Raw genomic sequence first — 72,089 nt, forward strand, 5'->3', positions numbered from 1 at the left:
AATGTAGCTACTCCTGTCAGTGAACCAGGTCTCTGCATTGTCCAAAGGAGTGTCCTTTAAGTCTGGGCGGCTGGAGTAGGTAGCTTCAATGGTTTCTAGGCAACCATGGTGTACTGCTTCTTCTTGATTCCACTGAGAAAAGAAGCTGGGTTGACAATATTAGTCACCATTATCTCTACATCATCTTGCTCTTCCATGACGGCCTGGTATTTCAGAAACCTCAGTGGTGAAAGCCAGTGGCCACCCTTTACTTCTAGTACTGCGGACACTGTGTGGGACACTAGCACAGTCATTTTTGTCCTAAGGTAGACTTGCATGCTTCTTGAATATTCAGCACAACTGCTGCTACACCTCTGAGGCAACCTGGCCATCCTTTGGCTGTTGCATCTGGGTGCTTAGAGAAGTAAGCAACTGCCTTTCAGTATGGACCCAAGTCCTGAGCCAATATTCCCAGGGCAATTCCTTGCGTGGAAAAATAGAAAGAATGGTTTACTTACATCTGGAAGTTTCAAAGCTGGAGCCGACATGAGGGCACTCTCAAGCTGGTGAAAGGCCCGTGTGGTGTCTTTTGTCCACTGGAGGTCTCTGTTTCCATCGGCTGTAAGAGCATAGAGGGGTCTGAGGAGCAGTCCATAGTATAAACCCACAGCTAACACCACCCTGCCATGCCTAAGCGGGTTCGGAGTTCCTTCGTTGTCTGGGATTTCGAGGTTTGGCATATGGCTTCCCTGCCTTAAAGTCTGCTGCTCAGCACTCACTTCTTACCCCAGGTAGATTACCTTCTGTTTCACTACCTGTGCCTTTTACTTTGAGACTCTGCATCCTTGGAGTCCTAGGAATTTCAAAAGGCTTACCGTCCAGGCTTCTCTCGCTTTCCTCGTTTGAGTGGCTACTAGAAGATCATCCACGTACTGCAACAGCCGCCTTTCCTCTTGTGGAGCTTCCCAGGACTCTGGGTCTTTGCAAGCTGTTCTCCAATCGGAGTGGGGAATTTTGAAGCCTTCAGGCACATGGACTATGTGAGCTTGTGTTTGAATGCAAAAATTTTCTGGCTGGCTTCGTGGATAGGGAGGCAAAAGAAGGCATCTCTTAGGCCTAAAAGAGTGAACCAGGTTAGCTCAGGTGTTAAACAAGTTAGTAAAGTATATGGATTTGCTACCACAGTGTATAAATTCTGTGTTATCTTATTGACAGCCCTTAATCCAGTACTATCAATTATTTGGCTTATTCCTTCCTTATCTTCCTTTTGAGGGTACTACTCAACTCTCACTGGCTGTGTTCCTTCCTTAAGCTTGATAACCATGGGGGAGCATTTTTCACTCTCCCTGGTACAGCAGAGTCCCATACCCTCAAAAACACTTATTTACTTATTCTAATATCTCCTTACTAATGTCTTTCTTAATTTCAGTGTCTGTTAAGGTTAAGCCTAACATCTTTATATCATTTGCCTCCAGAGTAACCTTTCTCATTTGAGAATGTTTAGCGAATTGAGCAAATTGTACAAAAGCTTCTAAGTACACATAGTACACGTTACTTTAAAGGTTTGCCAAAGTAGGCCTTCTCAGACTGGTCAGTTGTTCCCCACACTACAACATAAACATTCTCCACAGGTACTGAAGCTTTATTTAAAACTGAATACGTGGCCCTTGTGTTGACTAAAATTCTTCCCTTTTGGGGAGGTCATCTTTATCCTTCGTCCCTTACCTCGGGAGGAGCCTTTAACAAATCATATGTACTCAATTTGCAAACTGTAATCGCTTTGCATTTCAGCACGATAATCTTTGCTTGACTTCATACGTTTCTATCTTATGCTGTATGCTGAACAACACGTTTCATTTGCTTTCTCTTTGCCCTGCTTTCCTTTTCAAGGGCCAAGACAGAGGGTGGTCTGATCTCACAGTCTCTTTGCCATTCTGGGTGATTTCTTAAAACAAAAAGCCATATCAGCATACAAAAACCCTATCCCATTTATCTTCCTATTTTAAAACAGTGCTAACTGCATTGAAGTATCTTTTTATTTTCTGAGCTGCTCTTACTGGCAACCTTCTCCCAGTGAGCGCCTCCTAAAAGGGGCTAATTTGGGAACCTCTTTGCTCTGGTCAGTTCTCATTATCTCTTTCTCCTTGCCCTATTTCGCTTCCACCCAAATGTCTCTTTACAAAGCTTCAGAGTAGTTTCTCAGTCTTCCTCCTACACACACACAGCTCTAGGTAGCAGGTATCAGATGTGATTTCCACACACAAGCCTTAAGATCATAGGTTCTGCATCAGCTTGATCAGAAACCTTTGATTTACACTCGGGGCATGTGCCCTGACACTTATTAGAACAGCAATACCAGCGTTTCTCACAAACACCGCACTGCAATAATACCTGCACATCCAGCTTTTTCCCACAGGTCATTCCAGTGTTCCCTGGGGAGACAGGGCAGCCAGAGCTGTCTCTGTGCTCAGGGGACAGCCACTGTAACCTCACGCAGTGTTCCAGCCTGTTGATGCACCAAAGGCTCCCCAAAATTGCCCTCAAAGGCAGGCTATTCTGTTTGTTACAGAGATCTCTAAATCCCTACAGCACACTGTTCCCAGTCCAGACTTGCTATGGTAAACTAATTTATCTCTTCTATCTAAACTCCGTTTTACAAAAAAACAGTCTTTTCTAGTTCTCTTCTTGCCCAATCTAATTAAGCACTGTGTCTACTTACACTTGTTTTACTGCTTTACAAAAAGGCTGTGCTTGTCACAGCTGAAACTCTGATATGCACACAGACACTGACACACATGCACCCCCCCCCCTTGTCTCAAATTCACTAGAACCAAGGCTTAAATTGCTGTGAGGGGGAGAATTCTTGGAATTCCTTTAATTCGCTTTATCATAGTTAAGCATAAATCACCATACCATAGTTCTTCTGTGTAAATTGCTACTCTTGTTGCAAACAAAATCTTAAAATCTCCACAAACTCCACTATACAATCTGAGAATCAAATTACTACAATGCAGTGGAAGAAAATCACCACACAAAAGCACACAAAATCACTGGGAAATGGCATATATCTCAGAGTGCCTACTCTCCTCAACACAACACAGCATACCATAATTCAGCATTTACTCACATCAGTTTTTCCTGGACACAATCAAAATAACAGCACACAGTCTAGAGATCAAGTCCAAACATCCAGGGCAAAGGAACTCTCTGAGCTCGTACTCATGGTTAAAATGTACCAAATTTACACAAATCACTACATTTAAACACAATAAATACCATCACTGATCTTCCTCCACTCGCTTCTCCGCGGGGCACTTCTCTCCCTGCCCCCACATCCTGCTGCAGCCGGTGCCTCAGGCCTCACTCGGCAGCTTCAAACACGGGTAGTACTCACCACCCCCCCGCACTGTAGAGCACTGTAGATCTACTTTCTTTTATACACCATACACTTATACACTTGCACGATTACAAACACAGTGCACTGACCACACAATGCATTAAACATACAGCGACACAGTGTCTGGACACCCCCCCCACACACACACAAAAACAAAACACACGCGGGTTCAGCAGTTCTGCTCTATCAGAATGATGAACCCCCAATACACACATACATGGGTTCACCCGACCCACCCCAAGCATCACTAGCGGTCCACCCTATGAGAATGATGAACCCCGTCTCTAATATAGCTGCTCCATCAGCTGGACCCAGACGTCTCTGAGTGATTTACTCCCTAGCTCTCTTTCCCCCCCAGGGGCCCCTCAGTACATACCGTATCTTCCTCCGCAGGCCAGCAGGTCCTTGTCTGTCCTCGCAGGAGGCAAGCTGAGACGAGCGGAGCCCCACCAGGAAAAAAATTCCTAGGGCGCGCCTTGGAGGTCCGTCTATCCCCCCTGCCCCTGCAGGAACAGAGAACTCCTGGCTTGGCTCGCCATAATGTTTTGCGGAGAAAAGAAGAAACCTCACAACTTTATAAAAGTTGTAAAGCTTGGTATGTTTATTACGGCGCCGGACACATGCGGAGAAAAGTCTCCTCAAAAGGCATGCGTACCTCTGAGAACTTCAGATCTCCTTTTATCCCCTTCTCAAATACATATGCATACAGTTTCACAATAGGTTCATACATCTTCATTTTTATGGGTTTCGTGTGACTTTTTCCACTAGTTCCTTTTTATCAGAAAGAATTCCGAGGTCAGGCTGACTTGCCCTTACAGCAGTCCCTTTCTCTCTCTATCATCTTCTGTCTCCTCCCCTTTATCTCTGTCCTTCATTGAAGTAACTTCACTGAGCTTAGGCCTTGCAGTCTGGCTAAATAACTACAATTTCTAACCACGGACTCAACTGAAAAATGTACATTTCACTTAAAGAAAAATGGATTTCTATCCTGGAAAATTTTTACTTTCCTTCAAAAACCTGCCATGGCCAGGATCATCAGGAAGGGAAAAGCCAACAGTACTTTTTGAAAGAGTCCAGCATGCTCTTGCCATCTGCACGGTGGTGAGCTTTCCAGCCATTCTCCTGGAGGCTTTTCAGAAGGTTCTCCTTGTGGTCAGCTTTGGCTGTGAACTCTGTCCAAATCAGGATCTTCAGTTCTTCAGCTCCTGGCTGGAATCCACTTCTGTGGTCACTTGTGAAGCAAGCATCAGTGCCACACATTCGGGGTTTACCCAGTGCAGCAATTGCTCCTGTGGGGTCTCATCAAGTGAGGATTTGCTCTTCAGACGAGGGGTCACCAATTGATGGTTTTTCCTCCTCAGTCACTCGGGGTTCACCAATTGTGACAGTGGTCACAAGGGTTGCAGGTGAAGAGAGGAGACGAGAATGTTGACCTCATGTTCAGAAGGCTTGATTTATTATTTTATGCTATATATTACATTATGACTATACTAAAAGAAAAAGAAGGAAAGGTTCTCAGAAGGCTAGCTAAGCTAAGAATAGAAAAGAATTAATAACAAAGGTCTGTGTCTCAGCAGAGAGCGAGACCCAGCTCTGCCGTGAGGGGTCAGTAAATCCAAACATCCACAGGAGACCAATCACTGATCCACCTGTTACATTCCACAGCTGCAGATAGCCATTGTTTACACTTTGTTGCTGAGGCCAGAGCTTCTCAGAAGGGAGAAAAATCCCAAGAAAGGATTTTTCACAAAAGATGTCTGTGACAGGGCAGGGTCTCACAGGAAGTGTCTGTCCCAGCGCTGGCGGAGGCTGATGTCGGACAGAAGGGAGAAGGCCATGTGGGATGGAACCTTCACTTGCATCTCCACCTTCAATGACAGCACAGCACCCTCCTCGTGGGTCCAGATTTTCACCTGGGAAAAAATAAAAAAAAATAGGTAGCATGTATTTAAAACAAAGAATTATTAGTGCAAATGTTTAGATGCATAAATGTTACACATTTAGGACTTCAGGCAGATTTTCTCAGGAGTTCCCGGGAAATGCCACACGCCTTTGTCCAGGCAAATCAGCCACACATTGGCTTAGCCCTCTTGCCCCTAGAGCAACCCAGCACTTCCCTTTCCAAAATATCCTTTTTTTTCCTCCCTTGCTCTCTTCTGTGAACCAGAGCATCCAGAACTAATGATACTCTGAATAACTACTTAAAATCACAGTTTTGCATCTCTTGTCCTCCACCTGTACTATCTAGCCTTGATTATTTTGGGTCTATTTCTATTCATAGGCCTAAACCCCAAAACAGAGAATTCCAAAGGAATAACCTGTACATAACAATGCACACACAAGAAGGATTTGTCACCTCCACGAAACCCCATAAATGGAAGAGGATGGGTACTGCAGTGTTTAGAATTAGCGAATTTTATTCCCCAATTCATGTGCTTTATTGCTTCTCAAATCCTGAGAAGTTTAACAGATGTTCATTTGCAAGTGATGCAAAATTCATAAGGTTCATCATCACAAGTTGAGGTTTTGTTGTTTTGGTTTTCTTTTTCTGCATCAAAAAATGAGCAATCTTTTGGTTTTTTCTGCATTTCTGCAACAACACAGTTTCTCTGGATTGTACTATCTTGGAAGAGGAAATAAACCCCAACTTAATCCAGCAAGCACTTTGCTGAAGTAAAGTTTGGTGTAAAATTAAATGCTAAAGAGCTTTAAAAATCATCTACATGAGGTCTGCATCAATATTCCTCTATGGCACAGAACAGAAATAATGTTGTTCTAGGAGTCTTCTAGACTTGAGAAATCACAAAACAAAGCAGGAGGTGCAGCTGTCAAAACACCTCTCTGCTAAGTGAACATTGGCAAAGCTGGATTATCTCTGCAGCCTTACATGCCTTGTGGTTTTGTGTCAAATACATCAAGAATGCCATTTTTTACCTTCAAAAACTGTCAAGTCAGCTTGGGGTCATTACAGTTGCAGGGAAAAGGGAACAAACCTGCACTTTAGGATCATTCCCCCTTGTGCAGTCCCTCTCCAGACTTCTTGTACTTCCCCCTTTAGGTACTGGGAGGTGCTTCAAGGTCTCCCCAAAGCCTTCTCTTCCCCAGGAGGAACAACCCCAGTTGTTGTCTCTGCCTCTTTCCAGGAGCTGGTTCAAGCTTGCTTTTCCCAGTACCAGAGTTGCCTGCTGTTTATTTGGCACAGCAGTGTTTACTGAAATATTTAACCACTGGAACAACCTACACATGGCACTGGCAGCTTTGCCATCACTGCAATTCCTTATGATTTGTATCTGCCCTTACTTAAGTATCTTATTGTCTACATGCAGGAGTCACTAAGCAATGTTTCACAGCCTGCGATGCACAGGAGGTCAGACTAAAATACTGAAAAAGTCGTTTATTGTCCCAAAACACCTCTGGATTGACATGATCTGGAAGTAAACTGCCAGTCACTAACCACATTTCAGAAACTCAGCCTTGGCAGATGCCAGATGTCTCTCCATTTTCTGGAAAACATGCACTGCAACAGGGTTAACACCCTGTTTTCCCTTGACTTTCTTCTGCTTTTCCTAGCAGCATCTTCTTCTGCTAGAACTGGTTTGCACAGGTGTCCTCACTGATTTTGGGTTTATAACACCACTTCACAACAAGGAGATGCTTTGCTTTCAGATGTCTGTAATTTCTTTTCTACACTTACATTATCCAGAGTCTTGGTTATGTCCCACCCTGGTTTTCCTGCCAGGTGTGTCAGTGCAGCTATGTTGCTGTAACTCAAATATGCCTGAAACACAAGACACGTGTCTGTAAATGGAGGGGTAAGGGTGCATTTCACTGAACATTGCAGAAATGAGGTGTTCTTTTTCCCCATCATTATACTTCAACTGCAAACAAATGTTTATTTTCCTTGTAAGTGAAAACACACTTCAGTAGTTTCTGAATTAAAACACTTCCAGTGGCTTCCTGATGCACTCACATGGCTGTTGGCACAACAATCTTAATTAAAGGACAACAAAACATTATTTTCAGCTTCTCCAGTTATAAAGCTGTGAAGAACAACTTTTACCACCAGGGAGACAATACAGATAACCTCTCAGACCACTGAATTAATGGTTTTGTCCATCTTCCTCTTAAGCAATTAGATTCTACTCGAAAATTAACCTCTTCTTTGCTACAAAGCTGGGTCCATCTCGGCAATTGTTTTTCACAGCAGGCTCAGAAGCAAAGAAAATGCAAATATAGCCATTCTTTATGCTTGGCTACAGTGGATGGAGTTCTCATTTAACCACTCTATAAAGAGAATACAGCCTTAGAGTCTTTATTGACAGGTTTTGATTTCATAGGAAATAAATCTTAACCAAGCAATTTTTATCATTGTGTGCATATTTACATTTGTTGCTCTGCAGAAAAAAAAAAAAAAAAAAAAAAAGGGAAAAAAAAGCTGCTTTAGCCACAAAAACTGGACACTGAAACAACATTTAACTTATCTATAAATCCACCTAAATTCAGATTCAACACCATTCACTGCAGGACATGGACACAGTCAGTGGCCCAGCATGTCCAAACCAGAGACACTTGGTGCAGGGAATCTGGGAATGAACATGATTTCACCTCTCTTTCCACAGATTTGTGCTATTCCAGTGTTCATCTCTCTGGTGCTATCTCTCCCTCCACTTTTAGCACTTACTAAATGGTTTCCTCACTGCAATTTTTCAGACATTCTGTGGCTGGATAAAGACAAAAACCAAAACCCCAAACTACTTCCTCTACAGGAGAATTCAGCTTATTCTGAAGAATAATAAAATGAATTCAGAATTCATTTTATAACAGCTGGGGTCATTGAGGGATAAATCTGCAGGAGACCTTAAGGGACCACTTGTATGCACGTATTTTAAAGACAATTTTCTATCCTTTCTATTGAACTCACTCTTGGATCAGTAGTGAATCATTTACTCCCTCTTTTTAAAAGAGAAATTTCACTGTGCTACACACCCATCCATTCCTCACGACTACCACAAAACTTCAGAGGGTCCACCTGTACTGCCACAGCCTGAACAGCTGCTTCACACACCCAAAAGGTGCACAAATACAGCTTTTTATGCACCTACAGATTACCTGGTTGCTTGTCTCCCAGGAATCAGAAGGCTTGTCTCCCTTAGCAGATAGCATGCATTTTCTAAAACATAATTAAAGAGAGACACAGTAGCATAAACTGGTCCTGTACACGCCTGTGTATGCTAGGAAAAATCACTTTCTATAGGCTTAAGTGTCTTCTAAATACAGGTACTTTATCAATTTTTGGTTTGCAATGACTGCTTTTTCTTTCCAAGAAAGACAGTGAAACACAATAACCTCCAGAGCAAAGTAGTTTTGAGACAAGAAGCCTCTTAACAATTTCAGTGCCACTGAAACAAAATTATTTGTAATTGTAAGCCATATAACAGTCATATATATGTTAAGGGGAGTTCAATTACTTTATTAAGAGGATTATGAAATTAAGTTTTCAAAATCAAGACCTGCCAGTGACCCAGTAATACCTGGTGAGTAGAATCCTCCTCCTGGCAATAGCTCCGTGGTACCTCCTCACACCATCCTGCATGAAAAGTGAACCAGAGAGCAACAAATCTCATTATTTTAGAACAAAGCCTGAAAAATGACAACTAAAAATTATTTATTCCAGATGGGCAAATGCCAGAGCAGAAATACACACAAATAAAGAGTAATTGTGCAATGGCCTTTCTACAGGCTAACCCAAGAAAACTAGTGGTTTACTTTTTGCCTTAGCAATATTCTCTGAAATTTGAAAAAAACCAATGTGATAGAAGAGTTGTATTATTGTAGCATCCTCCAGGTGCTCTTTGGTCCTAAAGCAGTTGCAGCTGGGCAGTGCACCACACACATTCTGCTCTTTCTAAATGTGCCACCCACCAAATAAACTATTAACCTAATTTATCATTATCTGGTGTTCAAAGCACAAAGGGAAATTGTATTTTTCAAAGTCAGTTTCTCCTCTTGGGACAGCCGGCAATGGGCAGTAGTGAAACTTACTGCCCCAGTGAGCACATAAGACATCTTGATTCATTTGTCTACTTCTCATCCTATAAAAAATAAGGTCTCTGATGTTAAAAAATAATTTCATTTTTGCCTAGACTGGCTCTCTAAAATTTTTGTAACTGGAGCAGGAAGATTAGTGACAGGTGTTAACACAGCAAATAATTCAACAATAGCATTCAAACTGCTTCAAGTGCTTCATGAACCACTTTCAGGGAAACATGAAGTGAGATCTCCATGTCAAAGCAACTGAAAAGCCCACCCACATAATGGGATTCGATTCCCACAGACTTCTTTATGTAGAAGGAGTCCTTGTAAAATATTTGTATTGTGTAAGTGGCTGTGCCCCAATCCTAGTAGTTCTAAATGAGCTACAGCTGTGAAGTCCTTAATTGGGCAGCAGCTGTGGCTCATGAAGGCAGCTAGGATAAAAGGGGGTGGGTTGAGAGCTCTGACCAAGTAGCAGGAGCAACATTGCTGGGAAGAGATGCTCATGAGAAAACCAGCCAGAAAGGTATTGGACTCTAGAAATATAATGACAGCAATATGAATACAATATGAGTACAATATCTTTATTCACTCATCTTATTCTCATCTTTTTAAGGGTTTATAAAAATAAGTATTCACTGAATACTTATAAATTTCATATACAGTCAGTGGAACTTGCACGAGATGCAGACAAGTGGAAAAATCTCCAAACACAACAGATTTTTCTTCTCTGCCCATCAACCACAGAATCTCCAGTCATGAGGACCCTCCACAGAGCCTCTCACTTTTGGAAGACTAAAGCTAACAATAACAAACCTCTCACTTGAGGGCAAGCACTTCATTTGGAGCTTTTCTCTCCTGCAAGAAGATGCACTGCAGTGCCCTGTTTGATCCTTGCTTCCCCAGGAAGGCTGTGGTGATCACCCCACTGCTGAGAGCTCACCTGAGTAGTGGGCTTGACCCTGGGGAAGGTGAGCAGCTCCCCTTTGTCATCCAAAGCACTGAAAATGAGGAATGCATTGGTGATGTGCCACGGCTGGTCCTGGATCCGCTCCTCACAATTGTAAGCCTCCACATGGACACCAACCTCTACACTGAAAGGACAGTTTAAATAAATAACTGAACTGCTGCCAGTGGTGCAGAAGCAGCCCTGAGACGTTCTGGAGAGGACTGCAGTACCTGCAGGTGTGCAGGAAGCCTGACTCAAATACCTCCTGTAGCATAGCAAATCAATTGCTCAATCTGGACAGGCACACTTTTGAAATAAAATAAACTATGGCAGTAGCTAAATAGTGTTACCAAAAATAAGCAATAAATAGAATGCAGTCTGTGAATAAATGCCAAGATGGGAAGGTCCTGGCAAGAAGCTGCAATCTTCTGAAGAGTCAATTCTCTGGGAGCAACTCAGCCCTTGAAAATCCCTGCATTTCAGAGGAATATTTATAGTCTGAATTTGCAGGAGTGGGATTTGGTGACAAATGATCCTTAAACTGGAAGTCAGAGAATAATTTTTTAAAAAAAACTTCCAGTGATAAAAGTGAAACAAAAAAGTGGACACATATAGGCAGTTACAGATACATGCCTCAAAGTCCCACCTGAAAAATAATTAATTGACTAATGAAAATCCTACTGATGAAACATGAAACACACAGTGTAGGTGGGCGCTGGAGATGCTCAGGGAGACAAGAGAGGAGGAGCTTTACGTGTTGTGGAAAGTGTTGTTGAAAATGGCATTGAAGACCAGGCGGTCACCCACAAAGGAAGGCCCCCAGAATTTGAACATGTTAATTGCCTTTAGGATGGGCTGTGAACGACACAGGGGGTTGAAACAAAAACACATGAGACAGAGCAAAAATCCATTTTGATTTAGGTAAAATGTCTAGGAGAGGTGAAAAGTCTGTGAGGCCAAAGCTGAAGGGAAAAACTGCAGGTCAGAGATAGTGAGAAGACAGAGAGAAAAAAACAAAAACAACCAAAAGGTCGATCTGCCCTGACCTACAAATTCTTTTAAAAAAGAGGAACTGGCGATAAATGTCATGTGGAATGAATATCTGTGAACCTATTGTGAAACTGTATGCATATGTATTTGAGAAGGGGATAAAAGGAGATCTGAAGTTCTCAGAGGTACGCATGCCTTTTGAGGAGACTTTTCTCCGCATGTGTCCGGCGCCGTAATAAACATACCAAGCTTTACAACTTTTATAAAGTTGTGAGGTTTCTTCTTTTCTCCGCAAAACATTATGGCGAGCCAAGCCAGGAGTTCTCTGTTCCTGCAGGGGCAGGGGGGATAGACGGACCTCCAAGGCGCGCCCTAGGAATTTTTTTCCTGGTGGGGCTCCGCTCGTCTCAGCTTGCCTCCTGCGAGGACAGACAAGGACCTGCTGGCCTGCGGAGGAAGATACGGTATGTACTGAGGGGCCCCTGGGGGGGAAAGAGAGCTAGGGAGTAAATCACTCAGAGACGTCTGGGTCCAGCTGATGGAGCAGCTATATTAGAGACGGGGTTCATCATTCTCATAGGGTGGACCGCTAGTGATGCTTGGGGTGGGTCGGGTGAACCCATGTATGTGTGTATTGGGGGTTCATCATTCTGATAGAGCAGAACTGCTGAACCCGCGTGTGTTTTGTTTTTGTGTGTGTGTGGGGGGGGTGTCCAGACACTGTGTCGCTGTATGTTTAATGCATTGTGTGGTCAGTGCACTGTGTTTGTAATCGTGCAAGTGTATAAGTGTATGGTGTATAAAAGAAAGTAGATCTACAGTGCTCTACAGTGCGGGGGGGTGGTGAGTACTACCCGTGTTTGAAGCTGCCGAGTGAGGCCTGAGGCACCGGCTGCAGCAGGATGTGGGGGCAGGGAGAGAAGTGCCCCGCGGAGAAGCGAGTGGAGGAAGATCAGTGATGGTATTTATTGTGTTTAAATGTAGTGATTTGTGTAAATTTGGTACATTTTAACCATGAGTACGAGCTCAGAGAGTTCCTTTGCCCTGGATGTTTGGACTTGATCTCTAGACTGTGTGCTGTTATTTTGATTGTGTCCAGGAAAAACTGATGTGAGTAAATGCTGAATTATGGTATGCTGTGTTGTGTTGAGGAGAGTAGGCACTCTGAGATATATGCCATTTCCCAGTGATTTTGTGTGCTTTTGTGTGGTGATTTTCTTCCACTGCATTGTAGTAATTTGATTCTCAGATTGTATAGTGGAGTTTGTGGAGATTTTAAGATTTTGTTTGCAACAAGAGTAGCAATTTACACAGAAGAACTATGGTATGGTGATTTATGCTTAACTATGATAAAGCGAATTAAAGGAATTCCAAGAATTCTCCCCCTCACAGCAATTTAAGCCTTGGTTCTAGTGAATTTGAGACAAGGGGGGGGGTGCATGTGTGTCAGTGTCTGTGTGCATATCAGAGTTTCAGCTGTGACAAGCACAGCCTTTTTGTAAAGCAGTAAAACAAGTGTAAGTAGACACAGTGCTTAATTAGATTGGGCAAGAAGAGAACTAGAAAAGACTGTTTTTTTGTAAAACGGAGTTTAGATAGAAGAGATAAATTAGTTTACCATAGCAAGTCTGGACTGGGAACAGTGTGCTGTAGGGATTTAGAGATCTCTGTAACAAACAGAATAGCCTGCCTTTGAGGGCAATTTTGGGGAGCCTTTGGTGCATCAACAGGCTGGAACACTGCGTGAGGTTACAGTGGCTGTCCCCTGAGCACAGAGACAGCTCTGGCTGCCCTGTCTCCCCAGGGAACACTGGAATGACCTGTGGGAAAAAGCTGGATGTGCAGGTATTATTGCAGTGCGGTGTTTGTGAGAAACGCTGGTATTGCTGTTCTAATAAGTGTCAGGGCACATGCCCCGAGTGTAAATCAAAGGTTTCTGATCAAGCTGATGCAGAACCTATGATCTTAAGGCTTGTGTGTGGAAATCACATCTGATACCTGCTACCTAGAGCTGTGTGTGTGTAGGAGGAAGACTGAGAAACTACTCTGAAGCTTTGTAAAGAGACATTTGGGTGGAAGCGAAATAGGGCAAGGAGAAAGAGATAATGAGAACTGACCAGAGCAAAGAGGTTCCCAAATTAGCCCCTTTTAGGAGGCGCTCACTGGGAGAAGGTTGCCAGTAAGAGCAGCTCAGAAAATAAAAAGATACTTCAATGCAGTTAGCACTGTTTTAAAATAGGAAGATAAATGGGATAGGGTTTTTGTATGCTGATATGGCTTTTTGTTTTAAGAAATCACCCAGAATGGCAAAGAGACTGTGAGATCAGACCACCCTCTGTCTTGGCCCTTGAAAAGGAAAGCAGGGCAAAGAGAAAGCAAATGAAACGTGTTGTTCAGCATACAGCATAAGATAGAAACGTATGAAGTCAAGCAAAGATTATCGTGCTGAAATGCAAAGCGATTACAGTTTGCAAATTGAGTACATATGATTTGTTAAAGGCTCCTCCCGAGGTAAGGGACGAAGGATAAAGATGACCTCCCCAAAAGGGAAGAATTTTAGTCAACACAAGGGCCACGTATTCAGTTTTAAATAAAGCTTCAGTACCTGTGGAGAATGTTTATGTTGTAGTGTGGGGAACAACTGACCAGTCTGAGAAGGCCTACTTTGGCAAACCTTTAAAGTAACGTGTACTATGTGTACTTAGAAGCTTTTGTACAATTTGCTCAATTCGCTAAACATTCTCAAATGAGAAAGGTTACTCTGGAGGCAAATGATATAAAGATGTTAGGCTTAACCTTAACAGACACTGAAATTAAGAAAGACATTAGTAAGGAGATATTAGAATAAGTAAATAAGTGTTTTTGAGGGTATGGGACTCTGCTGTACCAGGGAGAGTGAAAAATGCTCCCCCATGGTTATCAAGCTTAAGGAAGGAACACAGCCAGTGAGAGTTGAGTAGTACCCTCAAAAGGAAGATAAGGAAGGAATAAGCCAAATAATTGATAGTACTGGATTAAGGGCTGTCAATAAGATAACACAGAATTTATACACTGTGGTAGCAAATCCATATACTTTACTAACTTGTTTAACACCTGAGCTAACCTGGTTCACTCTTTTAGGCCTAAGAGATGCCTTCTTTTGCCTCCCTATCCACGAAGCCAGCCAGAAAATTTTTGCATTCAAACACAAGCTCACATAGTCCATGTGCCTGAAGGCTTCAAAATTCCCCACTCCGATTGGAGAACAGCTTGCAAAGACCCAGAGTCCTGGGAAGCTCCACAAGAGGAAAGGCGGCTGTTGCAGTACGTGGATGATCTTCTAGTAGCCACTCAAACGAGGAAAGCGAGAGAAGCCTGGACGGTAAGCCTTTTGAAATTCCTAGGACTCCAAGGATGCAGAGTCTCAAAGTAAAAGGCACAGGTAGTGAAACAGAAGGTAATCTACCTGGGGTAAGAAGTGAGTGCTGAGCAGCAGACTTTAAGGCAGGGAAGCCATATGCCAAACCTCGAAATCCCAGACAACGAAGGAACTCCGAACCCGCTTAGGCATGGCAGGGTGGTGTTAGCTGTGGGTTTATACTATGGACTGCTCCTCAGACCCCTCTATGCTCTTACAGCCGATGGAAACAGAGACCTCCAGTGGACAAAAGACACCACACGGGCCTTTCACCAGCTTGAGAGTGCCCTCATGTCGGCTCCAGCTTTGAAACTTCCAGATGTAAGTAAACCATTCTTTCTATTTTTCCACGCAAGGAATTGCCCTGGGAATATTGGCTCAGGACTTGGGTCCATACTGAAAGGCAGTTGCTTACTTCTCTAAGCACCCAGATGCAACAGCCAAAGGATGGCCAGGTTGCCTCAGAGGTGTAGCAGCAGTTGTGCTGAATATTCAAGAAGCATGCAAGTCTACCTTAGGACAAAAATGACTGTGCTAGTGTCCCACACAGTGTCCGCAGTACTAGAAGTAAAGGGTGGCCACTGGCTTTCACCACTGAGGTTTCTGAAATACCAGGCCGTCATGGAAGAGCAAGATGATGTAGAGATAATGGTGACTAATATTGTCAACCCAGCTTCTTTTCTCAGTGGAATCAAGAAGAAGCAGTACACCATGGTTGCCTAGAAACCATTGAAGCTACCTACTCCAGCCGCCCAGACTTAAAGGACACTCCTTTGGACAATGCAGAGACCTGGTTCACTGACAGGAGTAGCTACATTGCCAGTGGAAAGCGACATGAAAATTAAACAGTGACTACCTGCAGAGAGGTAATAGTCTTGACCCTTACCAATAGGTACCTCTGCACAGAAGGCTGAGATAAATGCATTGACCCATGCCTTAGAAACAGGAAAAGGCATTCAGAGTTGTGCATGCACATGGAGCCATCTGGAAGGAGAGGGGACTGCTGGCCTCACAGGGAAAGAAGAGACAATCCAGCTGCTGGAAGCAGTTCAGCTTCCTGAAAAAGCATATTAAGGCACACCAGAGAGTGAGCTTAAGATTGGAAGAAAGAAATGAGCTGGCGGATGGAGAGGCAAAGAAAGCAGCAAAGGGTGAGGTAATTATGGACAGATTTTCCTTGAAGGTAAGCCATAATACAATAATACTAATCAAAAGAGTCGTACAACTGCAAGGGGTGGGGTACCATTGAAAGAGAGCTAGTAATCTCCTCCCATTTTTGTGGTTACTAGTGAAGGAAGAGCACTAGAAAACACACTAGGGCCTAACTACTTAAAAGCTTTTTATAGAGTGTGGCTCCTTTCTCAAAATGACCAAGGCTGCCAGTGATACAGTGTGCATTGAAACGTATGTTGACTTGGAAGTAGTAATTTCCACAGGCTTTCTAGAACATATATCTGATTGAAAGAATCGTTGTCAGGAATTTACATGCCACTATCACTCAGGTAAGCCAACAATGTGATCCTTGCCTCCAGACTAACCCCAAAATACCCCCCGGCCGAAACTTGGTCAGACTGGGAGAGGCCATGGGCCTGTACAGCAGTGGCAAATTAACTTTTCAGAACTCCCAAGGAAAGGGGGGTATCAGCATTTACTGGTATTGATAGATACATTTTCAGGGTGGCCAGAAACATTCCCCACCAGAACTGTCAAAGCTCAAGAGGTGACCAGATTATTTTTACAAGAAATAATACCACGCTTCAGAGTTCCAGCCATGATATCCTCAGATAAAGAATCATATTTCATTTCCAAAGCAGTGCAACAGATTAGTGGCCACCTGGGCATAGATTAAGAACTTCATACTGCCCCAATCAAGTAGCCAGGTAGAGAAAATGAATCATTTGATTAAGCAGCAAATCATAAGACTGGGGCAGGAAGTTAATCTACCCTAGCCCCAAGCTCTTCCACTAGCACTATTGCAAATTTGAACTAAATCTTGAGCTAAAGGAATGCTGAATCCTTTTGAAATGCCTTATAGAAGATCATATAGAATACAAAGGGAATGTCGAGAACATCCACCTACATGGTGGCTTTAAGCAAACAGCTCAGAGAAATTGAGAAACGTGTGGCTGGAACTCGGAGCAGGGAGTTAGATAGCCTGGGGATGATGTATATGTTAAGTCTCTTACAGAGAAGACTTCCGAACCACAGTGGGAGAGACCACTGCAAGTACTTCTCACCACCTTCACTGCAATCAAAATCAAGGAGCAGAATGCCTGGATCCATCACTCTGGAGTGAGGAAAGCCCTAGAAGTCCCTTGGAGAGTGATACCAGAAGAGAATGAACTGAGACTAAAACTTATTCGGGCAAAATGAGTATATTGCGGTTGGGAGTAGTTCATACTTTAGTTTACAGAATTGTTTTGTATGTAATTATAACTGAAGTTTTAGAACTAGAGAGTACCTCTATCCAAAGCAATGCTGAATGGCCTTGGTCCCAGGCGTTTAATCAGTATACTGGATCCATGGGAAAACCTTCTGAGATAAAAGATTTAAACCTATCCACTGTAGTAATTCACGGGGATCAGGTATATGAGGAGCAGGAATGGCAGGAACAGGAACTGTGGACACTTCAAGGGATCAGAGGAGAAGAAATCAAGGTAGAGGTAGGGTGCCAGATGATAAATGGGTCGGCTAATGAGAGACCAAACGAAATTAGTGTTGCAACCTCTCCTGGTGTATACAAACACCAGGAAGTTTGTGATAGCCTAAGTGAATCAGACTGTTGGCGTAATTTCACTTTAATACGGCCTGTAGAAGTGACTTGCCTTTGGGCTCAGGATGCTATTGGACTTTCATTTAAGTTCAAAGTAGACACTGCACTCTTTACCACAGCAGGACCTTATGCAACCTATACTAAGACTCAAATAGTTAGTTCAGACTCTACCCAAACTTGAACCTGAGGTGTATGAAATAGGCCCCTACGTAGCGAGGAATGTAGGTGAACAACAACTATTATTCAATCCAGAATGGTCTCTCAAACGTGTGGAGTTGATAATGCAAATTAACATCTCAAAAATCCAACCAACCTGCTCCTCCTTCCTAAAAACATCCTTTGAGGGCTGGACAACATGGTTACAAAGACAGGCATATCTCAGGAGCAGAATAAGAAAGGATCTAACTGGCATATTAGGGACAGGATTACGAGTTTTAAATGGAATTGATTAAGAAATACTGATGAATAAACTGGCCACTGCAGCAGGAAGCCTAACAAAATTGAAGTAGCCTTTACAGTCATCTCTATTGGCATCAGGAACTAGCCAGTGGCAGATTTCAAAAGTACTGCCAAAGTGGGAAACGGCCAGGGACCAAGACCACAAGTTAATAGTAGAAGCACTTAGTACAGTTCAAGATAATGTGTCTTTAGCTTTCAGTTGTATACAAGCACAGTTATGGATGCAGGCAACAGCAGCTCTGATCATATGGGAAAGGGGCGAAGGTAATTTTCCAGCTGAAATTTGGAGAATTGTTTGGGATAATGCAACTGATTTTGAAAGGAAGTTTCAATCCTGGTGGACGATGGTGAATTTCACCTATGATCCTGCTTCTAATGTGGCCACTGCCTTTGTGCTTACCATACGTAATGCCACTGTTTATGTTATCCATCCCATCATTGCACTAAGATTAAACCATGAAAAAACAATACTCTACCCTTCAGAACATAGAGTGTGGGCACGAAAGATGAATGAAAAGTGGCAAACAGTAAACTTAGAATCCTGCATTACTAGAGAACAGATGGGATTCATTTGTGAAAGCAATACTATTAATGCCCAAGATGTGTGTCTAGACACTGAACAGAGTATTTGTCACTTTGAAATTCATCCAGTCACTGACCAGAAAACTGTGCTCGTATATACTGGAAAAGGGTGTGTATGCCTGAGAACTGCTTGTGGTGCTGTAAAAATTGATAGCAATGATGTTATTCTGTCTAGTAGAAATCATTCTAATTTCTGTATTTGTAATTTTGTTAAGGTTATCGGGTGTGATTTTTCGTATTCGGTACCAGTGACATCCCACCAGCTGATCAAAACCAATTACACAATGTATCAAAGACTATCATCTACCCCTATTGGGATGAACCGTACATTAGTAAAACAATTAATTGAGCACCAAGACCTACTGGAGATCTTGAAGGAAATCCAAGCAAGTGGAAAGAAAACCTTAATTACTGTCCAACATGATACAAAAGAGATAACCAGAGTTCTACAAAGAATAAAACAAAATGTGGATCATCACTGTTGGGATGTGATCTTTGGGTGGTCACTGACTGCAAATGGAATCTTTAATAAGTTGTGTCATCCCACTGTAGTTTTGTTAATATTAGTTGGGATAAGCTTAGGATCAGCTATTATATTGTTAATTTGGAACTGGAGAATACTACAATGAATAGCTGTATTGACCTCTTTGTAAAACATACATGGTAAAGCATCAAGAGGCACTTATTGTCATAAGGGTTTGCATTAAGTAAAAGAATTATTTCCTAGGAAAGGGGGGAGTGAGACAGAGCAAAAATCCATTTTGAATTAGGTAAAATGTCTAGGAGAGGTGAAAAGTCTGTGAGGCCAAAGCAGAAGGGAAAAACTGCAGGTCAGAGATAGTGAGAAGACAGAGAGAAAAAACCAGAAATGACCACAAGGTCGATCTGCCCTGACCTACAAATTCTTTTGATAAAGAGGAACTGGCGATAAATGTCACACGGAATGAATATGTATGAACCTATTGTGAAACTGTATGCATATGTATTTGGAAGGGGAGATAAAAGGAGACCTGGAATCCTCAGAGGTACGCATGCCTTTTGAGGAGAGTATTCTCCGCATGTATCCGGCGCCGTAATAAACATACCGAGCTTTACAACTTTTATAAAGTTGTGAGGTTTCTTCTTTTCTCCGCAAAACACTCAGAGAGACAGACCAAAACACACAGTTGTGCTACAAGCACAGCCGCCGTGACTGACCACAGAAACAGGGTTTGCAGGACCTGGAAGGTCACTAAATTACACCGATCTACTCCATGCTAGCATGGTCAGCTCCAAGAGCATGTAACTCGAGCTTCAACCATCATAACACCACTTATGTCATGCTGTTTCATTTCCAGCATGCTTTACAAACACCAATTAATTCTCACTGCTTGAGACTGCCCTCTCTCAAAGCCAGACCATGAATCCCTTACCTACAGAGTAACCACTTACCTCACAGTTTCATTTATTTCTGTAGGACTGCACGGGGAGCAGGCTCCTGAGCAGCGAAAAAATACCAGACCTTAAGGCCTTTAAACAATTAAAGGAAACCTGAGCAGAAAGGCTGAGCACCAGGGACAGTGTCCAAGCAATGCCATGTCAAGGTCTCTAGTCTTAATATTTGTACTTTTTGCTTGGTTTTAGATGGTTTCTGCTAGTATGATATGAAATGAGAATTAAAAAACCCTCACATGGCTACCAGATGCAGTCTGAGTGAAAAGAATATTGTTTCCAAGCTCTCTGGAGCAGGCAAAAATCAGGTTTCTTCATCAGTTCTGCATGTATTCAAAGCCCCTCACTTTCTACTGGGATGTCTGTGCATCACAGGAAGAGGGGACAATACACAATATATGACATTTATTTTTAGCAACACACTGCTCTCAGTAAGGAGCCCATGTGCATATCTAGGATAGATTGTTCCATGGTGAAGTTTTCTAAATTTGAAAATACAGCTTTGTAGCACTTCTAGCTTTTAACTCAACTGCACTTTGAAAACTAATGTACCGGTATTTTTAAATGCACACAATTATCTGCAGCTAATTAACTGACTGGTACATCTCTTCAATAGTCTAATACATTTGAATTACTTTGTAATTAAATTAAAATAATTTGCTCCTCTGATTTAAAATGCTAAGCGTTGATTTTATTTACAATGTTCACTCTAAAAGATGCCAACACAATAATGATGAGGAGAGGAACAAACCAGAAATCAGGCTTAAATATTCATTTCTTTCCTGGAAAAGTACACCATGAATGCTTTTATTGCAAATGTAAGGAATAAGAAAGTATCCATCAAGTTCAAGCTAATATTACTAATATTCAAATGGTTTTATTGCTATCTGCAGGATTTTTATGTATTGACCAAAAAAAAGGTGGTGGGGAAGTGAGAAGGAGAGTGAGTAACATTTAAAACGCCCTTAGAAATTTATTTTTTCAGGCTTATCCCTCCTCTCCTGCTCCTCTATCACAGTCTGTGGCCATAGAAACTCTTAGAGGTGGGGTCTAACTCTGGCCTCACAAAAGGTTCATAGTGAGAGTAGTTACTTCTCAAGCAAAAACGACATCATCTCTGCTTTCAACCAGCCTCTGAGACCAGCTTTTATTCCTGAAATTCTCAACATGAGTAATCATGTTTGACATTAATTAGTTTGAAGAAAATTTGTCCAGTACTCTGTTTGCTGATGTCTCCCTTCCTTTTTTAAATCAAAATGTGACTCCCACAAGGTAAAATTTATCAGCTGAAGACAGGTAAATATTCTGACTCATATTATGGCAAAAATCTGCAACAGTCCCTTCAAGCCACTGGAATTGCACATGGGGGTAAGGTCAGTGCACTCTGTTGTTACTAAAACAAGTTGTTTATCCAACCACTACAGAAAATCTGTTGTTATCAGTACAACCACTGGCTACAAATCAAAACCATATGAATAATGAATGGAAAAGTCATTTAATTATTAAAGATAAAAAGAGAAAACATATCTAACATCCCTGCAGTGAATTAGGTCACTCGGTATGCAAGGAGAATTTAGACTGAAACTTGAGTGCTGCTTACAAAGAAGCTTTGTGCGGTGTCCAGGAACAGGAAGGGAGACAAACAACGGTTTGACTCCAGGGAAGAGGAAATAAGTGATTATGTGCCTGGGTCACACTGGCAGGCAGCGTCACAAAACATATTTTGTTCTCTTTACCTGAAGATGCCCAAGCTCTTTAAACTGCTAAAATTGTTGCAAGCCATAGGATGTGCAACTCAGAGGGACTGAAAGGTCAAGTGACTTGCTGAGGGTTATGCATCCATTCTGTGCACACACCAAAAAACAGAGCCTGTTTATGTGGATCCTTTTTCTCTGACTTATTTTTCTTCTGGCATCACGAGGATCTGCAGACTTAAGTTCTAGCAGGTGGCTGTTCATTTTTGGATGTCACTTGATACAGGGTGAGTATTGGTCTGATCCTGGTTAAACAACTAACTTTGTTTCTAAAACACTGCACCAAGCACAAGGAGAGCAGGTTTCTGTTCCTGTATCCAATGTTAGTTTTCTGCAAAGATTCCCAGGAAGGTAACACAGCCTCTTTTGCCTTAGGCTCTGTATGTGTAACTGAATAATGTCTGAGTCTCAGCGGCATGGCATGCTGTGGGAGATGTACCACTTAAATAGTTCAAAGGCCTCCTGTAATGTGAGGAGGAAGACAAGTCACAAAGGCCTGGGTCTGTATTCTTCATAAAACAAATCCCTGTGAAACCTTTAACATTAAAAGCACATCCACTTAGAACCACATGCCGAGACAATACTGTAGGAAAGTACCTTGCTGAAATGCTTGCCACTGTCTGCATCCAAGGCATGATCTGGCCACCAAAAGTGTTTCCATGATGGTTTGCATGAGGAGGCAGGACAAGCTCAGTGCTCTGTACGTGGGTATGCTCAGTTGAAACTGCATCTTTGTCTTCACAAGTATCTGAAACAGAGCAGCAATGCATCAATGAATGCTTTCAGAAGAAAGCACACCCGGTAAAGAGAGCAGCTTGTTCAGACTCAGCAAAAAGAAGACAAACAGAAAGGCACAGAAGAGCCTTGTGGTTTGCAAGGGAAGCAATAAGAAGCTGAACATTTTCTCTGCTCTCCCAGGAGCTGCTGCTGTCAGCCCTCAGTGCATCCCCACATCCCTGTGGCAAGGGCAGTTCCTGTGTCCCTCTGTCAGGGGCAGTTCCTGTGTCAGGGGCAGTTCTGTGTCCCTGTGTCAGGGCAGTTCTGTGTCATTTTATCAGAGGCAATTCCTCTGTCAGGGGCAGTTATGTGTTCCTGTGTCAGGGGCAGTTCTGTGTCAGGGGAAGTTCTGTGTCATTTTGTCAGGGGCAGTTCCTGTCCCTCTGTCAGGATGGTTCTGTGTCACTCTGTTAGGGGCAGTTCTGTGTCATTTTGTCAGGGGCAGTTCTGTGTCCCTGTGGCAGGAGCAGTTTCTGTGGCAGGAGCAGTTTTGTGTCCCTTTGTCAGGGGCAGGTCCTGCAGGGGAGCAGCAGCTGAAGCCCCAGCGTGTGCTGGCTTTCAGGGGCTGTCAGAGCAGTTCAGCACCAACTCAAATGTCTGTCAAAGACTCTGCACTGTGTGTGATGGGCACCTGTACAGGTGTGTTGGATTAAGATTAGAGCAGGACTTGATTATTTCACCTTCTTACAAATTTTGTAATTGCCTGAGACAACACCTGCATGAAATGACTGAAATGAGGATCTGAACTACCTTGTATTACCTGAGCATTTCTGATGTCATTTTCAAGTGTTAAGCCTTGCATCCTCACTCTAATCTCAATTCTTTTCAGTGGTGTTTTTCAGGAAGATTTAGGCATGAGATCACATCAAGCAATTTTAAAAGTGCCTATCTGTGCTAGGAGCTGCTTGACCTGAATTGTACTTTTGACTTGTGGCATAATTAGCTAACTTTGTGATTATGTAAGTGTGTGGAAACATATGACTAACTTGTACCTTGGACCTACTCAAGGTGTTCCCTAAGATCCACTCGTCAAATAAACCTCACTTTCAGGGTATGATTTGTACATATGCTGCTACCTCGCAGCCTTTACACACAATGTTCTCTCCTCTCTTTTCCCACTCTGCTTGTTCTGTCTCCTTAAGGAGGTGAATTAGTGCTGCAATAATATCCTTCAAAGAAGTTTCCAGGAAAGGCAGCGGAGACAAAACCCATCGACCTCTGATTTGTCACTCAGGTTATTAAACTGTACCCTGTGAGACAGTTACCATGAAGACAAATAGCTTGTTTTCTTGTACCAAACATGACTCTGCAGTTCTACGAAGTCTTACTAAGGTTAGATCTTTGTTTATAACAGGTTTAATCTCTCCTCAGTAAAACCACATAATGCCTGTTATTTATACATGGAGCTACAGCTCAGATTTTCTAAATACCAGCATATTTTCCTAACTGCTCTGAGTAATTTCTTTTTTGAGGGAACACAACAACTTACAAGCACAACTTCCTTTAAGAACAGAAATTACTACCATAAATAAAGAAGAACCTGTTTCTTCGTTCAGTTCTTCTAACTTTTTTACCTGTTTTGACCTCCACATAATGAAACTTCTGCTTGTTGGGAATCATCTCAGGGCATAAACATAGTTCTTACTTTCCTTTCTGGCAAAGAGATGGCCATAAGCCTGAGTGAATGTCATGCTTCTGTCTACATCACAACTAGTGTCACAGAAGTTTATTGCTATGTTTATTGCTGCGTTCTGTGGGACCTGTGAAACCCCACACACAGAACCACATGAAGATCTGCATTTCACATCTATTTAATGCACACCTGGCCTTGAACCCTGTGTTTTTACATCTGGAATTTCTGAGAGACAAAGAAACTGAATAACTGCCTAACACACCTCTAGCACCTCTATCCACTAATGTGACACAGACTCTTCTACCTGACACCCCAACCCCAAGGAGATGTTTTGCCTGCTTTTTTCCTTCCTTCCTTCCTTCCTTCCTTCCTTCCTTCCTTCCTTCCTTCCTTCCTTCCTTCCTTCCTTCCTTCCTTCCTTCCTTCCTTCCTTCCTTCCTTCCTTCCTTCCTTCCTTCCTTCCTTCCTTCCTTCCTTCCTTCCTTCCTTCCTTCCTTCCTTCCTTCCTTCCTGCTGCCCATAAGTGTTTGTTTTACCTTCTGTGCTGAGTAGAAAAATCACCTTCCTTATTGCTCTCCTGCATCAGCTTCTGAAAGACCTGGACATAGCCCAGATGGATTATTCTCCTCTCAATAGCCAGGATGTGCTCCAGGTGGTCTTCTGCAGACAGAAGCTGTACAGGTTTTAACTCAACCTGTGCAAATGGAGAGGGAAGAAAATACAGCAATTCCGAATTTCACAATCGTAACAAAGCGCACTTTGAACTTAAAATGGCATCAGCATTTTCTACAACTTCTTCCTATCAGCTGTCCAAGATGACAAGTTTAATAATACAACTAACATGGGGTATAAAGTTCAAGAGATTCTGCATTATCCTTTCAGAATCATTCATTAAAACTCAATGACAAAGTGCTTTTAGCTTTTAAATACAAGCATCCATGAGAGCACACAGTGTTTAAGACAGTTCTCATTTAAGAAAAAAAATAAATGAAAAGGACAGGAAAATATGAACTTAATATGAAGGTTTGAGGATAGAAATTTTGAACCAGAAAATAAATTCAGTTACACCGGTCAGTGGTGTCAGTGCAAATTCCTGTGTATTTCAGTTCAATTACAAGCTGCATCCAAAACAAATGTAGTAATTTTAAGAAAATTACTACATTTGGATAATTACACCACAGGTGAATAATCTGAACAATCACTTGTGAGATTTGTCTAGAAGGCCTAGCCTCAGAAGCATTAAAATAACGCACAAAGCAGCGCACCACAGACAAATTCAACATTTTGTGTCTTGCAGTGCAGCCACTAATGTTTCTCAGCCTTTGACTCTTGCCTCTAACCCTCTTCCAGATTCATTGCCTCCTTTCCAGCCCTTTTCAAGAGCTTCCTAGATTTTCCCACGTGGCCAAGTTAAAAAATTAAGATGGTGGTTATATTGACATTCTCTCTGTACAACCTTAGAAACAGTTGTTCAGAAAAGTGGATTTGAAAAAAATATTCTTCAATCTCTCTGAGATTTTAGTTTGTCATGGAATTTGAACTGAACTCTCAAACTCCCTCTGGGACATTCCTGTCTTAAGCCTAATCTTAATTAATCATCTCCAATTTAATCCTGAATTAATCTCCCCAGAAATTTGGGCAAAAGGTAAAAAGGTTTATGGTTTGAGTACGATATCAAACTAGTAACAAACAATTCTTGATAATATTTTTGTGCTATCAGGGTAGAAATTTAGCCATTAGCCCTTCAGAGACAAGAGCTGGGCTTTAGTTTTAGTAAAACTGCTCTAGTCTGTTTCTTCTCCAAACTGTGGCACATCCTCACAGAAGAGAGAGCTGTAGTGATTGGACCTATTAATTGCTCATGGGATGACTCTGCCAATCTCCAGTGGATGTTTAACAGCCAGATGTGCTGTCATAACACATGCAGTGAGACAGGAAAGTCAGATCCATGATGTGACATTCAAGAAAGCAGAATTTTACATGCAAAGGGAGTTTGTTAAGAGAGTCTGAGGAGTGTCTGGCCTTCCCTACAAGAAAATTCTAAAAAGACTGTGCCTGTCTGGCACAGTGATGTGAAGGCCAATGGTACCATGACTGATTTCCAAACACTGGGGAGAAAAACAGCCCTGGCGTGAAAACCAATCAACATAAATGGCAAAGAACCAATTTAGATTGGAAGTGAGCTTAAAAATAATGATGTCTTCTGTCTGAGCAGTGATGTCTGAACAACCTCCCCAAGAGGGGAAGTGAAGGATAAAAAAGCCCACCCTGCAATCAACTTCTGAAAAGGAGAGAGACTCACAAGGATCTCCCTTTCACTGCTTGCCTCTGTCAATACCGTAGCCCTCACAAAGACCTCACTTGTATAATGAACAAATGTGCAAAAGGACGTGGAAATAGAAATGGAAATAATAATAATAATAATAATAATAATAATAATAATAATAATAATAATAATAATAATAATAATAGTAATAGCAACAACCTAAGCATTTCAGAGAAGCAAATTAGAAATAAACCCCCAGACTCTATCTTATAAAGTCTGAACTTCATGCTTTTTTCCTATCACTGATCAGAATAAACATTGTTTCTGCTGTGTTTCACAACCAGAAAAGTTGGGTTATTTCACAGAAACTCAGTTGCTCCAAGCTTAGGAGAAAACAGGAAAAATATTTTTCCACCACCAACTGGTTTGGCCTCATATGTTGCATATGCCACACTCACAATCTTTTCAGCATTAGTCAAAACATCCTGTACTGTCACCTTGATGCCAACCTACAAGGAAGAAGGTGGTGGAGGAAGGAGACAAAAAAGGTATTTACATCATAGTCAGTTGATTTGAGACAATACAGTGCAGTTTTTATCAGTCCCTTACACCTAAAGCATAAAGGTAAAAAACCTGCTCTAATCACTGATACATCTCTGGTCATCACAATATTCAGTCAGCTCTGAAAGGTTTTTTAGTAGCACAAATTTTATGTTTGTTTAGCATCACTTGTAGGGTAGAATTATAAAAACAGGAAAGACAGTTAGATGTAGTGTTATGGATATTTTCTTCCATTTTCTTCTGTGGCATTTGGAATCCCCATCTGAATAAGTTCCTAAGATCTGTACATGCAAAAAAAGTGTGTTTAGGGGTGCAAAGCAAAATGAAACACTTGAATATGAAACACTGGATTCGATCCTGTGGCATAGGCCTGACACACATCAAAATTAGGTTTTTTCTAATTTTTAGAAACTTTTGGAATACATTACCTGTGAGATGCATCACTCCCATTAATAATAATGGGATTTGGACACAGGCACAATGCACAAAAAGCATCCCCAAAGTTCAGTTCTGATTTGAAGTGATCAGGCAAGGCATTGCACACTGACTGCAGTATGAAGATTAGGATCATGCGTACACCTGACATATGTACATTTGTATCAAAAGTTTCTAAAATGATTTGAACTTCACCTGTTCTGTGGATCTGGCCTGGACCAACACCACCTCTCCCATCCTGCCCACTACACCTGCCAAAGGCTTCAATTCTTCAGGGCCCAGTTGCTGCTCTGACATGGATTATTTCACAGGAAACACACAACTGCAACACTCTGAAAGGAGTGCCATTAGGCAGTTTTTATTGTTCAGATATCTGCAAATATCTGGAGCAAATAAACCTGGAGCCACGCTGTGCTCCTCTGCTGCTCCCACCTCTGCTCTATTCCTTCGACACCTTTGGAAAAAAAGTGTGCTGATCTCTTACCTCCATGCTGGTTTTGAATGCTCTGTTCACCTTTGTTCTGATGGCAATAATTTGTCCAACCCTGTTAAGAAGAGTAAGACCTTATAGAAGGCAAACATGCAGCTTTATAAGGGCTTGAACCTGCCTCTCTGTGTACTTCTAAAAGTGGTAAAGAACATCTCATTAATCAGTCTGTGTCTTCCACACTGCACTGAGAATTCACTGAAAAAAAGTGAATTTTTCACTGTGTTCAATTCAACACTGTTATTCTCCAGTCAGACTTGGTCAATAAAATTAGAGCCACTGCACAACCTTAATGGCAACATTCCTTCTCTCTGCTGGTGTCTGAATGGCAGCAGGTGTGCTCAGGTACACCCAGGAATTCTGGCTTTGCTCACAAGCACATCCTGCAGAAATCACGGAGTACATACAGCTGCAGGAGCACTCAGATACACTCCACAAGCACCTCTGGCACACAGGTATGTGCACACGAGGAGATAACCCCAGGGAAAAAGTGCTCTTGGATGGGGAGAGAGTTTGTGTTCCAAGTCTTGGCCAAGAACAGGACTGCTTGTCCCTTCTGTGCTATCATCATCCCTCTGAAAACCACTCTTCCCCATTTACCTACATAAAACAACTAAACAGAATTTTTACTTTATTATCTGGTAAAAATTCTAGAGATTCTGGATTATTAGACAATTATCGAATGTGATTTCATTATATTATCTATATTTTAATTTTTTATTATATTATTTATTTTATTATATATTACCTTTTAAATTCTCCTTATTATGTCATCAAAACAAATTTAAATGAGGAGGTATTTTCTTTCCTTCTGGAATTCCTAAAGCACCTGCTCCATGTTGAAAACAGGAGCAAGCCTTGTTTCCAAAGCCCTCAAATCCCAGCCCTAAGCAGTGCTGAGAGGGTGGCAGGAAGGCAGTTTGCCCTCAAGTTTTCCCAGTGAGCAGGAAGTAAAAGGACACAGTGTGCAGGGTAAGCCAGAGCCACAGCCAAAACAGAAGGGTGTCAGGCCACTGCCTCCAGGAAATTCAAACTGAGCTACAAATGCTGAAGAGCAGCCCTGGGGCAGGAAAAGTGGAGCTAATTACAGCCAAGACTGAAGTAAAATGTAACTCAGAGCACTTGAGTACTGACAAAACATTCACAGCAAAGGATTTTGCACATTTGCCACCCCAGTTTATTTAAAAATAATAACAACAACAACAACAATAATAGCTGCTTACTAATTTAAATGAATGAAGTTGGGACATTTAAAGGTAAAGGCTTACTTAAATTGCTTGTTCCACTGCATAAGTAGAATGGGAAATGGGAAATAGGAAACCTGCTCCTGCAGAGGACCTGACAGGAACAACAAACTACGCAGCAATTTTTTACACAGCAAATTTCTTTCTTGTACTCACCCAAGAACACAGGTGGAATCCTTTGGGTGGATAGGGCAGGGGAAATGGTCAGTGCAAAGAACCAAGACCATCTGCAGGTGCACAGCCCTCATTAGCTTCTGCAGGAGATGCTCAAAATCATCTCAGAAGTTTTTGCGTTATTTATTGCAAAGAAAAAGCAGAACTGTTAAGGCAATTGTTCCCAACTGCACAGCTGAGGGAGCCACCAGCTCCCTCCCAGAAAGGAGAGTGGTCAGAGCTACAGATTTGCAGGGGCAGAAGTCACACAGCACCACACTTCCACTTAAAACTGTCAGAAATTTACCAGAATGAAGTGACTATCATTCACAGACAGAAAACTAACAAAATTTAAATAAATGGAATTTAAAATCAGATGTGTCAACTGAACTGCTGTGTATTGCAAGAAAAGGAAGAGGTTATCATGGTATAAGGCTAAGTTTTGAACTATATAGATGTGTGGCAATTTCTCTTTACATAATAAACACAGAAGACTTAATCCCTGCAGAAGATTTAGCCACCTGGTTTAGGTAAATAAACCTTACAGTAAGCCACTTATTTAAAAACTATCTTATTAATTTACCAGAGAGAGAAGCAAGAACTCCTTTATTTATGCAAAATGTTTGTATAATGAACTAGATCTGGCAAAATTTAGGAAATTGCACAGTAAGCTACAAGAAGGATGTTAGGGATGACCTGGCAGAGAAAAATAATTTCTTAAATAATTTCTTTCACAGTTACAAGATCAGTACCTGAAATTCTTGTTACAAATGGAACATTGGTATTACAAGGGAGAAAAAAAAAGAGAAATATTCAGAAACAAATTTGGAAGGAAAAGTATTTTCATCATATTCCAGCAGCTCTGTTCTGCTCTCATGAAACAAGACAGAAAAGGGCTCTGAAGCTACTAACCCTGAACTATTACACCTGAAAGGGAAACATTACCCTAACTTCGATCAGTTTTCACAAACAGGATTTTTTCCTAAAGACAAAATTAAAAACACAGAGCAATTCCAGGCAGTACGAACATTTCAATATTGTGAAACAGACCAAGAAATTCTCTTTTGAGTTCCAGAATTGGTATGATTGTGTTGTCTTTTGTCACTGGCGTTAGTTCTTGCTCTAATGGGCACTGCCCTAACAGTCTCAAGTCTGACTGGATGCTTATTTTACACTTATGAACAGTTTTTAACTGCCATCATCTGTACCTCTGGCAGCCAGTGTTGCTGTGTTCACAGCCACAAAAACTGCATGTGCACTGCTCTATGCAACCAGGTCTATCCCATCTAACCACTCCCTAATTCCCAGATTGCTCTGTGTGAAACCACACAAAACCCACAAAGAAACCTTTAGGTTTCTGTAAAGGTGTGGTTTAGGAATAAAGGGCCCATTTCCTCTTACAGTGTCTTTTATCCCACTGAAAACCATGAGAAATGGTAAAACAAGTTCAGTCCTGTGTTATCTTGTAGACTCAGTTAATTCAGTGCTCAGTGAATGTAAAACATTTATCTTTTTTATAAAATAGCTGAAAGAGAAAGATGTTAAGAAATGAACCGAAAGAGACCTTGCAGCAATAAAAACACTGATAACAGTAAGTTTTATAGGTAATATTGCTTATTTAACAGAGATAAGCAGTGGCCTGCAGCCATTCCCCAGAGCCAGAGACCACTGGGCCATCATTTTCTCACCAGGCATCTCAACTGCCAAGTGAAGTTAACAAGAGTTTATTTCTGCCCTGTGAGATGGATCTGCTCTCTGGAAGGGTCAGGCTATCACAGGTAGAAAAGAGCAGTTTTGAGACTCAGCCCTGTGGCTGTGGTGAGTTCACAGGTCTGCTCTCTCCCATTTTATAATGCCTCAGTTTATCTCTGCCAAATAAGAGTGCAGAACGGAAACATCTGACTGTTGTCAGTTGGTTTGTACCTGGCAGCCTCTTCAAACTGAATGTCATCCATGGATGCTGTCATGCAGGACACCCCAGCATGTTTCTCAGCTTCAAAAGAGACACAGGGGCACACAGTTACCACTCTGCACTGGCAGGCAGCTACTCCTACATTTTTTGGTAATGATTCTGTTGTAAAGGGTGTTTTTATTTATGGGCAACCTCAGGAGACGAGACTAGATGATAGTGACTAACTTACTCAGTTTGAAAACTTACACCTAAGGTCTTTTTCTAAAAATGAACATTCTGGTAAGAGAGCCTTAACAAGCATTTTGAATGACAGAAAGAGTCACAAAGTATTACCAAGCTCACAGAAAGCTCATCATTCTCCCTCAAAACAATATGTCAAGAGCATCAGCTAGGGCAAACCATGGGAAAGTTTTATGTCAGCGGAGGATTCTGAGGTAGAGGAGAAAAACCTACTTATTAGTAGGTAAAAAACGTAGCTTATAAGTGCAGTCACAACAGTGGAAAGCAGCTAAGTACATGTCCTTAGTGCTGCAACAAAAATGCAGGAATTAAATAAAAGCAAAGACAAACAAGATTTAGAAAATTCAAAACCAGAATTCACCTACTGTAAAATATTTTCACCTAAATTTGAACTGTTAGTCATCTCCCTGGGGTACATTTGGCTGTGAAAAAGAGGTAAACATCTTATTTACTGTTAATATTTCATCACCTGGTAGTTAACTTTTTCAGCAAGTTAATATGATATATTATTTATTTGACCATAGCACCTAGAGCTTCCAGTCAAAAGGTAGATCTGCAATGTACTAGGAGCTGTATAAACACAGAGAACCTCTGCTCCAAGGTCCTGAGTGTCAGAGGCAAGAGAGGGCACCAGCAGGAAGCCTGGAAAACAGCACTGCACAACAGGCAAGAGCTCTCACTCCCAAGCAGCCCCGTATTTTTAGTGAGCATCACATGAGGAGCTCAGAGAAATCAGAGGTTTCATATCAAAATCTGAAGACCTCCCTCTGAAAATACGAGAGGAAAGCACAGCCTCTGCTCAAAAAATCCCTTCTGAGGGTTAAAACACTGAGGGGCTGGAACGGAATCACTCCCTCATACACCTGAGAGAAGAGGCGTGCTCCTTTTGGGGGATGTGGGTGTGACCCCTGCTCGGGCACGACACTGCGGGGTCACCGCAGCAGGGACAGCCAGCCCCGCATCTCGGCACCCCGGGCCCCGCATCCCGCACCCCGCACCCTGGCAGGGGCTCCGGAACGCCGCCAGCCAGACTCTGGAGTGGCTGCTGATCCGTGCACCGGGATCGCTGCTCGCCGCCAGGCTCTAGCTCTGTGCTTCCCCCGCGCTCACAGTGCTCACCCGTCACTTGTACGAGCTGGTGAGGGTGGTTTAGAAGCGTTGGAAGCCGAGATACAGGCAGGCATGGAGTGCTCTGCACGCTGGCTGGATTTGTGGTTGTTTCACAGAACCACGGAATCCCAGAATAGTTAGGGCTGGAAGAGTCCTCTGGAGACCATTTAGTCCAATCCCCTGCCAAGGCAGTGGCACCTGTCCTTCTGTTTGGCACACAAGTGCCAATAATCTTAAATTAGTACTTTCCTTCCTTCTGTTGCTTATCTTTTACCACCCCTTTTCTTCCCTTCTGCTGCTCCTTTTTAAAATTCTCCTCATCCTCACATTCCCACCACCTTCCTCGCTCTCCCATGCCATCTGACGCCTCACCCTTGTGGTGTCTGTTCCTAACTGCACCCCAAATCTCCTGGGCTCCTCGAGAGAGACGTGGAGCTCCTGGAGTGGGTCCAGTGCAGGCTACCAGAATGACTGGGGGACTGGAGCATCCTCCTCTCAAGGGAAGCTGGATCTGCTCAGCCTCGGGAAGAGATGAGTGAGAGGGTCCTTCATCCCTTCATCCCTTTTGGACATGTACAAATGTCAAAAAAAGGTGTCAGAGCATGGATCAGGCTCTGCTTGGTGGTACCCAGCAATGCGACATGAGGCAAGGGGCAGAAAATGATGCCCTGGAAGTTCCATCTGAACATGGAGCTGTGTCAGGGTGGAGATGAGGGAAAGGTTCTTCCCCCAGAGGGTGGTGGGGCACTGAACAGGCTCTGCCAGAGCTCCAGGGGAGTTTGGACAGCACCCCACGGATGCCCAGGGTGGGGTTGTTGGGGTGTGTGTGCAGGGCAGGGGTGGCGCTGGGTGATCCTGTGGGTCCCTTCCATCTCAGGGGATTCTGTGATTCTATGATGAGCTTCTTCAGTGAACACTGAACACACTGTCCAGAGAGGGTGCGGAGCGGAGCTCACCGGACCTGTCCCAGCAGTGTCTGTACAATCCCGTGTCCCGGGCTCTGGGATGACTCTGAGGCAGGACAGGATGACCACTGTGGCCCCTTCCACCCTACCCGGTGCTACCTCCAATGCCCTCTCTCCCTTCCACCGACTGACACCGTCCCTCCAGCCTCCCCCAGGGCTGGGGCTGTCCCCTCCCGCTCCCGGGCGAGCAGGGGCCGGGCCCCGCTGGCCGTACCTGCGAGGCAGGCGGCGGCGTCCATCCATCGCAGCAGCGGCCCCGCGCCCAGCTCCCCGCAGGGCCCAGCGTGGGCAGGCAGCACGGCCCGGCACATGTACGCAGCCATAGAGGAACGCTGCCCGCTCCACCTGGCACCGCCGCCGCCTCAGCCATGGGAGGGACCGGCCGGCCCGGCGCCGCGGCATAGGGCGGAATCGCCTCCACCGGCCTCCCCGCGGAGGCGGGACGGGCTGAGAGGAAAGAGAGCCTGGGCTGAGGGGAAAGGGAGCCACGGCTGAGGGGAAAGAGCCTGGAGAGAGGGGCAAGGCATGGCCGGGATTAGGGAAAAAGGGTACTCGGTATGAGGAGAAAGGGAGCCCGGGTTGAGGGATTAAGGGGTACCTGGGATGAAGGAAGGAGTGGGATGGGGCTGAAGGGAAAGGAGGGCCCGGGGTGAGGGGAAAGGGCATTTAAGAATGCGGGGCCGAGGGTGAGGTGCTGAGGGGAAGAGGGTATCTGGGATGAGGGGAAAGGAGTGTCTGGGGCTGAGGGGATAGAGGTAGCAGGGGTGAGGGGAAAAGGATGAGAGTAAGGGGGTGTTGGAGATGAGAGGGTGGATGCCAGTGCTGGGGGAATCATGGACTTGTTTGGGTTGGAAGGGACCTTAAAGCCCACACAGTGCCATCCCTGCCATGGCAGGGACACCTCCCACTGTCCCCCAATATCCAGCCTGGCCTTGGGCACTGCCAGGGATCAGGGGCTGCCCTGTTCCAGGGCCTGCCCACCCTGCCAGGGGACAATTCCTAATTCCCAATTCCCAATATCCCATCTTCACCTACTATCTCAGTTTGAAGCCCTTCCCCCTTGTTCTGCCACTGCCTGCCCTGGTACAAAGTCTCTCACTGGCTCTCTTTAGACACTTTAGGTACTGGAGAGTGCTCTCAGGTCTCCCTGCAGCCTTCACCTCTCCAGGCTGAGCAGCTCCAGTGAAGGGGGTGCCAGGGCACCAGAGACTGGATGTTCCCTCCACTCCTGCCCCAGGACTCCTGAGGTCACCTCACCTCCTGGCAGCAGCCACAGCTAGGTTTTGTCTTTCCACTGTGACTGAAATGCCTCAAAACTGGCTCATATTTTCATTTTTTATTTCTCTTTTGGTGCCGTACCCTCTCGTGCTGTCACCAACTTGATATCCCAGCAGATGCATCCAGGACAGACACGTTCCCATTCCAAAGGCAGCGGAACCAGCATGGATTTTTGGATTCCCACCTCTGTGGCCATGGCCCTGGTCACATATTCCTGCAGGAGTCAACAGCTCGAGAGCCCACAAAGAGCTCCTCCTCTTACCTCCTCCTCCTCACACGGCTGATAAGGATACTGCTGCCCCTGCACACTGTGAAAATACAAGCTCTGCTGAGGAAGAACTTCTGAGCTGTCGGGAGGGTCAAGGTTTTACTTTTTCCATGGATACAGTGTTATTGCTGCTGAAGGCTCAGCTGCTTTGGGGATGCTCAGTGCCTGGGCTTGTCAGTGTTGGTGAGGCAGATGTTTTACTGCAATGTAGCAGAGAGTATAAACTGTAAATGGTTTTCAGGAAAGAATGCAAGGCTTATAAAATTTGACGATTGTGCTGTGTGGTTTCACTGCAGCACCAGGACTGTTTTCTGTAGCCCTTCCTTACAACCTTTCCTCCTGGTAGTTACTGTTCCAGAGAGGGTTCCCCATGTTTCTCAGAAACATACATCTATGAGTTTACATCATGAACACTTGTTCATTTAAACATTGTTAAAGATCCAGCTTTAACCTATAACAATGACGTGGTTTGACAGGAATTCTCGGATGCTGTGGTCACACCACCAATGGGTGCTCTGATTTTAATATTGGCACCTGGTTTGGCCACTGGGATTTGGATACGCCTCTGAGAACACAGAGGTTAAAAGCAGAGCTCCCCCACTGGGAAGCCCTCTTGGGATTTCGGCGAGGGGAGCCAGTCAGACCTCCCCTGCCCAGCTGTCCGCTGCTGGGCAGGAGAGGGGAAAGCCACGCGGCCGTGAGCTAGGCCAGGCCTGGGACAGAGATGGGAGGTAGGCCTGGCCCAAGGGTGGAAGAGAGAGACACTGAGAGCCATTGGGCAGTTCCGTCCCCCCTGTCCAATCCCCCCCCCCCTTCAGGAGATGGGGAGAGAGAGAGAGAGAGAGAGGGGGTCAGTGCCTGGGACTGGACTGTTACCTTGAAATTTTATATCATGAGCTGCCAGCACAGCCCGGCCTGTGGAGAACAGGGGAGGGGGACACGATGCAGGGAGAAGAGGAGTCTGGCTGCTTGTAGGAGCTTTTAACCCTTTTTGGACAATGAAAACTTTGCAGAGCATTGACCTTTCCTGGAGGGGCGATGGAGTGGAGGATGAAGAGGGAACTGAGCAAGTGAGATGAAAGTCTGAGCAAGGGAGAGATGTGAAAAGAATAACCTTGAGTGGGAAGAGATGGTGGAGTGGCTGTTTTGCTGGACTCTTTTTGTATAGCCATGGACAGAACCATGTTTCCTTGTGATACGGAGACTGCATCTAGGGGGGGCAGTGCCTTGGAGCCAAGAGGGTTCAGTGGTGGTACCCCTCGGCCCCAGGGGGTGAAAAATTTGGGGGAGACAGGCGTCCCAAAGGAGAGACTTTGCCCTTTTTTGAATGGGACAAGGCATCTTTAAAAGACGACCCTAGAAGCAGCTCTGGTCCATGTTCAGTGGTGAGAGCACTGGACATGAAAGGAAGAGGTCACCATGGCACAAGAAGTACTCCTCTCCTCTTGATGAACTGAGGACTGATGGTCTGAAGGGTGGTGCCGGACCGAGAGTTGATGATTTGGGAGGTGTATTGTATTGAAATAATTTGGTGGGGGGAGGAGGAAATGTTTTGTAAGGTTTTCATTTTCCTTGTGTGTTTCTTTTTTTCTTGTAGTTTAGTCAATAAAGTTTTCTTTATTTCTAAGTAGGACCCATCTTTGCTTATTCCTGGTCACATCTCACAGCAGACACTAGGGAGAGAGTATTTTTATGGGGGCACTGGCATTGTGCCAGTGTCAAACCATGACTTTTTTCTTTGTTTTGGTTGGGGGTTTTTTTGTTGTTGTTTTTGTTGATTTTTTTTTAATGTTTTAATGTTTTAATTGAGAAATTTGTTTTAATTACATTAGGTGATATCACAGTCTATTTTACAAGTTTGGGGTAAGAGCATGTGTGGACCATTTACACAGAAATCCAGCGAAAGGATAAAAATCTACAACATGAGAAAAATGGAAAGGTTAACTTAACCCCAAAATTAAAGCACTGAGAGTTTGGTGTGAGTGGAAATAGGAGATTATACCAGGGTCCAGAGAAGTAGAAAGGATGAGACTAACACAAATTTACAGTTACATCATTCTGAAAGAGCTCTACATGACCATCGTTTGCGTGTGTTCAGAGACAGCCCCTCTTCCTGAGGGCATCACTAAGCAGATGGCCCCGTCTCTGAGGATTTGGTGTGGTCTTGTCAGAGAAGAAAGCAAAAGAACTGATGGGCAAATGTCACAACCCACGCTGGGGAAAATTTGAATTTTAACTGAGTTTCTCATTGCAGTAAGGGTTTCTTTTCCCACACGGTCTGTTACTGTCACTGCACTGCTATAGCACTATCTCTGTTTCTATGCACATACTCTTTTTATCAAGCAACACCACGGCTGTATCATCTCACTTGTTAAATTTCAGAAGATATTGCCTCTGAAAATCAGCATGTTGTGTTATTCCCTACATTTATTTTCATTCTGTTGCTTAAAAAAAAATAAAAAAAGACTGGTATCACTCTCCTTCTCTGGCTTCTGTGAAGGGAAAAAGCAGACTGTTGTGGCAGTGAGACACCTTGGCCTTGCTATCTGAAGAGAGTCTGTAAAAGGTTTGCACCCAGTGTTTTCCCTGTCCTCAACTGCTCAATCCAGATGACAAAACCTCAAATTATCAGTTTCTCACACTGTGGATCCTAAATGCTAGAAGAAGAGGTCTGTAAACAGAACTGAACATTTTCCTATTAAAAAACCCCCCTTACATTACATTTTGCCTGCCTAGGCCAGTAATTTGTAAATTTGTTTTCAGGTTTACCTTGTCATGCTCAGGCATTCTCTAAGATAATGCTGTTTGTTGTTCTGTTGAACACAGTCTCAGTGATCAGATGCCTGGCCTGGTATAGATCTCTTGTTAGCTGTGAGATGAGGAGCTACAAAGCTGCTGGAGTCACAGGGGGGCAAAGTAAAATTGAAATCTGCTCACATGAACAACCTGCAGTGTTGGGGTGAGGAGAAAGAGGAGCAGCTGGAGCAAGGGAAAGCTGCTGCTTCAAAATCACACTTCTGATGTGCACAAAGATCTTGGCCTTCAGGGAAGGATTCATTCAGGGGGTGTCCTGTGGGGAACAGGGATACAAATAAGCAGTGCCTGTGGCAGACACACCTGGGCAGTGCAGCCAGGGAATTCACACTCCAAAATGAGCTTTCCCAAATTATTCTCTGCTTTCACAAGCTGCATTTACTCTGCCCTCCAGCTACAGGGAGAGAAGCTAAAGGAGCGTAATGGACTGCAAAGGAACCACTGAAGCTGACTCCTGTAGTTCCTTACAGAGTCTCCACTGGACTAAAACAGTGTTTTACAGCTTTTGGTGCTCAGGTAATATCTGCCAAGCCGTACTGGTCTCCTTTCACTGCTGAAAAAGCTTCTGGCACCAGTGTGGCAGTTTCAGTTTGAAACCAGGTAGAAACATTAAATTCGTGTAGTGGTTTTGCTTTGTTAATTTGAGATTTTACTAATTTTGAGATTTCCTGGCTGAGGTACTAAAGAGTGTGGTGGGTTCGGTGTTGGTTAATTATTAGTGTAGTTCACTAATAATGGTTTCCCACTTTCTGAGGCACAGCTACAGCAGCAGCAGTGGCATCACCGAGGTACTGGACCTAAGGCACCTTTGTGGAAGCACCTTTTGTGCATCTTTTCCAGGTAATAAATGACAAGCTCAGTCTTAGACGTGAATATATGTGTAAATAAAGCCATTAGAGCTAGCAAGAAATGCTCCAAAATGCATCGTGTTGGGAATGTTTTAGATACAGATGCCAGCTACTGCAGTATAGAGCTGTGCATCTCTGTAGACAGTATACTTCTATGTCCTAGAAACAAATGTATTACTGCCTGAAGTTATAAATGTTTTTTGTATGCTTCTTTCATAACCCTATTTATTTATGGAAAAAAAGGTGTTTGGTTGCGGGGTTTCTTTGGGACACAGCTTGTGAAAATGCAACTACTTCTTGTAAAATGAAACTTTATTCTAAAATGTATCCAAAATTGCAAGACACAAGCACCATTAAACAGATAAATAGACATATATTTATATACAGAGAGCATCAAAACACAAAACAATTGTTAATATAATTCTTATATCATTTTAATGAGTATCCATCAATAAAACTTTAAAATTTAAAGGAGTCTTTTCAGTTGCAAAACAGTTGTAAAATCATATGTATAAATTATGTTTGCTACAATTCCAATAACAGAGGCAAAGTCAAATACAAAAATAATAATCAATACTGCAAATTCAAATACTTGCACTCTAATGCTTGAAGATGCCAAACCGCTTCAAAATGTCCAGCAGCTGCTCTCAAAGAAAAAGTCCTACAACAAAAAGGCAGTGCTGGCCATAACAGTCCCTTTGCAATCTGCCAACCAAACGAAACATACTAGCGATTCGCACGTTCTTTCTCAATGGTATACATACATACATCAGCACATTCTCTCAAAGTGGCAGAGACTATCGTTACAGCCAAGCGTTTTCAGCTGCACTTCTGACTGACAGATGTGCCAGGACAGAAGGCATTTGCCAACCTACCCTCTTTCCTGTGCAAACTGACGTTGGCAGCACAAATATTTTCACATTCTTTCATTGTGGCTGTGTCCAAGCAGCTAGAGGTCACACAGGTGGAAGTGTGAAGACAGACGATGTTCTCAAAGTATCTCCTTTTTATTTCTAAACAGGTTTTAAACTGCGCACAATGCTCTGTATCTTCTTTCCCACATAGACCTGCCCTCACTTTTTCACTCTCACATCTTTGTTGTAAACGTCCAGATGCTGTTTGCGTAGAAAAAGGCTCTAGAAATAAAAGCAAGCCTTGGGGGCTGCACCTTCCGCCTGCCCCATGTAAGCCACATCAAACTCACCAGTGCACTCTGACCTTCCCTTCTCCACTGCAACTACCATTGTGTTCTCTGGATCTCGGAACCTAAAGGTAGGCACAGTTGTTTCCACAGAAGGGTTGGAAGGGCCATAGGTAGCAGCACAAACAGCTCTCACTGAACTTTAATCCTTACCACTGCCACCATGAGTTTGGTTGGTAGGCCAGTAAGAGTCATGCTCCTTTTACAGCTGGTATGCTGCAGCCACCAGCCCAGTGCTCTTTGACTCTTGATACCAGTCCTGCTTTTACTCTCCCGGAGGGGAATAGGCATCTATTTCTCACACAGATCATTGTGGCAGCAGCCAAGGGCTCTAGCGCGCTGCTTCTGCCAAAAGACGCTCGGGCCAGGCACTTACATTCTCAGCACTACGCAGCCCCTGTGTATTCTGCGTCTCTTGCCGTCCAGATCATACCGCAAAGCATTTCACAGAGAGAAAATGTGCCAGGACAACAAGCTTGGCTGGAGCATACCCCTGAAACTGGTGGAAATTTGTATTTGCACCACATTCAAGGGGCAGTCCTCTTTCCTATACAACCTGTAAACCACTGTCAGATCACAGTGCTCTCTGCCCGCTCTTTCTTACCTTGAAGTGCTGATGCGCACATTACAGCCTCGCAAGGACTAAAGATCCGGAGGGATGTCACAGTGCTTTCGTGCAGCACAGATGCTGAAAACTGGCAAAGCTGAATGCCTTCGCTGAGCTTCAGTTCTGTGCAGATTACAGAATGAAATAGCTGAGTATTGGGATGTTGTGCGCAGTGTATGTCATTGCAGAAGTTGAGAAAGAGCTCATTCACAGTCAGGTGAGAATACACTTGTAGCCATAGAACTTTCTAATCCAATGGACAGACGCCAGAGAATATGTCTTGCTTTTCTAAGCTGCCATCTTTACTTCTTTCTACTGAAATGTGGATACTTTTGCTCAATAAGGCCTGATTACATGTACACATCTATGTCTCTATTATAATAGCTCAACTCTCAGTCTACTCTAGTACAATCACATGACTACATGACTATACTATAAAACCCTTCCTTATCTAATACAATTTCTTACTTACTTAAGGCCTATTCTTACTTATAACTAAAGAAACATAAGTTGATGATTCCTCTGTTCAGTGACTGTACCTTGCTTTCACACCAATCTAGGCTTCTTCTAAGGCTGTAAATCAAACCCTCTTGAGTCTGTGACATTTCTATCATTGCAATTCCCACACCTCTTCCAATTCTCTCAGGAAATTCCAACTGGAGTGTTTTTCAGTGTCTTCATAAGTGGACTTTTTCTGGCTAGATCATGCAAACACTGCCTGTCTAAGGAAAAATCAAATGTCCCAGCTATGGAACACGTAGACAGAGGTTTGTGTGTCATCAATGAGATGTGTGTGCTCACGCACACGTGCAGTGAGAGCAAAGCGATGTTATGGTGAGGGCTGTGGCTTGCAGTCAGAGATGATACACATTCCAAAGGTCCTTGTGACAAACAGCTTGTTTTATTGTTCAGAGCTTACTTTTATAGGGAGTTCAAAATTCCTGGCTCTAGACAGCTCCTTTGGTCTGATCCTCACACAGCCCAGCTCCTGACTAATGAGGTACCTGCAGCCCAGGCTAGAAGGTGAGAGGGCCCTGCAGCTCCCTGGCTATCAAGCCAGGAACTCCAATGGCACGCAGCGGAGTCTGGAACCCCTGATGCAGAGCAATGTAACAGCAATCCCCAACCAAAATTAAGAAGAAAAAGTATTCCTCCGTCAAATGTTTGGACAGTAAGGCAGAGACACAAAAAGAAAGTAAAATCTCCTGCAGAACGGTCGTAACTATGCAAAGAGTGGCCTCTTATTAGAATATTAATCTTCACGGGGGGGAATTTTTCTCCTTTTGGAATAACTTTGCCTTTCCCACCTATTTATAGCTCCTTGGAGAGAAGAAAATGGTATTGACAGGGCACATTTCAATAGCACAGCAATTTCTTGCTTTATGTCTTAATCTTTCCACGAATGAAACAAGTGAAGAATGGTTGAAGAGGGAAGACTTTGCATGGGTAAGGTGTTGTCTAGAAGCTGATACTGCAATGGGTTTCTTACTGGCATGAGAAGCATCTGTGTCATCGGAGACCTAATAGCAAACTAGTTGTCAACCATGGGTAACTATCAGCTGGATTAAAACCACAAGAGTGTAGATGTCTGAATGAGGAAAGCAGCCATTATTTTTATAGTTAAGGTTCTTAGAAGACAAAGGGTAAAAATGTACATGAAAAGTAGACAATTGCTACACTTCACGGTGTATCTTCATACAAGTCAGTCCTATAGAAGAGAGAAATTCACTTCTGGGGACATTGCAGGATTTGGATGCAGAGTTACACTCATCTTTTGTTTCTTTGTTGTCTACTTGGCATGGAACACACTGCTTTGAAGAGGGAAGTGCCTAACAGAAATTCCACTTTACAAACACATATGCTTCTCTCTTCTTCTGAGACCTCAGCACAGAGCCCTTATTGGCATGGTAGTTTCATTCCATTAGAAGGGAAACTCATCTAGCCAGGCTTCATCACCCCCTGCATCTTTTGGGGTAGTTCTTGGAAGAAAATAGATAGCAACTTTTCCACTCCATATGATTCAAGAGAATGTTTCATTCTCTTCCTAATGTACTTCAGGGAACAAGCTATCAATTCCCTACTGTTTCTCTGAAAAGGCATGAAGCTAATAATTAAATTTCCATAGATATAATAAGGAAACAAAGTCTTTTATGCCTGCAAGCATGCCCTTATTGTATGAAAATATGGATTGTCAAGAGTGGAAGAAGATCTGTATGAAAAGGGAGAAACCCCAGAAGCATACAGGGATTTTCAGGTATGAAAGGGAAAACGACATTAAATTGTCAATGGAAAGAAATTGAAAGAGGGAGGAGGGAGGAGGAAGAAGGAGGAGGAGGCAAATGCTGCCTTTGAGGCAGCTGACACAAGGACCGTTGGCCTCATGAGCAAATGAGAAAAGCAAATGAAACTTCACAGACAATCTCATCAACAACTTAGTGGACAAATGTGCAAACCCTTTTGTTCATTTATTATGTATATAATATATATAGAGATGTTCTTCATTGTGACAGAATTTTCAGGGAGCAAGCTAGTGTATGGCACCTGGAACCAACGGTGTATTGGAAATGGCCAACATGCAGAACACGCTCCATCCTGAATGCTACCATAGCAGAATCACAGGATCATAGAATGGCCGGGGTTGTAAAGGACCTTAAAGGCCATCTAGTTCCAACCCTCTGACATGGGCAGGGACACCTTTTACTTGCTCAGGTTGCTCAGAGCCCCATCCAGCCTGGCCTTGAACACCAGGTTGGGGTGTCCAAAACTTCTCCGGGCAAGCTGTGCCAGTGCCTCACCACCCTCACAGGAAAGAATTTCTTCCTAGTACCTAATTTCAACCTGCCCTCTTTCACTTTGAAGCCATTGTCCATTGTCCTGTCTCCATAGTTCCTAATGAAGAGTCCCTCTCCTGCTTCCCTTCAGATACCGGAAGGTGTTGTCAGGTCTCCATGCAACCTTCTCTTCACCAGGCTAAACAGCCCTAATTCTCTAAGCCTGTGGGATGTGCTCTTGTCCTGAATACTGAACTGTAGTATTGAATGATGATTTTTTGAATCCTTTGAAGGCATGTTCTTTTTCAGCCTTAAATTAGGCTATATAGCTTTGATTTGTGGGTATTGCAAGTGAGCAACAGAAATCACTGCCCTGGCTTGCCTTTCTTACTGCTCCTTTCCGTGGGAGACTCCATGCAAACATCACAGCTGGTGAGACAGTGGGCACACCATCATTCTGAAAGAGCTTTGCACAGTAAAAATAGAGGAGGATTAAATATTGAAATGCAGATGATAGAAGCTGCCCAATGGATTCTGCTGGTGGAAATCAAATACTAGGCTAGTATTTTGAATGCAAATAATTCCTCCCAGTGAGGCCAGACAGGATTGTTTGGCTTTGAATCTGAGCACGTGGACAGTAGTGGATGGTCTACAGGTTGAAAACAGTGTAGATACTTCTCCTTTTTTCCATTAGTGGCTCAGAAACTGAAAAGCCAGCTACAAAATGGTGAATACATCCCTACAGATTCAAAAATGGTTGTTCTTAATTTGCATCTCCACCATAACAACAGATCGTTAGAACTAAATTACAGATGGGAATTTTATAGCTTCTCAGAAATGAAGCAGGAATTGGCCAATGGGCCTTAGCAGTAGCTACAAGTTTTTCAGCATGAGGCATCTCAAAAGTATTTTAACCGTACAGTACTTTTCTGTACTTTTGGCCTTTTATCTCAAGGATGCATTAAAAAAAAAAAAAAAAAAAAATTTTTAATTTATATATATTTATATATATTTAACATGAGAAGTGCACCCTGAGCTTCCCTCACATATTTTTCTTGCAGCAAAAAACAAATATGGGGAATTAAATTTTGTGGGGATATTTATTGTTTGTACAGGTAATTGTTTTTAATAAAATATTGCGAAAGAACGCATTGGTTAGAGGTCATATTTTAGATTTCTTAGTGCTGCTTCAGAGACAGAGATAGAGCGTGCATGTGCAGTTAGTATTAATCAGAGCACATTTTTAAATGGGGAAGAGGAGTGGATGTGAATGAAACCAAGGATTAATTATGAAGTTTTAGTTAACTATTGGATAACAGCTCAAAGCCATCAGTTTAATTTGGACTTTTTGGCAACAGACATTTATCCCAGCTGTCCTGGGTTGACTATATGATGCTTTTATCCCCAATCGTCTCATTTTTTTTATGCTGAATAATAAGTTTTGCACCTTTAAGACTTGTTGCAGAGTGTGAAGGGGCGAGAGAAGAAGCACACAGGTTTTTTTTCAGACACTGCTCTCACTCCTACACAATCCTGCTCCTGGAGTGTGTTGTCTGCGGATGGACAGAAAGTGGGACAGAGCTCTTTTTTGTTTTTTTGTTAGTTTAGCTAAGGCAAAGAAGTTCCCTGGACCGTGTTTTTTTTCCCTTTTCTTTGGACCTCTTGAAACCTGCTCTGGACTGAGCACCCAGGGGAGCACCGGCAGCTGCACCTGTGGCCCACCGGGCTGGGCCTGGCCTGTGACATTTCCAGCACTGGAGGGACTGATAAGAGACTGAGTGAGCTGAGCCGCAACCCCGGGGCAGGGTTTTCTCAGTTTGTCATCTTTTTTGGAGCGGCAAGAGGTTCTATTGTTTAATATTGTTTAGGTTTTATTGTTTAATAAACAGTTTTTTCCCACTTTTCTCCAAGGAGCTATTTTCTCCCAGACCAGTTGGGGGGAGGGGCCGACTGAATCTGCTTTCCTACCGGAACCCCTTTGGGGATTCTCTCCCAAATTTGCTCTAAACCAGGACACCAGCTTAAGAAGCATTTTTGTTTCTATTCTATGAGTTAGGTATATTGTTTAAAAAGCATCTTTTTAGATAATTTCCCAGCTCCTTGGCTTTGTGATGTGTTCCTGCAGCCCTGGGGCCATGGACTTGGCCTGTCCTGGTGGTGCCAGTGCTGCCCAGTGAGGGCTGGTGCAGGCTGTGGTTGTGCAGCTCCCGAGGAGGGACTGATCTCCATAGGGGCCTGAGTAAATATATGTATTGCAGTAAAAGATCTCTGTATTGTATAAGTGGCCCTGCCATGATTCTAGTTATTGTAAATGGGCTGCAGCTGTGATGTCCTTAATTGGGCAGCAGCTGTAGCCCGTGGAGGTAGCTGAGATAAAAGGGAGTGGGGCATTCAGTGAGAGCTGGAGAGGAGCTCTGTTTGAGAAGCAGCAACAGTAGTGCTGTGAAGAGCTGCTGTGAGAAGCCCACCCAGAAGTTATGAGACTCTCGAAATATGATATACGACAATTGAATTACAACATCTGGTGGCCCTGACGTGATAGAGATATGCAGCCTGAGAGATGTAGAAGATAGAACAGGTGAGAGATGTGGCAGCCTTAGAGGTGAGACTCTAGAAATATAATATGGCCTTTGAATCAAGGAGCTGTGACAGCAGAGAGCTGTGAGAAGCATGGCCTTTGAGGAAAGGAGCCTGAGAATATCTATGGAAATGTATGTATTCAAGACCGCCGAGAGCTGTGGCAGCCTGAGAGGTGGGACAGAAAGAACTAGGGATATGTATATGTTCAATGTATCCAAGAGAGCCGAGAGCTGTGGCAGCCTGACAGCTGGGACTGTAAAAAAAATAACAAAAACAAGTGGGGGGTAGATATGTGTATTGTAACCATGTAATTGAAAAATGTGTTAAAAGAAAATGGGGAAATATAGAGGCCTGAGTAAATATGTGTATTGCAGTAAAAGATGACTGTATTGTATATAAGTGACCCTGCCCTGATTCTAGTTACTGTAAATGGGCTGCAGCTCTGATGTCCTTAATTGGGTAGCAGCTGTAGCCCGCGGAGCTGGCTGGGATAAAAGGGGGTGTGGCATTCAGGGAGAGCAGGAGAAGAGCCCCAACTGAGAAGCAACCACAACACTGCTGTGAAGAGCTGCTGTGAGAAAACCACCTAGAAGGTATAAGACTCTAGAAATATGATATACAGCGACATGATTACAACAATCAAGAACCGGTGCAGGTGAGTTTTGTTTGCCAGGGAAAAGAGCTCAGGTTTTGTGTTTGGGGGCCTATGGCTGGAGTGGCCGGCTGACTCCTGAAATTCTGCAATACACAGGATGGTTCCCAGACCCAAGCTGGCACCAGTGCAAAGTTGGGCTGGTTTGACAGTGCCAAGTGGCTCTTGCAGTCTGCCATCAAGAAACGGGGATGGTGAGTTTAGTTTGCCAGGACAAAGGAATGCGGTTCTTGTTCGAGGGCCTGAGGCTTAGAGTGCCTGGCTGGGTCCTGAAATTCCACAATACGCAGGATGGTTCCCAGACTTTTTCTCTTTTTGGAATAACTTTGCCTTTCCCACCTATTTATAGCTCCTTGGAGAGAAGAAAATGGTATTGACAGGGCACATTTCAATAGCACAGCAATTTCTTGCTTTATGTCTTAATCTTTCCACGAATGAAACAAGTGAAGAATGGTTGAAAACAAAAGGAGGGGTTAATGTGTAATCTGTAACCTATGATGAGCTCGGGTTTTGTAATATGTATGAACCTAATTAACACTGTTATAAAATGTGCCTGGTGGTTCAATAAATCGGAGTTCGATGCTCATCAATCGGATGTTCGTCTCCCTTCACTTCATCAAATGGTGACACCCGATCGTGATACTGCGACACACCACGGGGAGTTAAGAAACAGGTCCGGTTCCGTAGCAGCTGGGACAGCAAAAGTGCAAAGGAAAAAAAAAAGCGGAGAAAAAAGAAGCTAAGACAAGCCGTGCTCTGGGTGATCGTAAAGGCGAGCCCGGCCGAGACGTGCTGCCGCGACCTCAAGGAGCTACAAAAGTTCTTACGATTTAGGTATGGAGAGGCAAGCAGCATGTGACCTATTTATTGCTTTTTTTCAGAAAAGGCAGGTTAAGGGGATAGATTTGCAGAAGGATTTGCCGGGACTTTTATCCTATGGTTATGATAGAGGGGTTTTCCTTAACCCCCATACGGTTCACGAGTTAACGGAGTGGTGTAAATTCAGTGATATATTATGGCAGGCTACTTTAGAGGATGATAAAACTGCCAAAAAGTTGGGTAAATTATGGCGGGTCGTTCACAATGAATTGCTGCAGTTTTAGGCTGAAAAAAAGGCTGCTCAGCAGGCTACTGCCGCTCATGACCGTAATAAAGATTACGATCAAGATAGGGAATTCGATCAGGAAAGGGGAATTACATTGGCCCCCGCAATGAGGACCGTTTTATTACCTGCTTCGCCGCCCTCTTCGGCAAGCCAGGCTACACAGACCACTTCTGAGGCTTCCGCACCCTCTGAACAACAGCAGCCATGGCCGAGACCACCCGGTCAGCTCCCGAAAATCAATCAGCCGATCCCTGGGGCGGAAAACGACCTAGTGGGGGCTACTGCGAGGGAGTGACGGGAGGCTTGGGCTGCCTTGGCAAGAGATGCAATGGAAAAGGGAGATCAGGAGATTGTAAGCGTTGCTACTCAGCTGGCTTGCCTGATTATCTTCAGTCCTCAGGACGGGGGGGGGGGGCATGCAGGCGACTATTACCGCTATTGATTGGAAATTGTTGTCTCAACTACGATCTACTGTTAGTCAGTTTGGAGTTAAAAGTGAGCCAGCCAAACAGATGCTAGATTATATTTTTGACACTAGCCTCCTTCTCATAAATGATTGTCGTGGATTAGCTAAATTGATTTTTACCCAACATCAGCAATTGTTATTTAATGCTCATTGGCAAGCGCTTGTTAACAATTGTGTGGCGGTTCAGAGGCAGCCGGGTGACCCTCTCCATGGCATCACTGTTAATGAGCTTATGGGCCTGGGACCTTATCTTCGTACCGAGGCACAAGCTCTATTGAGCCAGGAGAAGTGCCGGGAGGCTATGAGGTTAGTTAGACTCGCTACAGAAAGGGTAAAAGAACAAGGAGGGGTACCTGTGTATATGGGAATCAAAAAAGGCACAGAAGAATAGTTTGGCTCATTTATTGATAAAGCTGCTGCTGCAATTGAAAGAGCTGGGGTACCAGAAAAATGAGGGGGGCGTTACTCAAGCAGTGCGCTCTTCAAAACAAAACTGTAATTCTGCTACTAGGAGCGTACTTAATAACCTAGGTGCCAATTGGACTATAGAAGAGGCATTAGAGAGGATGGCCTTAATACCAACCGGACAGCAGGCTTTTGTGGTAGATGCGATCAAACAGTTAGGAATAGGCTTACAAGAACAGGCAAAGTCCTCTCAGAGTCAGGTGTTAGCTGCTCTTGCACCGCTCCAAGCGTCAGCTGCATTGGCACCAGCAAATAGAGGAGGCCGCATGAAATGTTACCGATGCGGAGGCATGGGCCACATGTGCCGGGAATGCCAGGCTGCAGGACTCTGGTGCCAGAAATGCCATTCGGACACTCATAATACGGGCGCTTGTAGACGGAAATCGGGAAACTTCCCCAGGAGCCCGCATCGCAGTGGCCGCGCCCAGACACAAGTCACCGCTGCAGCAGCAACAGCACCCCCTCCTGCCTCCAACCCGCCACAGCAGGGAGCCTCCAACCCGCCACAGCAGGGAGCCTCGGCATGGACCTGGCAGCAGCAGTAGATGTTACGTTGATGACTCCGCACCCGCAAAAAATCCCGACAGGGATCCAAGGACCTATTATCATACAGGATAAAGCGGTGGGTGCTTTGCTCTTCGGAAGATCAACTGCATCTATGTTGGGATTATTTGTTTTGCCTGGCATTATTGATGCGGACTACACGGGAGAGATTATGGTGATGGCGTATACCCCTTTTCCCCCACTTCAAATTAATAAGGGACAAAGGATTTCTCAGTTGGTACCACTTGAACAAATGACTAAGGGAATGCAACCCATAAAAGGTCAAGAGAGGGGGGAAAGTAGTTTTGGCTCTACGGGAGGCCTTACCTTGTGGACTTTAAACCTTTCTGAAAGACCCAAGAAAAGGGTAGAAGTAGAGTTCAAAGGACAAAAAAAGTCATTCTCAGGCCTACTGGATACTGGAGCAGATTCCAGCATCGTTAGCCCTAGCTGTTGGCCTCAACACTGGCCTTTGCAGCCAGAAGCCACTACAGTGACCGGGCTCGAAGGATTTACCCTGGCTAGCCGTTCGCCTCCTCTCCAAGTTCACATAGAAGGAAAACAGCTCACAGCTATTTTTTCAGTGGTCCAGTTACCACCTACCGTGCAATGCCTTATAGGGCAGGACATTATGGCCCAGTTAGGGGTGGTTTTGACTAATGAACACCCTTTGGAGTAAAAGCCATTGCTTGGACTTTCCCAATTCCCATTACCTGGATTGTTGACACCCCGGTATGGGTTAAGCAATGGCCTTTGAAAGGGGAAAGTCTTCAACACGTACATCAGCTCGTCTCAGAACAATTCCAACAGGGACACTTGGGTTTATCTACCAGCCCCTGGAATACTCCAATTTTTGTAATAAAGAAGAAGTCTGGAAAATACAGGTTGCTCCACGATTTGCATGCCGTTAATGATCAGATGGAACCTATGGGCTCATTGCAACCTGGATTACCTAACCCGGCCATGATTCCAATGGATTTGTCTCTGCTAATTATTGACCTAAAAGATTGCTTTTTCACTATTGCCCTTCATCCACAGGATATGCGACGGTTTGCTTTCACATTGCCTGCGATTAACAGGGAAGGGCCTGATCAAAGGTTCGACTAGACCGTACTTCCATAAGGAATGCGCAACAGCCCCACCTTGTGTCAGCTTTATGTTAATGCAATATTGCAGCCGCTTAGGAAACAATGGCCTAATACAGTGATATATCATTATATGGATGATGTATTATTTGTTTAGCCTATGCCTTTTACACAACAACAAATCCAGAAAATAAGGACCACACTGGCACAATTTTCTCTAGTAGTAGCTCCTGAGAAAATCCAAATATCTGGGATGGTCCACGACAGAACAAACCGTAAAACCTCAGAAATTACAATTAAAAACAAAGATGACCACTTTAAATGATGCTCAAAAACTTTTGGGTGATTTACAGTGGTTAAAACCAATAGTGGGAATACCCAATGAACTACTCAATGAGTTGCGCCCGCTGTTAAAAGGAACTGATCCAACTTATCCGGTGCGTATCACTGACAAACAACAGCAGGTCATTCAGCAAATTATGGACGGTGTGACATATGGGCACGTTTATCGAAAGGATCCAGAATTACCCATAGACTTGACCATTTGGAATGGCCCACAATATCTTTTGGGAGTACTTACGCAATGTAAAGAAAAAACGGGGGAGACACAGATATTAGAATGGATCTCCCCTCCGCTACAGCAAACTAAGACTCTTTTTCACAAAATTGAAATGTTGGCCGATCTACTAAATAAAGGCAGAGAAAGGATGTTGCAGGTGGTTGGGGCGGAACCAGCTACCATCAGGATGCCAATGAAAAAGGATACTTTGGACTGGTATTTGACTAATTCAGAAGAACTGCAGGAAGCTCTTTTAGGTGCAGTTTGCCCCATTGAAACAGATAAGCTTCGACCAGCTCTGATTCAGTGGATAGGGGACTGGGACTGGATAACTCGCCCGAAGCGAGAAAATTCCCCTATATCAGGTGCCATTACTGCATTTACAGATGCTGGCAGGAAGTCAAGAACTGCTGCAATAACTTGGCAGGAAAAGGGAGTATCGAAACATCACATTCTGCAAGCGGAAGCAGTGGACAATTTACAAACCATGGAGCTGTTAGCAGTGGTATGGGCAATGGCACAGCTTAAGGACCCTTTGAATGTTGTTACAGACTCTTTGTATGTTGCAGGAGTTGTAGCAATAATTGAAGACGCCTCCATAAAAGAGGTGCAAAATCAAAGACTGTATGAACTATTAATGCAGTTGAAGAGGGCTACAAGATCAAGGGAGCATGCTTATACAGTAATTCATATTAGAAGTCACAAATGGAATGTTGGTTTAGGAGAAGGGAATGATAGGGCAGATAGATTGGTTACCATCACCCAAAGCACACCTCTGTCAAGTCACCAATTGGCACGAGAAGCTCACTCAATGTTTCACCAAAATGCAAAAGGCTTAAGTAGAGAATTTAAGATAACACTTACAGAAGAAAAAGCCATTGTGAGGGCCTGCCCGACTTGTAGTCACCATAATGGGGGAAGTGGTTTAGGCCTAGGAGTAAACCCACGAGGCCTGCAAACAAGCGAATTATGGCAAATGGACATTACACACGTCCCTAGTTTTGGCAGACTAAAATACGTGCATGTGTCTATTGATACTTATAGCAAATATATATGGGCAACAGCTCAGACAGGAGAAAGAGCTATACACATGGAAAGGCATTTGTACAGTTGCTTTGCAGTGATGGGTACACCAAAAAGAATTAAAACGGATAATGGTTCTGCCTATATCAGTCAAAGGATAGGGAGATTCTTAAGAAGTTGGGGAATTGAACATGTTACAGGTATCCCAAATTCCCCAACAGGGCAAGCCATCATCGAAAGGGCAAATGGTACCTTGAAAAAGTACTTAGCCAAGCATGAGGAAGTAACTGACCCCCAAGCGAGATTGTTAAAAAGTCTATTTGTGATTAATCACTTGTGTGTATTCGGAGATGTAGGGCAACCCCCGGCAGAACTGCACTATAAGCCATAAGAGACTGTTGAGCAGAAAAAGGAAATATGGGTAAAATACCGAGATCCCAAGACAGGGTTATGGAAGGATTCTGCTAAGGTCCTGTTCTGGGGAAGGGGATATCTCTGTATTTCCACCCCTGCAGGAGCACTGTGGGTACCTGCCAAGTGGACTAAACCTGTTCTTGATGCAGCGATTGGTGGGCCACCTCACGGAAGGGGACAAGGAACGTCTAGAGAAGAAGCTGCCCCTGATCCTGCGACCACTACTGCTACAACTGAAGGGACACTCGAAAGCGATCGACAGGGCAGTAACACGCCATTGCCGGACGGCCAGGGAATTGATTGACATTGTCGAATCATTATCATCTTTCCACATAAGAGGACCGGCAAAAGAGAACTGCCTTGAATGCCACAGCCTGGATTGTGCTGCTTGGGTTGCACTGTGTTGTGGGGGTTGTGGTAGGACCTTTTGGGTGGAACAGTCATCACTTTTGCATTTGTGGTGTAGCCCCTGTAACTATAAACATACATAGGAACATGATTGGGAATGGGCACTACGGAGTCAGACAGGGCTAAACACCGCCTTAGCTTTAGATCTTTATGAATCTCACGAGCAGAAAATCTTGGCCTACTATCGGTGGGAGGTACAGTGTATTTTGAAAAGAGTTAAGGCTCAAAGTAAGTCATACATAGCCTCTGCAAGGTGCAGAAAACTGGTGCCCTTAACACAACATTCCGTTGTAGGACCCATAAGAGGAGATCCCAATAAGGCATTAGATCACTGCATTAGGAGATTACAGGGGTGTCGACTACAAGTGTCGGGAACAGTAAGGTTAAAAACTGATAAGAAAAAGAAGGCAAGAGAAAGAACAGAAAAATGAGGTTTGTTTTTGTTATACTGCTTAGTGCAGTGGTGGCTGAAGAAGTAAGGGTAACACACTTTAATCAACCTAGAGATAATATATGGATAACGCTTGCTAAACAGATTAATCAGTCATCGCTTTGTCTCAGCCTTGGAGGGGGTACTAACCCATTTTGAACGTGCTTGGTAGGACTTACAGTATGGTCTCCTCGAGAATTTTGCAGTCTTATTAATAACCGAACTCTATGCATGCGCAATATGACGAACATTAAATTGCCCACACAAAGAGGGTATACTGCCAGTCAGAGTGATGGCTACCGCCAATGTTTACTAATTCAATCACTTAATACTCCTTTGCACTCCCCTCCTGAGGAGTTGGATCTTTTCGGAAGTGCAAACGCCAGTATGACCAGCACTTCAAATGGCAGATGGTTCAGCTTTGATTCCTTAAATCTTCAAAAAGTGAATCAGCATAGAGGGACATGGGCTACTCTAGATTCATCCCTAAGTCTGGGCACAGTGTCCAAACAACTTTACAACCAATGTAAAGGCTCTAGGATTATGACACCTAAGAAATTACCCACAGGGATATTTTTAAGTTGTGGAGATAGAGCCTGGAATGGTATACCAGCCCAGACACAGGGTGGACCTTGTTACTTAGGCAAATTATCATTATTTCACCCCAATATATCTATACTAATGCAACTAAGCCAGAATACAAGCAGACAGAGGCGTAGCTTACATGACTTAGACTGTAGACAAATAGGAGATCCATGGTTCTGGAGTGAACTGAAACAAGTGGTGGTTTCAACTATCCTGCCAGGAGGTGCAGCAAACAAAGCTATGAACTTAGCAAAACAACTAGGGTGCTGAGCTAAGGGTGAATTAAATAAGACGTCACAGATATTAGATATGTTAACTGCAGATGTACAAAGTGTTAATCATGCTGTTTTGCAAAATAGAGCCGCTATAGATTTTCTGCTTTTAGCACAAGGCCATGGGTGTGAAGAATTTGAAGGAATGTGCTGCATGAATTTATCTGATCACTCTGTATCTATTCATGCTAAGATAAAAGAGCTACAGCAAGGACTTCACAATCTCAAGGAAGAAGGATTGGGAATTGATGAATGGCTTAAAAGTTTAGGATTGGGACCATGGTTAAGAAACCTTGTGATGTATGCTATAGGGATATTAGGTGTGCTTTTAGTGCTTTTACTTATTTTACCTTGTCTTTGTAATTGTATTCAAAATATGGTTGGTAGGATGATAGAGAAAACTTGGCAAACAAACCTCCTTGCGCAAAAAGAAACGGGGGAAGTGTGGAGAGCTTTGTTCAAACATGGCTCATAGAAAGAGGCCATGAAAATATACAGCTGATGGAAAAGTAAAAAGGCAGTTGAAAGCAGCAATTCTCAAGCCTGTTTCTGTAAACAACAGAGTTCTCAGGCACATTTCTGTAAACAACAAAGTTCTCAGGCTCATTTCTGTAAACAGCAGAGTTCTCAGGCTGTTTTTTCATAACAGGTAAACATTCTGTCCTTGGCTGGTTTGGGAAAGCAAAAGTGACAAACATGGAGGCCTTGAGAACCGTTCATATCAGGGCGAGAAAACAAATCTTGGTCTCAATAACAAACCACAGGTATTGAAAAAAAAAAGGAGGGGTTAATGTGTAATCTGTAACCTATGATGAGCTCAGGTTTTGCAATATGTATGAACTTAATTAACACTGTTATAAAATGTGCCTGGTGGATCAATAAATCAGAGTTCGATGCTCATCAATCGGATGGTCGTCTCCCTTCACTTCATCAAAGCTCAGTCTTAGACGTGACTATATGTGTAAAGTAAAGCCATTAGAGCTAGCAAGAAATGCTCCAAAATGCATCGTGTTGGGAATGTTTTAGATACAGATGCCAGCTACTGCAGTAAATCAACTGCAGTATAGAGCTGTGCATTTCTGTAGACAGCATACTTCTATGTCCTAGAAACAAATGTATTACTGCCTGAAGTTATAAATGTTTTTTGTATGCTTCTTTCATAACCCTATTTATTTATGGAATAAAGGTGTTTGGTTGCGGGGTTTCTTTGGGACACAGCTTGTGAAAATACAACTACATCTTGTAAAATGAAACTTTATTCTAAAATGTATCCAAAATTGCAAGACACAAGCACCATAAATAGATCAATAGACATATATTTATATACAGAGAGCATCAAAACACAAAAAAAATTGTTAATATAATTCTTATATCATTTTAATGAGTATCCATCAATAAAACTTTACAATTTAAAGGAGTCTTTTCAGTTGCAAAACAGTTGTAAAATCATATGTATAAATTATGTTTCCTACAATTCCAATAACAGAGGCAAAGTAAAATACAAAAATAATAATCAATACTTCAAATACAAACCCCAAAAGTAATGGTGCACTGGTACGTATGTGCACTGGATGAATTCATGCAGCCAGGCAGTGCAACAAATTAACTGCTGAGTTTAACTTATCACAAAATGGAACCACCATGCCGAAAAACAGAAGAAAATATACTTTTTTAATAAAACATAGTGCATTTTGAAGTTAGACTTTATAAAATTGTTATTGAGTGATATGCTTCTAATATTCCCCATGTGATCTGAGATCCTCCCAACTCTTTTTTCACAAAATAAAATACAAATGACAAAAGCTAAAAACCCCACTTTAGAACAGAGTCTGATGTACTGGTACCATCTTGAATGCATTTGTTTTAATTTTTGGTATCAGACTTGTTTGCAAGTGTCCAAAGTGTCCATGTCCACAGGGACACGAGTTTTTCCTTGCTACCAGGAGTAAATCTTTCACGCGCCAATGCTATCTCCATAAACTGCATCTCACACGATGCTTAGACTGCACTGGTTTGAAGAGACACAGCTGAGCCTTGAAAAAAGAACCCTTAAATCTCTATGAAGCACAGAGAGAGTAAATGGAGGATAGAGAGACCTCATCATTCCTGAAGCTCCTATCCCTAATTGCTTTAATTACATAAACAGAGATTAACATAAGAGGCTTTTATGGCTTGGGTGAAATTTCTGCTAATTTGCTGGGCAAGTGCGAAGCCCGTGTCTCTCCACAGGGCTTTGCCTTTCACAGTGCAGAGGGCTTAAGACTCTCTTGGTTGGTGAAAGGAAGCCTCAGGTAACTATATAGAAAAATACCTCTGCAGTGAAAATGTGGTAAAGAAACAAAAATTAAAAACAGAACCTCTCGAAAACTGTGACTTCTTGTGTAACAAAAACATGGCTGTCACCTTTCAGGTCTGTGTTGGTTGGTATAGCATGAATACGTAGATAAAACTGGTCAAGTGTCAAAATTATATGAGATACAATTACACAGTCTGACACTTTTTTCTTAAAATCTTAAGTGATAAGCACGCTCAGTGTTTTCACTAGGAAGTTACTGCTAAAATGCTACATTTCTTTGCTGAAAAGACATTTATAGCAGCCTGTAAACTACTGAAGAGTTGCTTCCTGCATCCTTTGTGCTTCCAAAACCCCCCTTTGAGCCATCACTAACTTCTGAGTTAATGGGAGTTTTGAGCAAAAAAGGGATGTGGAAAACCTCCTGTATTGGGTAAATAATGTAGCAATTTATACAGCAGCTCTTCAGATCTTCCAACATGCAAGCACATGTAGAGAGAAGCTAAGAGACAGCATGCACTGCAGTGTTATGTCATTGTGCTTATGTCTGCTGAGGGCACTATGGCATTTTCACTCAGAAACCAGAAACATTAGCCCCAGAAGACTAAAAGAGCCAATATTAATGAAGCCATCAGCTACTATTGCAGTAAAGAACACCCCAAAAGAGGGAGGAAGTTCATCTGCTCATAGCATATACATACTGAAGCTGAAGAGAATTACAAAGGCACAGTACAAGCCTATATTTCTGGTAAATTATATGATGCCGAATTTTGCCCCAAAAGGCGAGAATAACTGCTTAAGAGACTCAGTCTAAGTCAGATAAGCAGGAGGTATTTTATTGCAACGCGTCGGAGAAATCACAAAATGGATTTCTAAGCTATGCACAGCAAAAGCGGGTTTTTATACAATTTTAAACAAGGATTACATCATTTATTACATGCATATTCATAGGCAGGCGGGGTCTTCTGGGAATTCCTGGTCTTCCTTAGTTAAATTTTAAGCTTTTCCTAATTTGGACTTCTTCCTGTTATCCTTGGCATGTTTTCCCATGGCTTGGCTGAAGTTACTGTTGTACTTGGCTTGATCCTAACGGCTTGGTAGGTCACTTTAACTTATTGGCTTCCACTTCTGTTTCTTCAAATATTCTAATTCCAAAGTTTCTTCTGTGAGTGTATTTTGGATTACCTTATCTAAATATCTGATCAAAGTTCTTCCTGATAGTGTATTTTAGGTTATTTATTAACTTCTGCGATTCCCTTGATATACTTTTGAGTGTCTTTTAATTCTTTTATTTCTCAGAAGCTATTGTTCATTATAATAAATGGCTTCATATATATATTCATAAATTTCTGCTCATACCACCACAAGATAGTGAATGGTACAATAATAACTGAAGGTACAAATGTTAATTGAAAATGAAGCTCTACAAATAAAGGACTGTTGGAGAACATAGCTCATTACTTGCTACATTTCTACTCTTCCCAGGTGGTGAGCTCATCCACCTTTCCTCCACTGGCTGAAAACAACATGGTGACCCAGTGAGAAAACTGGAGCACCGTCAGATGACAGACAGAATGGCTTTGTGCATCTGAAAAGGTGTCGGTGAGTGGCTGCCACAACAATCTTTCCCACTGCTTTACCTTTGGCTCAGAATTCACAGAGAAACCAGGAACAGCAACTGGAATTTCATACCCATTTTCATGCAGAGCTGAGGTTAGAGATAACCCATGAAAGTAGCATTTTGGTTAACTTCAGCACTCAAAAATATTGAACAGCGGAGCAGGAAGTGTACCAGCTCATCATAAGAAACAAATCTCAATTTTTCTATTCGCAGCTACACAAGATCTGTATAATTTCCAACAGCAAATGACTCACAACTCAGGAAATAAAGTGAATGGATCAATAGTGCTCCTGTTAAACTCATAAAAATTGACACCCACTTTTGTGTGATGAAATTACAGGGCGTTGTATTGCACTAGATATTTAGTTGGTTGCACTGGGTGTTGGGAAAATATGTTATTGGGTCATGTGGATGGTATATTCCCCCTCACATGGTTCCTCCCTCACCCCCCTGGTCTCTGTATCCCTGGTGGTCTGCCCCACAGGTGGTCCCTCCCCTCGCCCCTCCCCAAGATTATCCCATTGGCCACGGTCCCCTATTCCCACCCCCATCACCTGGGGCATAAAACTCTACTGCAGGTGAAGCTTGGCCTCTTTCCTGCCTAGGTGGGCTCCATCTCTAGGTGTATCCTGACTCAAGCCAATAAACAGGATACTTGCTCCTATGTGGGGAAGAGCACTCCTCGTCTTTTGTCTCGTTCATGCGATTCCGTGTGGACTTTAGTATTGAGTGAGCCAGCTCTGGTTTACATTAAGCCTAGAGACCCACGGAATATCACAGATGGCGCCCAACGTGTCATCTCCCATGACGGCCACGAAGTTGCTGGTATTTCCATGCATGGATTACATTAGCTTTTGGACTTCCACCTTCTTCTGTCTTCTTCGTCGCATTTTAGTCAGCAAGAAGCCAAGAGGGCAGGGTCGGGACCCTGCTGAACCCAGGGCAGACCGATTCCAGAACGAGGACTTCGTTCCAGCTGTTCCAGCCAGTCACATCCGCAAGCGGGGTAAGTATTCCCTGTGCATATTAAGGGGACCTCGGGGGGTGCCCTCAGAAGGTGGGGGTGCACTCCCGGTGCAGGGAAAAAATCCGGCCCTGAAGGGATTTGCGTTCTTCCGCGCAGCAGCGTGGGCAGAGCGGCTCCAGCGCTCCAGCGGCGGCTGCGCCCTGTTTCGGGGCTTGTGGGGTCCCAGCGGCGTGTCTCCGTGGCTCGCGGCTCTGTTGTGGGCGGCGATTTCGTGGTGCAGCTGGTTTCTCGCGGTAAACACGGGCCTGCGTGCGGGCTCCGGCGCTGTGGCAGTGCGGGTGGTGGCAGAGGGTCTGTGGCTCATGTTTTTGCTAGGAGTGGGCGTGCCTGGGCAGCAGCAGACCCCAGCGCGCGGCACGGACCCACTCCAGCCGCCACACGGCATCCACGTGGTGGGGTGTTTCAGGCAGCTGCCATTCGCCATTTTCAAAAGCCGTGTGGTATTACGCAAGCAGTTTCGTCTCTCCCGGAGAGGGGGGAGGAGGGAAGGCTGCCTGGATTTTCCCGATTGGCTGTGGACTCAGTGCTTTTAGTTTTTGTTTGTGCTGGCTGTAAGAAGGTAGATTAAGTGTGGCAGAGAGCAAACATGGGTGCTAAGCTTTCTGCGGCACAGAGGAGCATTTATACCCTAATTTTAGAAACCATAAGTAGTGGAAACATTACGGTCTCCAAAGCAGTTTTAAAACGGTTTGTTCGCTGGATATCTTTTCATTTCCCTAGGTTAACCCAGCTAACTGTTAACTCTGTCTCTGCCTGGGACCAAATTGGAGCCTTGTTAACAGCAAAGGCAGAACAGGGAGATGGGACAGTGTCCCAATTTTTCCCTATGTTCCTGATAATTCAGAAAGAAGTCCTGAAGAGGGATTTGAAAGGACAGCCAGAGCAAATCGCCCCTCCTGCGGCTTCCGCTACCCCTTCCCCCAAACCCTCTGCCCCTGAACTGAGAGGGGCGAGCGGGGCTTCCCAGCAGTTTCAGGGTACCGGGCACTGCCACCATTGCTATCCTGGCCTTCCGCCTCTCTCCCAGTACCCCGGCCCTGGCAGTTGTGATACTGGTGACTTCATGGCCGGAGCCCAAAATGGCAGCAGCCATGTGTTTCAGCCCCCCATCTACCCTTCTTCTCCCCACAACCCCGTTCACCCACCTGTCCCCAACCCCTTCCGGTCTCGCAACCCCTTCCTTCCCTTGGACGCTCCTCCCCCTCCCTTTGTGTCCCCGCCCTCCATTACATCATCCTGTAACCCTGCCCCTGGTTCCCACAGTTGCCCTGCCCCCCTGCCTGTAGCCCATGCCCCCTTACCTGGGTCCCAAGAGGGTGGGGCCAAAGGCTGGGGGGTTGGGGCCCTGCCTGGTTCCCTCGGGGGTGGGGCAGGGGGAAGGGATGTCCCTCCTCCCAGTTACCAAGCCACCGGGGTGGGAGGGGCAGAGGCAAGGGGTGTATCCCCTCCCACTCTCCATGGGGGTGGGGTGAAGGGTGTTTCCACACCTGCTTCCCAAGGCAGTGGGGCTGGGGCAGGGGGTGGTCCCCCTGCTGGGTCCCACGGGGGTGGGGCTGAAGGGAGGAATCCTGAGGTCCAAAACAGGGAGGAAGAAGTCATCCCCTTGGTAGCCCCTGTTCAGTACATGGGTGGTAGGACTGGTCCTAGAACTTACCAGCCCTTCTCATATCACTCAAAGCAGGAGTTATGTAAAAGTCAATTGGAATTTGGGAGAAAGTGAAATTTTTAGAAGCATGATGAAGGCTACATTAACATCCCTTGAATTTGTTCCTGCTGACATTGTAGATATTTTCCGGTGCCTGCTTACCCAGTCAGAGTTCGATCTCTGGGAAAGCTCCTGGAAGAGATCTCTCAGGGATCTCGTGAAAGAACTTAAACAAACCCCTCAAGGTGCCAAAGATTTAGAAAATAATAACATTACTTATGAACATTTTTGTGGTGAGGGGGAGTGGGCTAAGCCTGAGGACCAAGCTCGGGTGTTGTCAAAATTCATTCTAGATAAGATTTCAAATGCTGCAGATAAGGCTTTTAACCAGCTACCAACTGCGGAAGCTAGTGGTAGTTTCCTTGACATTAAACAGTCTCCTTCAGAAAGTTTCTTGCAGTTTGTCGACCGGCTCTGTGCACAGGTTGAGAGACAAGTATGGGACCCCAAGACACAGATGGAGATAGTGAAAGAGATGGCGCAGAGGAATGCCAATGAAGTCTGCAGCAGGGTGCTCCTGGGACTGCCTCTCAACCCCCTGCCTACACTGGCAGAGATGATGGAAGCCTGTGCTAGGAAGGCGGAACTGTTTGCTGCACGGGAGGTGTGGTCAAGGCCGACAAACCCAGAGATGGTGGCAGCTGTATCTCCAGGAGTGAGGAGGCCACAGATGTCACCAGAACAACTCCAACATGTCATTTGCTTCATATGCAAAAAACCAGGACACTTTGCCCAGGACTGCCCCCAAAGCCAGCAACTAAAGACACCCTTCACACCAAAAATCCCCGATGCCAGCGCCCACCCGCCCTGCGCCACGACATAAATGCAGCAGGCTTCCCTGAAGGGGAAACCTCCCTCAAAACAGAAAAGGGGGAGGAAGGGAAGCAGGGTGTGGGAACACAAAATATCCATTTGCAGGATAAAATCTGGTGGTCTCACAAGCGTTTCAAGCTAGTGACCACCAAAGATTTTGCTTTCAGGTCTACCCAGTGGATGGTCATTGGAGTGGACCTGCCAGAGGACTTGCAGGACTTGACAAAAGATCACACAAGATTGGACAGCGAGTACTTTGTTATTGGGGACACTGCACACACACCAGTGGAGATTGAGGTGGCTCCCATGACCATCTAAGGGGACATATCTAACCTCATTCTCCTGGCATGCTGTCCACAGCCACCCTTCTATTTGGCCAAGGGGTAAATCATCACCCAAGCCATTCCTGTTCCAGAAGAAATTTCAGTAGATGACAAGGCACCAGGTGTATACTGGGCAGAAGTGGTCGGCGAGGACAAACCCATTATGGGATGCAACCTAATGCGTGGAACAGAACATCTCCACGTGGAAGGGTTGCTTGACACAGGGGCAGATGTGACAATCATACCTGAAAAGTTGTGGCCGTCACATTGGGATTTGCAGCCCATGGCTGGTCAAATCCAAGGTGTAGAAGGATTCACATTGGCAAAGATATCAAAGAGCATTGTGCAAATTGAGGGACCAGACAGAAAATTGGCCAGTGTCCGTCAATTTGTTACTAATTACAAAGCTCCCTTGTGGGGTAGAGACACCATGTTCCAGTGGGGGGTCAAATTGGTCATCCCTAAAACACCCCAGGATTTTTAATCATGGCCACTGTAGAGCACCCCGCCCACAAGTTAACATGGCTGAAAAATGACCCAGTCTGGGTAAGACAGTGACCACTCAGTAATGAAAAAATAGAGGCGCTCGAGGAACTTGTGGCAGAACAATTGGCTAAAGGACACATTGAAGAGACATCTAGCTGCTGGAATTCCCCAGTCTTTGTAATAAAAAAGCCAGGGAAGGATAAGTGGTAGCTCCTTCTTGATTTAAGAGAAATTAACAAAAGAATTGTGGACATGGGGTCTCTCCAACCAGGGATGCCCTCCCCAAAAATGCTCCCCCAAAATTGACAATTGGGTGTCCTAGATATCAAGGACTGTTTCTTCCATATTTCCCTACACCCGGAAGATGCACTACAGTTTGCCTTCTCGGTTCCCACCACCAATCGAAAAGCCCCAATGAAGCACTACCACTGGAAGGTATTGCCACAGGGGATGAAATGCAGTCCATCCATCTGCTGGGGGTACAGCACTTCATTGCTGTCCCCAGTGTGCGCCCAGAAAAAGGAGGCAATCATCCTACACTACATGGATGATGTGCTTGTGTGTGCCCCTGATGACAAAATACTCCAAGACACACTTGACCTACTGGTTAAAGCTTTAACCTCTGCTGGATTCCAACTGCAGGACGACAAGGTTCAAAGAATGCCACCTTGGAATTATCTGGGCTTGCAAATCACTGTGCAGACCATTGTTCCGCAACAATTGGAAATTAAGACCGATCCCAAAACCCTAGCAGATCTGCATTCCTTGTGTGGGTCTTTGAACTGGGTCAGGCCTTGGCTGGGTCTCACCAACAGGGACCTAGCTCCCCTTCTCAATTTACTGAAGGGAGAGGGAGAGCTAGCCTCTCCCAGGGAGCTGACCCCAGAGGCAAAAACCACCCTCCAAAAAGTGCAGGAGGCTTTGGCCGAGAGGTAGGCTCATTGTTATAAGCCCCAGCTGTCTTTCAAATTCATTGTTTTGGGCAAGTTACCACACATACACGGGTTGATATTCCAGTGGTTTGAAGTACAAAAAGATCCACTTCTAATCATACAGTGGGTTTTCCTCTCCCATCAGCGATCCAAAACCATCACACAGCCACAGGAGCCAATAGCTCAGCTGGTCTGGAAGGCCAGGCTAAGATTGCATGAGCTGGCCGGTTGTGACTTTGAGTATATTTACCTTCCAGTCCACCTTTCTAAGGAGGGAAAGAGCTCTCTCGAGAGGTTGACCATAAAGAGGTTCAATGACCTGCTCCAGAGCAATGCCAGTCTCCAGCTATCCCTGGACAGCTACAGTGGACAGGTATCAGTCCGAGCCCCGTCACACAAGCTGTTCAACGAGGAATTCCACCTCATTGCTCCTGAGAAAAGGAGTCATAGGCCACTCAAGGCACTTACAGTGTACACTGATGCGTCCAGAGCATCCCACAAGTCGGTGATGACTTGGAGAAATCCTCAGACCCAGCATTGGAAAGCTGATGTTGAGTTTGTGGAAGGGTCGCCCCAGATTGCTGAGCTAGATGCAGTCATAAGAGCCTTTGAGAAGATTTTGGAGCCAATTAATTTGGTTACCAACTCAGCCTATGTGGCAGGAGTAGTGTTCAGGGCGGAGCAGGCAGTCCTCAAAGAGATCGAGGATGGGCAGCTCCACAGGTTTCTCTCAAAACTAATTCATTTGGTTTCGCAGCAGGAGCACCCTTTCTATGTGATGCACGTGAGGTCACACACCGATTTGCCAGGCGAGATTGCAGAAGGTAATCACAAAGCAGATTTCCTTGCCGCTCCAGCAGAAATGGCACACCTTCCAGACATCTTTCAACAGGCAAAGCTAAGTCACCAACAATACCATCAAAATGTTCCAGGTCTAAGTCGTCAGTTCCAGTTAACACGCAGTCAGGCTCGAGCCATTGTGGCCACCTGTCCCAATTGCCAGCTTCAGGCAGTGCCATCCCTGGGTGTTGGGGTTAACCCCCGAGGCCTTGGGAACTGTGAAGTGTGGCAGACAGACATCACACACATTCCCAGTTTTGGTCGCATGAAATACGTACATGTCAGCATAGACACGTACTCAGGCACGGTTTATGCCTCTGCCCACACAGGGGAAAGGGCTGTGCATGCCAAACAACACTTCCTGCAAGCCTTTTCAGTATTGGGGGTCCCTAGGGAAATTAAAACTGACAATGGCCCAGCGTACGCCTCCAAGGAGTTCCTAGAGTTTGTCCAGCAGTGGAGCATAAGACAGGCATTCCCCACTCCCCCACAGGTCAAGCTGTGATTGAGCATGCCCACCACACACTCAAAGAGGTCCTGGCTAGGCAGACCAATTCTGCAGCATGGATGACTCCACAACAAAAGCTCTGCAAAGCCTTGTTTACCATCAGTTTTCTGAATTGTTCATTTGAAAACATGAATCCTCCAGTAATACGTCATTTCAATAATAACAGCCTGTTTAAGTTGTCACAGCGTCCACCAGTTCTCATCAAAGACCCGGAAACTTGGGAAACCAAGGGTCCTTATGAGCTCGTCACCTGGGGGCGTGGTTACACATGTGTATCCACTCCCTCAGTCCCTCGATGGATACCTCAAAAGTGGGTAAAACCTTTTGTCCCCAAAAATCCAGCTCCAGCAGACGGGAATAAGAAGCAAGCAGCTGTCGCTTCCAAGAGAAGACGCCACCGGAAAAAGAAGGAAGAACCTTCCTAAGAGAGTTAGCTGCATTCCAGCAGACCCATGAACTTGTATGTGTCTTTTAAAAAATGTTTGTTTTCCTTTTAGAACAGAAAATCTACTTCCTACCTAACCTCACGATGAGCCCTGTCCGAGTTGTCATCCTGTTCGCGCTGAGCAGTCTGACAGCTGCGTGGATCATTCCTCAGCCACGCCAAAACATCTGGGTGACCCTGGCACAGATGTTCCAACAGGAAAATATATGCCTGTCCACAGCAGCAGCAAAAGACCCAATGTATACCTGCCTGGTAGGGATTCCTATCACTGCACCTGAGTGCGTCGCAGCTGATGAGAGAGAGACGGTGAATCTTGTTTCTTGAATCAGAAGGCTTGATTTATTAAGATATTATATATAATACATTAGGACTATGCTAATAGAATATAGAGAGAGGTTTGCAGAGCAGCTAGGCTAGGCCCAGAATCGATAGAAAAATATCTATAACAAAGTTGTGTTCAAGGACTCAGTCCCCTGGCTTGCACTGGTGATTGGCCCTTAATTATAAACATAGAACATGAACCAATCACCAATCAAAATAGGTGCCCCTGTTGCATTCCCCAGCAGCTGATAATAATTGTTTACCTTCTCTTCGGAGGCCTCTGGCCTCCAGAAGACACAGAAATCTAAAAGAAAGGATTTCTGTGAAGAAATGTCTGCGACAGATTCCATTGCAAGCTGGAGAGTTCACAGACAATGTAGGTACACCTATACCTCACCCAAGTCGCAAACCAAATCACACACAACCGCACAATATCCGTCACCAATGAGCTGCAACGATTAAAAACCCCATAGAGGAGTGGCTGCCAAAGCTACCCAGAGCTGCTCAGGAGCTTCAAGAGTTAGAGCTGTTGGGCTCCTCCCCTGCACCATACTGCATACACTTCTTCTTCATCCCACGTTCCAACACCAAACCTTTTAACAACATCAAACAGTATCGAGAGGAATTCACTGCCAAAAGGTGGTGTAAGGTTTTAAGCCATGTTGCAGCAGACAATCCAGACCATTTACATCCCAAGAGCCTCCCCAAAGGTTTTTTTTTAATTTGTGGAGATCGGACATGGGCAGGAATCCCTTCTCGGCTTTTAGGAGGGCCATGTACCATTGGGCGGTTGTCCCTGTTGGCACCCAACCAAACCATGATTGGCGAGTGGACTCATAAGAACAATTCGGTCAGCAAAATTCATAAGAGAAGCGTAGACAATTTGAACCCAAATTGTGATGCAGAAATCTTCCATTGGGCCAAGTCAAAAAGAGTTGCTGTATCCCTGTTCCTTCCATGGGTTGTGGCAGCCAAAGCTCTAGGTGAATTGGGCCACCTAGAGTGCTGGGTAGTCAAACAGGCAAACTTGATATCCACGGCCATCAGCTCCCTCCTAGAAGATGAGGAAATTACCAGGCAGGCCACACTCCAAAATCATGCAGCCATAGATTTCCTCCTGCTGCTGCATGGACACAAGTGCCAGGAATTTGAAGGACTGTGCTGCCTGAACCTAGCATCAAAGGCACTCAGCGTCCACGCAGCTCTCCGAGAAGTGAAAAGCCTGATCGGACGAGTCAAGCAGGAATCTGAGGACTGGTTCAGCGGATTGTTCAAGGACTGGGGACTCTGGGGGTGGTGGACCTCCATAATTAGGACAATTTTGTTTTTTGCTGTTCTTTTCCTGGTCATGTTAGCATTCGGGGTTCTACGTCGCATACTTTTAAAGGCTATCAACAGTTTGGTCTCCAGTACTGCAGAAGTCAACCGCTCAGAGTTTGTGGAACTAAAGCAAATTGACAGGCCCGTAAACCATGAGTGGTGGACAAATTCATAATCAGCAGCAGAAATAGTCCGATACATTTCCCTTAGTTTTAGGTAACAGAAAAGGCGGAGGTGTTGTATTGCACTAGATATTTAGTTGGTTGCACTGGGTGTTGGGAAAATATGTTATTGGGTCATGTGGATGGTATATTCCCCCTCACATGGTTCCTCCCTCACCCCCCTGGTCTCTGTATCCCTGGTGGTCTGCCCCACAGGTGGTCCCTCCCCTCGCCCCTCCCCAAGATTATCCCATTGGCCACGGTCCCCTATTCCCACCCCCATCACCTGGGGCATAAAACTCTACTGCAGGTGAAGCTTGGCCTCTTTCCTGCCTAGGTGGGCTCCATCTCTAGGTGTATCCTGACTCAAGCCAATAAACAGGATACTTGCTCCTATGTGGGGAAGAGCACTCCTCGTCTTTTGTCTCGTTCATGCGATTCCGTGTGGACTTTAGTATTGAGTGAGCCAGCTCTGGTTTACATTAAGCCTAGAGACTCACGGAATATCGCAACAGGGCAGCTGTGGAGGTGACTGCTCTCCCAGCCCAGCTCTGAGAACGTGGATGCCCAATCAAGATGGAAGGTGCAGCTACAACATTTGAGTTTTAACCTGGAGCTATTCCTCAGCTCGCCACAACAACTGGCACAACTGCTGTCAGGATTTCATACCGCAGGTAATGGGGAAGGGATCGAGGGGAATGAGAGGAGGAACCTGCTGGAATCAGGCTCTGCTAACCCACAGTAACTCTGCCTGCAGATCTGCTCTGACATGGGATATTCCCTCATTTCCAAACCAGCACACCAAATCCCAACACGTTTATCGCACATTTCCCTCAAAAAACCTATCATAAACTGCTGTTACTACATGTATTCTCACAATCCTCAACCAGGACCTCCTAGATTTATTACTTAAAGCTCTCAGGAAAGGAATTTTTTGCCACACCTGGAAAGTATGAACATTAATACCTTAGTTACAAGCTCACAGCTGAATTTAAAAACTGCATATGCTATTGCTGGTGTTGATTGATCTATGCAGTGGTTTTACCCTGCATTGCTTCCAAAGAAAATCAGTGCAGGTAACAAGGAAGCCCACTCTAAGAAGTAAAGGTGAGGTTTCCTAGGCAGGGGTAATCCCTCTGGAAATGTTCCAACAAGTTGCAAGTTCAAGCTACAGCTGTTCATTAAAATGAAAGTAAAAATAAAGAAAATAGCAATACAGGGCAGAAATCTCAAGCTTGAGATTGAATTCAGAAAGTCATCTGTAAGACACTCGGATTCAGGTTCAAAGGATCTGCATTATTCTTGCCCATTCCAAGCTCAAATAAATACAAGTTTGTGTAGAGGTGTGAGAAGCCAATTGTACACACTTGGATTCATCCCACCTAATTCCAGCCGTTCATCAATGGTGAGAGCAAATGATGCCACAATGCAATCTTCCAGAGGCATCTCCACTCGTGTCCCTCCTCTGACTCACACAGGAGACCCAGGCTGTAATTTTTAGCCAGCTGAAATTAGGGCAGGATGAATCAGGCCACAGCATGGAGCAGAAACAAGTCTGATGTGGTGGCACAGTATCACCATGACAATCCAGTCTGTCACAGGCCTGTCTGAGGCTCCCAGCCAGACACGCATTGGGTCAGTGACCCACACCACCTGTGCCTTTGCAGCTCACAGTCTGGCAAGGAGCTCATCACACACTGAACAGTGAGGCTTGAGTTCATGACGATCCCCCAAAGCACGACCTGGAGCTGCCTGGGACTGCACAGGGACTGCAGCCCTCCCAGGCAGCCCAGAAGCTGCCCTGCAGAGTTACACACAAGGTCTGGAGGGGTTTGCAGCCGGAGTGGTTACTCATCCTAACACACCACGCACACATGCCCACGTGTCCATGGTGCTGTGGGAGTTCTGCATCCCCACGCCTTGGCTAGGGCATGGGCTGGCTCTTGGCAGGAGCTGTCGGTAATGAGGATGAAGCACACACTGAGGAGAAATATAGCGTTCTGAAACACACATTTGTGAGATCCCCAATAGTATCAATAGTAATGATTAAGGTCAGAGGCAGTATCAAGTTTTCATGCACTTTCTACATCAGTATTTATATAGACAAGATTCATTCTTGCTGGTTTGCAAAATTACTGAGGTTTCCTTTACTTCCAGAGACTGGAATATTCAACAGCAGTTTCATTTATGATGTTGAAAGCCATTCTTTTTCTAAAACACACCTACAAATACTTGGGATTATGGGACAGGGATTGCCCTGTTGATCTCTGTAAAGGGCTGAAGTAACTGTAGAAATATTTTTTGATCTTAGAAATAGAGGGAATTTATCTACAAATCGGACTGTAAGCATGAGGAACACTTATTGCAAGTTCTCAAAGTCTTACATGAAAGGGTGAAGGTGCAAAGTCATTAAGACTGCCTTGATTCTAAAGATTAGCCTACTCATTTAATTAAACTATTACTAGAAACACAATTTAAAGTAATTTAAGTAAGAATCCCCTTCAACTTTCCAAGCTTCTTCGCTTTTCCCATCATTGCCTTTCAGACTAGACAGGACTTGAAATTCTGATGTCAGAAACCAGCAAAGAATACACAGACATTTTCAGGTCTTTGTTGTATATCATAAAATACTGTAAAAAAAGAATGCAGAGTCCCAAAATTCAGGTTATTTTTCTCTCTCAGTAACCAGACAGAGAGTTCAAATCTCCTTAAAACACCACCTCAGGTAAAGCCTACGGTGGGTGGGGACGAGGACACAATGCAGGGGCAGTGCTGTGCCTCTCATGTGCCCCTAGAGATGGGCTTCTGTCCTGGCACTGCTGCAGTTTGTGGGGAATAAAAAACACACCAGCTCACACATCTTTGTAAGGCAGCAGCCTGCCCAGGTGCTGTGCCTGGGGCACCCTTTGCCAGGGGACACTGCACAGCTGTGACACCTCTCCGGTGTGCAGGCACAGGCACCTGGGATGCCCCAAAACCTGCAGCTGCCCGCTCCAATCCAACCCCAAGCTCTCAGAAAAGGATATGAACTGGGTTGAATTCTCTTACATTGCATTTAATATTTCTGTAAATGGCTTATAGATCTACAGTTTGAAATAAATTCTGAAACCACTAAGTGTGCTTAACAGAGCTTCAACTCTATGTGGACAGCGAGTTCAGAGGACAGAACAAGGACTTTTGCAGTATATAATACACATGGCTGTACAGTTAAAGGCCACCTCTTGCTTCAAAACAATAATTTACAGTAGTAAGCAGTGGTGGCAAGATTTCTTACACAAAACCTACAGGAATTTACAGGATATGCATGGATCACTGAGGTTATAACACCAGCAATAGACAACACAGAGTATCTTGTGCAATGTGAACAAAGTTGACAGTAGTTTACCAATGCTGTAAGTAATTCACATAAATATGCTAACCTACCAGCTAACAAAACTTCCTCCTCTTTCCACAAGAACCAGATGCATGTACAGCAATCCGTAAAAACAAAATTGGTTTGTTTTTGTGGTTTTAGCCAAACATGCACAAAGCAGATGCACTCCAAGGAGATACTTGCAAAAAATCCAAAAAAAAACCCCCTCAAAACTGGTGTCCAAGCACACACAGCAATTGGATTCACGCTTCTCAAACAGCCATGACAGAGCCAAAGTTTATTGTATGGATGCTTTTTGTCCTGGAAAAATAGTAATATAAAATTTACTTGATTTATAACTGACAGAAAACTCCAGCTTTACTCATACCACTCTTTCGTGTCTCTAATTCTAGCCCTAATTTATTCCAGCCCTACTTTGGGAACTTGTGTTCTCTTCCTTATCCATTTAATGTAAATGCAAATCAAATAAAAACTACAACATAATCAGAAAAAATAAAAAATACTAGAAAAATGAAATTGAAAATAGCTTATACCTGCTTTTGGATGTTATGTTTAATAACAACAATTAAATAACACTGCTTTGCTTTCCCACTAAACCACTGGATGTGCTCTGTGTCTCTGTTACAGAGAGCTTTAGTAAATTTCTACCTCAACTAAATATATCCTGTATTTAGGATTTTATTTTCATCCAATCTGCAAGACAAAAACGAGCTTTTCTTTCAAGCTATTTTCTATCATTGTTAGGAAGCATTTCGTCTGATTTGTGAGTATGTGGGATGCTAACTGTCCTGATCTCAAGCAGTGAGAGCTCTCAGGATGTTGCACTGCCACTCCTTATCTGGTGTTATACTCAATTCCTCTCTATTAATGAAATAAACTCTCAATAGCAGGGCTCTAGATAAAGGTATGAACAACTTCCTGCATGTTTGTTGGGCAAAATGCTCTTATTTTTGTGCAAAGATCTGGCACAGTACATTTACTGGGGAAGTCCAAGTGAGAGAGGGTAAAACGTGAAGATTAAAACAGAAGTGAAGCCTAAAATATCCAATTCATCCAGCTGACAATTTGACTCCTCAGGGGTCAGAGCAGTTGTTCCACAACAATACTTTTTCCCATCAAAAGCAATTACTGAAGATTTCAGTTTCTCTGCAATAGCTCAAACTCCTAGACTGTACAGTCTACTTTCTAAGCTACTGAGAGCACATCACCTTTCAAAATCCCCATGTTTTGTGTGTTTCCCTATGAAAATTGATGCTAAAACTGCCAGAATTTTATCTTAGCAAAATCCAGCCTCTTGTCTCAGCATTGTAAAATCATGAAGGGATGCCCAGAACCTAACGGCAAGAAGAGTTGTGCAAGTTCTCAAGAGAACAGCGAGGTAGCGAACTAACACCTTGTTTCTGGTGGATAACTGCCCAGTCCTGAGCCACCTGACCCGGGGAACAAGCCTGCTCGACCTCAGTCACTCCTCTGAGACCACAGAACCCTGAATCATCCACGGGACACACTGAAAACACTGACCAGGCAAATTAAACCACTGTTTGTGAATTAGGCTTTGTACAAGGTCTCACAATTCGGATGTCAAGCTGCACACTTATGGGGATGTGGAAGGAGCTTTCAGCATGAAGTCCAGCTGTATTATTTATAGCAACTATGCAGCAAATCTCTTTTCTATCTGATTTCCCCAAAAACATGTCTTTCAGCAAATATTTACAATGCTGAAGTAAAATAAAAAAAAAAAAGGTGAATTTCTTTTTGTCTCTCCATTTCTCTTGCGCACAAAACTGAAATAGTGGCTAGAAAGTGACCATTTCAAATTATAACTAAAACCTGCATTTATTAAATTTGAAAACATGTACCCAAGAAAACCTTTGTACATTTTTATGGCAAGTTTTCCTATTACATGAGAGGCTTTCTTACACATTTTAAGCTTAAATGAAGAACAGCAACCAATCAGAAGTTTGGACTAAAACTGCGAAGCTGTTGGCTGTGTGGAGGGAAACTATGGCTGCACAACTGA

At 44.0% G+C, this 72,089-nt stretch overlaps 1 protein-coding gene across 1 annotated transcript; it reads right to left on the reverse strand.

Annotated features, from left to right (window-relative positions):
• Positions 1-5,151: 5,151 nt before the first annotated feature.
• LOC134431431 (acetyl-coenzyme A thioesterase-like) lies at positions 5,152-33,850 on the reverse strand. The gene is made up of 12 exons (XM_063179442.1): positions 33,742-33,850; positions 31,224-31,293; positions 27,901-27,961; positions 26,830-26,929; positions 24,716-24,850; positions 22,342-22,492; positions 11,113-11,232; positions 10,353-10,503; positions 8,908-8,963; positions 8,486-8,546; positions 7,071-7,154; positions 5,152-5,289 (listed from the first exon to the last, which is right to left on the reverse strand). Exons 1-12 carry the CDS (start codon positions 33,848-33,850, stop codon positions 5,152-5,154), a joined length of 1,236 nt encoding a protein of 411 aa, XP_063035512.1.
• Positions 33,851-72,089: the final 38,239 nt, after the last annotated feature.

Source organism: Melospiza melodia, chromosome W (assembly GCF_035770615.1).
Source record: "Melospiza melodia melodia isolate bMelMel2 chromosome W, bMelMel2.pri, whole genome shotgun sequence".
In the NCBI taxonomy this organism is placed as follows: domain Eukaryota; kingdom Metazoa; phylum Chordata; class Aves; order Passeriformes; family Passerellidae; genus Melospiza; species Melospiza melodia.

Bases quoted from the DNA above. Each gene is read 5' to 3' on its own strand.
- LOC134431431 (XM_063179442.1), bottom strand. From the start codon at position 33,850: ATGGCTGCGTACATGTGCCGGGCCGTGCTGCCTGCCCACGCTGGGCCC. The intron at 27,962-31,223 runs GTACAAACCAAC...TCTTCTTAACAG, and splicing joins CAGTTTGAAGAGGCTGCCAG to GGTTGGACAAATTATTGCCA. The intron at 7,155-8,485 runs GTAATCTGTAGG...CTTGTGTTTCAG, and splicing joins CCTGGGAGACAAGCAACCAG to GCATATTTGAGTTACAGCAA.